General features: G+C 41.3%; 3 protein-coding genes across 3 annotated transcripts; 1 reads left to right on the top strand and 2 right to left on the bottom strand.

Moving 5' to 3' along the window:
- Positions 1–22,371: 22,371 nt before the first annotated feature.
- On the top strand, positions 22,372–44,954 carry PCYOX1 (prenylcysteine oxidase 1). Its single transcript, XM_059943049.1, has 6 exons — positions 22,372–22,550; positions 23,655–23,861; positions 24,890–25,064; positions 40,388–40,599; positions 40,955–41,107; positions 41,622–44,954. The coding sequence occupies exons 1-6, from the start codon at positions 22,379–22,381 to the stop codon at positions 42,278–42,280; spliced, it is 1,578 nt and encodes a 525-aa protein (XP_059799032.1). The 5' UTR covers positions 22,372–22,378; the 3' UTR covers positions 42,281–44,954.
- Positions 44,955–45,835: 881 nt separating this feature from the next.
- SNRPG (small nuclear ribonucleoprotein polypeptide G) lies at positions 45,836–55,328 on the bottom strand. Its single transcript, XM_059943050.1, has 4 exons — positions 55,213–55,328; positions 51,939–51,961; positions 50,908–51,032; positions 45,836–46,018 (listed from the first exon to the last, which is right to left on the bottom strand). Exons 1-4 carry the CDS (start codon positions 55,242–55,244, stop codon positions 45,968–45,970), a joined length of 231 nt encoding a protein of 76 aa, XP_059799033.1. The 5' UTR covers positions 55,245–55,328; the 3' UTR covers positions 45,836–45,967.
- Positions 55,329–56,832: 1,504 nt separating this feature from the next.
- FAM136A (family with sequence similarity 136 member A) lies at positions 56,833–61,382 on the bottom strand. Its single transcript, XM_059942444.1, has 3 exons — positions 61,220–61,382; positions 60,155–60,295; positions 56,833–58,335 (listed from the first exon to the last, which is right to left on the bottom strand). Exons 1-3 carry the CDS (start codon positions 61,304–61,306, stop codon positions 58,147–58,149), a joined length of 417 nt encoding a protein of 138 aa, XP_059798427.1. The 5' UTR covers positions 61,307–61,382; the 3' UTR covers positions 56,833–58,146.
- Positions 61,383–71,221: the final 9,839 nt, after the last annotated feature.

Genomic DNA, 71,221 nt, shown 5'->3' with positions numbered 1-71,221 from the left:
GCCAGTTTGGGAATGTCAAAAAGAGCTGCATCTTGGTCATTTTCAGGGCGTGACTTTCCACAGTTCCCAACTAAGTAAGCTCTTGCAGGTATCAGTTCCATAAGTGTGATACATAAGCCCAGCAGGGGTTCCCATAGGTACCTGTCTGTCAGGGAGCTGTTTGGCCTTTGAGGAACAATTTCCCATTATTAATTTGGTAGCCTAATTCAACACCTTTCTGAGAACAGTGTGGTGGATCGCATACGTGCTGCTTCTGAGTCTAGCTCCTCAGAGAGTTAACCTTGGATCGGTTTGACTCTTTTACATGTCTCTGTTTTTCCCTCTGATAGTCTAAAACTGCTTTGGGTGCTCAGAGCACTAGATGATCAGTCTTTACATCATGTGTCTCAGGAAGAGCAGAAATGACTTAATAGTTGTACTGGGATTCCCTGTGAGACTGCTCCACGTCACAAGGATTAATCCTCAGGCATTTCCACTAAGTTCTCAGTTGCCTGAGGACACCTTGTGGCCAGAAGGAGCAAATGTCCCTTTTCTTCGGAGTGGAATAATTCAGCTTCTCATTTCACTAGCCGTTTGTTCAGACCATATATCTACTTGTTTTTCAACTAAGCCAAATTTAACAAAAACCTGGCCACCTATCTGGGTTTCCCTGAGCCTCCCACCCAGATACCCCTAAGTCCCTGCCTAAGAAATGTACCAGTGCTCCTTAAGACTCCAAGTCTTAAGTAAAATCAGCTTGAATAAAATTTGTAGGACCATCACTTAAAACAATAAGATCTGGATATCAGGAGAGCTCACAGGAACACCTGCTAAGTACTGAGAAGCCAGTGGAACTCAAAGGACCTGAGCTGGTACTGAACAACAACCAGTTCAGGTAGTCTCCAGTTGTCCTCTGATGGGTATCTCTGATATCCTGCTGGCTATGCCATGCAAAATGTCTATGAAAAATTATTAGTAGTCAATCTAAGAAGGAAATAAAGAATTTTATTCGAGCCAATAGAAGACAGTCTTTCAGAAAGCTCTGAGGACTGTTTTGCCCCTTAGAAGTTAAAGCACAGTTATATACATTTTGGTGACAAAAGGTTATATATCAAATGATGTATTGACAGTCTATGTAGTTCAGATCTCCTTGTGTAAGGCAAGAAGTGGGTAATTGGTGACCCCTTACAAGATTAAAACATAAATGTTATATCCTAAGAAGTTACCTTGCTGGCACCAGGAAAAAATTGTTTTTATGGTTGAGCAGGCATTCCTACATCTGCTAAAGAGATCTGGTTAATGGATCATACAGATGTACAGTGCAAGAGGGGTAGTAGCCCAAACAGGCAGAGAGAGAATTTTATGTTTAAAAATTTTCTTGTCCTGGGCTTCCCTGGTGGCGCAGTGGTTGAGAGTCTGCCTGCCAATGCAGGGGACACGGGTTCGAGCCCTGGTCTGGGAGGATCCCATCATGCCGCGGAGCAACCGGGCCCGTGAGCCACAATTGCTGAGCCTGCGCGTCTGGAGCCTGTGCTCCGCAACGGGAGAGGCCGCGACGGTGAGAGGCCAGCGCACCGCGATGAAGAGTGGCCCCCGCTTGCCGCAACTGGAGAGAGCCCTCGCACCCAACACAGCCATAAATAAATAAATCAAAAAAAAAAAAAAAGTGTCTTCTCTTGGGGAGATCATTTGTATTTAAAAAAAAATTTTTTTTCTTGTCCTGCCTTAAAAATAATATTATTTCATCAGTATAAACAGAATAATAAAATATGCGGTCCTCTGTGACAGGCTTATTTCACTTAGCATTATGCTTTTATGGTTCATCTATGTTATAGCATGTTTCAATACTTCATTCCTGGGCTTCCCTGGTGGCGCAGTGGTTAAGAATCCGCCTGCCGGGCTTCCCTGGTGGCGCAGTGGTTGAGAATCTGCCTGCCAATGCAGGGGACACGGGTTCAAGCCCTGGTCTGGGAAGATCCCACATGCCGCGGAGCAGCTGGGCCCGTGAGCCACAATTACTGAGCCTGCGCGTCTGGAGCCTGTGCTCCGCAACGGGAGAGGCCGCGACAGTGAGAGGCCCGCACACCGCGATGAAGAGTGGCCCCCGCTCGCCACAACTAGAGAAAGCCCTCGCACAGAAACGAAGACCCAACACAGACATTAAAAAATAATAATAATAAATAAATTAATTATTTAAAAAGAAAAAAAAAAAAAAGAATCCGCCTGCCATGCCAATGCAGGGGCACGGATTCGAGCCGTGGTCCAGGAAGATCCCACATGCCGTGGAGCAACTAAGCCAGTGGGCCACAACTACTGAGCCCATGCACCACAACTACTGAGCCTGTGCTCTAGAACCCACGAGCCACAACTACTGAGCCCGTGTGCCAGAACTACTGAAGCCCGCAAGCCTAGAGCCCGTGCTCCGGAACAAGGGAAGCCACTGCAGTGAGAAGCCCGCGCACCCAACGAAGAGTAGCCTTCGCTCGATGCAACTAAGGAAAGCCCGCGTGCAGCAACGAAGACCCAACGCAACCAAAATTAAAAGAAAATACTTCATTCCTTTTTTTTTTTTTTCCAAATAAAATTCCTTCCTATGGACATAGCATAAGTATTTTTTTAAGCTTTGAAAAGTTTGTTAAAACTTTATTATTTTATTATATATTATATTTATTTTAAAAGCTTTATTAAAAACTTTAATAAAGTATTAAAGTTACAACTGTGTTGTCCTAAATTAGAAATAACATCCAGAAAAGAATCAGGGTTATCTTGAAGCAAAAAGACAGCTTTATTGTTCACAAGGTTTGCAAACTGGGGATACGCAGCCCTCAGCTGAAACTGAAATTGTGTTCCCAGTGGGGGAAAGGGGTGAGGGATTTTTAAAAGTGAAACCCTCAGAAGCCATAGCTGGGAGACTTGTAAGGGGATTGGATGGCCCTTGCAGACTGACTGCAAGTCCTCCCATCATGATCAATGATTGGCTGTCATTGGAGCTTCTTGATTGGGGCTTTTCTAAGTAGGACCCTTAGCAGAATAAAAGCCTTTAAAGTTTTTGTTCGTGGTTTTTCTACGAACACGGAGTATGTGACTGAACCCCAGGTCTGTCATGACTGCCTGCCCCATTTTATTTTTGGCCCCCGTTAGCCACACTGGTCCATTTTCTATGTTCTTCCTTGGGAGATTTCTCTTATTTTTTACTTTTTCTTAAAGGACCTTATTTTATTTTCAGAGAAGTAACACATGCTCACTGTCACAAGTGAAACAATGTAGATAAATAAGGAAATGATTAATAATCACCTTATCCTCCCCCCATTAGTTTGTAAGCTTCCACATCTTAACTTTGCGTGCATACAGATGCACATGTATATAAGTACTTTGGAGTTTTGTTATTTTAAAAAATGTGGTTACACCATGGATATTACTTGCAACTTCCTTTTCTCGCTTAAACTTGCATCATAGATATTCTCCAGTTCAACTAATATGTATCTAATTAATTGTTATTTTAAAAGCAGCAAAGAGTCCACAGAATATGCCACAATTTTTTCTGTGGCAAATTGAATAAGTGATAAATGGCATTCATTGACATACATTCAGGTTTCACCTGTTTTTTATTTGTTTGTTTTTGTACCTTTTAATCTCCCTCACCTATTTCACTCCTTCCCATGACCTCTCCTCTGACAATTACCTGTTCATTCTCTGTAACTATGATTGTGTTTCTGTTTTGTTATGTGTGTTCATTTGTTTGGTTTTTTAGATTCCACATATATGTGAAATAGTACAGTGTTTATCTTTCACTGTCTGATTTATTTCAGTTAGCATAATTCCCTCTGGGTCCATCCATGATGTCACAAATGTCATGATTACATTCTTTTTTCTGGCTCAGTAATATTCCTTTATATATATTATGTATAATATATTCCTTGCTACATAATATATAGGAAGGAATATCTAATATATACTTTTATATATATCTAATATATTTCTTTCTATATATATTTATTTTATATATTCATTATATATAGTAAATATATATATCTATATGTATGTATATTTATATACTTCTCTATCCATTCATCTATTGATGGGCACTTAAGATGCTTCCAAGCTAAACGTCCATCAACAGAGGAATGAATGAAGAAGATATGGTACATATATACAATGGAATATTACTCAGCCATAAAAAAGAATGGAATAATGCCATTTGCAGCAACATGGATGGACCTAGAGATTGTCATACTGAGTGAAGTAAGTCAGAGAAAGACAAATATCATATGATATCACTTATATGTGGAATCTAAGAGTACAAATGAACTTATCTATGAAACAGAAATAGAGTCACAGATGTAGAAAACAAACTTACAGTTACCAGTGGGTAAGGGTGGGGAGGGACAAATTGGAAGATTGGGATTGACATATACACACTACTATATGTAAAATAGATAACAAATAAGGACCTGCTCTATAGCACAGGGAACTCTATTCAATACTCTGTAATGGCCTATATGGGAAAAGAATAAAAAAAAGAGTGGATATATGTATATATATAACTGATTTACTTTGCTGTACACCTGAAACTAATACAGTGTAAATCAACTATACTCCAATAAAATTTTTTATAAAAAGATGCTTCCATATCTTGACTATTGTAAATAATGCTGCAATGAACATGAGGGTGCACATATCTTTTTGAATTAGTGTTTTGTTTTTTTCTGATAAATACTCAGAAGTGAAGCAGCTGGATTGTATAGTAGTTATATCGTAAATTTTTTTTGGGGGGGAGGCGTGCTGCCCACCTTGTGGGATTATTTCCCCTACCAGGGATCGAACCCAGGTCTTTGGCAGTGAAAGCACAGAGTCCTAACCACTGGGCAGCCAGGGAATTCTGTAAAACTTTTTTTGAATATTCAAACTGTTTACCATAGTGGCTGCCCAGGTCATATGCCCACCATCAGTGCACAGCAGTTTCCTTTTCTCTACATCCTCACCAACACTTGTTATTTGCTGTAATTTTTTTTGTTTGTTTTGGCGATACCGCTTGGCTTGTGGGTTCTTAGTTCCCCCACCAGGGATCGAACCCAGGACCTCGGCAGTGAGAGTTTGGAGTTCTAACCACTGAACCACTGGGGAATTTCCCATTGTTGTCATTTTGATGATACCCATTCTGACAGGTGTGAGGTGATATCTCATTGTGATTTTTATTTGCATTCCTGATGATTAGTGAAGCTGAGCATCTTTTCATGTGCCTATTGACAATCTATATGTCCTCTTTGGAAAAATGTCTTGTCAGGTCCTCTACCTATTTCTTAATGGGCTCGTTTGTTTTTTTGATTTTGAGTTATGTGAGTTCTTTGTATATTTTGGATATTAACTCCTTATTGTATATAACATTTGCAAATATGTTCTCCAGTTGAGTTGGTGACCTTTTCATTTTGTTGATAGTTTCTTTCTCTGTGGAAAAGTTCGTAGTTTGATGTAGTCCTATTTACTTATTTTTGCTTTTGTTTCCCTTGCCTGAGGAAACACATCCAAAAAATATTGCTATGACCAATGTCAAAGAGTTATATGTTTTCTTCAAGAATTTTATGATTTCAGGTTTTACATTTAGGTCTTTAATCCATTTTGAATTTATTTTTTTGCATGCTGTGACAAAGTACTCCAGTTTAATTATTTTGCATGTAGCTCTGTAAAAAAAGAGCTACATGCAAAATGATTTTTTTTTAAGTTTATTTATTTTTGGCTGTTTTGGGTCTTCGTTGCTGCACGTGGGCTTTCTCTAGTTGCGGCGAGCGGGGGCTACTCTGTGTTGCAGTGCGTGGGCTTCTCGTTGCGGTGGCTTCTCTTGTTGTGGAGCATGGGCTCTAGGCGTGCAGGCTTCAGTAGTTGTGGCTCACAGGCTCAGTAGTTGTGGCTCACAGGCTCTAGAGTGCAGGCTCAGTAGTTGTGGTGCATGGGCTTGGTTGCTCCACGGCATGTGAGATCCTCCTGGACCAGGGCTCGAACCTGTGTCCCCTGAATTGGCAGGGGGATTCTTAACCACTGCGTCACCAGGGAAGTTGCTTTTTTTTTTTATTTTATAAATTTATTTATTTATTGGCTGAGTTGAGTCTTTGTAGCTGTCCACATTTCCCATTGCCATTTACCGAAGACGTTCTTTCCCCATTGTATGTTCTTGCCTCCTTTGTCATAGATTGATTGCCCATAAAAGTATGGGTTCATTTCTGGGCTCTCCATTTTGTTCCATTGATCTATCTGTCATTTTTTGGTGCCATTATCATACTGTTTTCATTACTGTGGTTTTGTAGTATAGTCTGAAGTCAAGGAGTATGATATCTGAAGTTCTGTTCTTTCTCAAGATTGTTTTGTCTATTCAGGGTTTTTTGTGTCTCCATAAAAATTTAAAAATTATTTGTTCTAGTTCTGGGAAAAATGCCATTGGTATTTTTTTCTCAGACATTTTAATTTTTTTATTTTTATATTTTATTAGAGTTTAATTGCTTTACAATATTGTGTTAGTTTCTGCTGTAAAATGAAGTGAATCAGCTATATGTATACCTATATACCCTCCCTCTTGGACCTCCCTCCCACCCCCCCCCCATCCCACCAATTAGGTCATCACAGAACACTGAACTGAGCTTCCTGTGCTTTATAGCATGTTCCCACTAGCTATCTATTTTACGTGGTAGTGTATATATGTTAATCCTAATCTCCCAATTCGTCCCACCCTCCCCTTCCTGCCCCTGTGTCCACATGCCCGTTCTCTATGTCTACATCTCTATTCCTGCCCTGCAAATAGGTACATCTGTACCATTTTTCTAGATTCCACATATATGTGTTAATATATGATATTTGTTTTTCTCTTTCTGGCTTACTTCACTATGTATGACAGACTCTAGGTCCATCCACATCTCTACAAATGACCAAATTTTGTTCCTTTTTATGGCTGAGTAATATTCCACTGTATATATGTACTACATCTTCTTTATCCATTCATCTGTTGTTTGACATTTAGGTTGTTTCCATGTCCTGGCTACTGTAAATAGTGCTGCAATGAACATTGGGTACATGTGTCCTTTTGAATTATGGTTTTCTCAGGGTATATGCCCAATAGTGGGATTGCTGGCTCATATGGTAGTTCTAGTTTTAATTTTTTAAGGAACTTCCATACTGTTCTCCACAGTGGCTGTATCAATTTACATTCCCACCAACAGTGCAAGAGGGTTCCCTTTTCTCCACACCCTCTTCAGCATTTATTGTTTGTAGAATATTTGATGATGGTCATTCTGACTAGGGTGAAGATACCTGATTGCAGTTTTGTTTTGTTTTGTTTTTTACATCTTTATTGGAGTATAATTGCTTTACAGTGTTGTGTTAGTTTCTGCTGTACAACAAAGTGAACCAGCTATATGTATACATATATCACCATATCTCCTCCCTCTTGTGTCTCCCTCCCACCCTCCCTATCCCACCCCTCTAGGTGGTCACAAAGCACGGAGCTGATCTCCCTGTGCTATGCGGCTGCTTCCCACTAGCTATCTATTTTACATTTGGTAGTATATATAAGTCCATGCCACTCTCTCACTTCATCCCAGCTTACCCTTCCCCCTCCACATGTCCTCAAGTCCATTCTCTATGTCTGCATCTTTATTCCTGTCCTGACCCTAGGTTCTTCAGAACCTTTTTTTTTTTTTTAGATTACATATATATGTGTTAGCATACGGTATTTGTTTTTCTCTTTCTGATTTACTTCACTCTGTATGACAGACTCCAGGTCCATCCACCTCACTACAAATAACTCAATTTCGTTTCTTTTTATGGCTGAGTAATATTCCATTGTATATATGTGCCACATCTTCTTTATCCATTCTTCTGTCGATGGACACTTAAGTTGCTTCCATGTCCTGGCTATTGTAAAGAGAGCTGCAGTGAACATTGTGGTACATGACTCTTTTTGAATTATGGTTTTTTCAGGGTATATGCCCAGTAGTGGGATTGCTGGGTTGTATGGTAGTTCTATTTTTAGTTTTTAAAGGAACCTCCATACTGTTCTCCATTGTGGCTGTATCAATTCACATTCCCTCCAACAGTGCAAGAGGGTTCCCTTTTCTCCACACCCTCTCCAGCATTTATTGTTTGTAGATTTTTTGATGATGGCCATTCTGACTGGTGTGAGGTGATACCTCATTGAAGTTTTGATTTGCATTTCTCTAATAATTAGTGATGTTGAGCATCCTTTCATGTGTTTGTTGGCAATCTGTATATCTTCTTTGGAGAAATGTCTATTTAGGTCTTTTGCGCATTTTTGGATTGGGTTGTTTGTTTTTTTGATATTGAGCTGCATGAGCTGCTTGTAAATTTTGGAGATTAATCCTTTGTCAGTTGCTTCATTTGCAAATATTTTCTCCCATTCTGAGAGTTGTCTTTTCATCGTGTTTATGGTTTCCTTTGCTGTGCAAAAACTTTTAAGTTTCATTAGGTCCCATTTGTTTACTTTTGTTTTCATTTCCATTTCTCTAGTAGGTGGGTCAAAAAGGATCTTGCTGTGATTTATGTCACAGAGTGTTCTGCCTATGTTTTCCTCTAAGAGTTTTATAGTGTCTGGCCTTACATTTAGGTCTTTAACCCATTTTGAGTTTATTTTTGTGTATGGTGTTAGGGAGTGTTCTAATTTCATTCTTTTACAGGTAGCTGTCCGGTTTTCCCAGCACCACTTACTGAAGAGGCTGTCTTTTCTCCATTGTATATTCTTGCCTCCTTTGTCAAAAATAAGGTGACCTTATGTGCATGGGTTTATCTCTGGGCTTTCTATCCTGTTGCATTGATCTATATTTCTGTTTTTGTGCCAGTACCATACTGTCTGATTACTGAAGCTTTGTAGTATAGTCTGAAGTCCAGGAGCCTGATTCCTCCAGCTCCGTTTTTCTTTCTCAATATTGCTTTGGCTATTTGGAGTCTTTTATGTTTCCATACATATTGTGAAATTTTTTATTCTAGTTCTGTGAAAAATGCCAGTGGTAGTTTGATAGAGGTTGCATTGAATCTGTAGATTGCTTTGGGTAGTATAGTCATTTTCACAATGTTGATTCTTCCAATCCAAGAACATGGCATATCTCTCCATTTGTTTGTATCATCTTTAATTTCTTTATTCAGTGCCTTATAGTTTTCTGCATACAGGTCTTTTGTTTCCTTAGGTAGGTTTATTCCTAGGTATTTTATTCTTTTTGTTGCGATGGTAAATGGGAGTGTTTCCTTAATTTCTCTTTCAGATTTTTCATCATTAGTGTATAGGAATGCAAGAGATTTCTGTGCATTAATTTTGTATCTTGCTACTTTACCAAATTCATTGATTAGCTCTAGTAGTTTTCTGGTAGCATCTTTAGGATTCTCTATGTATAGTATCATGTCATCTGCAAACAGTGACAGCTTTACTTCTTCTTTTCTGATTTGGATTCCTTTTATTTCTTTCTCTTCTCTGATTGCTGTGGCTAAAACTTCCAAAACTATGTTGAATAACAGTGATGAGAGTGGACAACTTTGTCTTGTTCCTGATCTTAGAAGAAATGGTTTCAGTATTTCACCATTGAGAACAATGTTGGCTGTGGGTTTGTCATATATGGCCTTTATTATGTTGAGATAAGTTCCCTCTGTGCCTACTTTCTGGAGGGTTTTTATCATAAATGCGTGTTGAATTTTGTTGAAAGCTTTTTCTGCATCTATTGAGATGATCATATGGTTTTTCTCCTTCAATTTGTTAATATGGTGTATCACATTGATTGATTTGCATACATTGAAGAATCCTTGCATTCCTGGGATAAACCCCACTTGATCATGGTGTATGATCCTTTTAATGTGCTATTGGATTCTGTTTGCTAGTATTTTGTTGAGAATTTTTGCATCTATGTTCATCAGTGATATTGGTCTGTAGTTTTCTTTCTTTGTGACATCTTTGTCTGGTTTTGGTATCAGGGTGATGGTGGCCTTGTAGAATGAGTTTGGGAATGTTCCTCCCTCTGCTATATTTTGGAAGAGTTTGAGAAGGACAGGTGTTAGCTCTTCTCTAAATGTTTAATAGAATTCACCTGTGAAGCCATCTGGACCTGGGCTTTTGTTTGTTGGAAGGTTTTTAATCACAGTCTCAATTTCAGTGCTTGTGATTGGTCTGTTTATATTTTATATTTCTTCCTGGTTCAGTCTCAGAAGGTTGTGCTTTTCTAAGAATTTTTCCACCTCTTCCAGGTTGTCCATTTTATTGGCATATGGTTGCTTGTAGTAATCTCTCATGATCCTTTGTATTTCTGCAGGGTCAGTTGTTACTTCTCCTCTTTCATTTCGAATTCTGTTGATTTGAGCCTTCTCCCTTTATTTCTTGATGAGTCTGGCTAATGGTTTATCAATTTTGTTTATCTTCTCAAAGAACCAGCTTTTAGTTTTATTGATCTTTGCTACTGTTTCCTTCATTTCTTTTTCATTTATTTCTGATCTGATCTTTATAATTTCTTTCCTTGTGCTAACTTTGGGGTTTTTTGTTATTCTTTCTCTAATTGCTTTAGGTGTAAGGTTAGGTTGTTTATTTGAGATGTTTCTTGTTTGTTGAGGTAGGATTGTATTGCTATAAACTTCCCTCTTAGAACTGCTTTTGCTACATCCCATAGGTTTTGGGCCGTCGTGTTTCCATTGTCATTTGTTTCTAGGTATTTTTTGATTTCCTCTTTGATTTCTTCAGTGATCTCTTGGTTATTTAGTAGTGTATTGTTTACTCTCCATGTGTTTGTATTTTTTACAGACTTTTTCCTGTAATTGATATCTAGTCTCATAGCACTGTGGTTGGAAAAGATACTTGATACGGTTTCAATTTTCTTAAATTTACCAAGGCTTGATTTGTGACCCAAGATATGATCTATCCTGGAGAATGTTCCATGAGCACTTGAGAAGGCAGTGTATTCTGCTGTTTTTGAATGGAATGTCCTATAAATATCAGTTAAGTCCATCTTGTTTAATGTATCATTTAAAGCTTGTGTTTCCTTATTTATTTTCATTTTGGATGATCTGTCCATTGGTGAAAGTGGGGTGTTAAAGTCCCCGACTATGATTGTGTTACTGTCGATTTCCCCTTTTATGGCTGTTAACATTTGCCTTATGTACTGAGGTGCTCCTATGTTGGGTGCATAAATATTTATAATTGTTATATCTTCTTCTTGGATTGATCCCTTGATCATTATGTACTGTCCTTCTTTGTCTCCTGTAATAGTCTTTATTTTAAAGTCCATTTTGTCTGATATGAGAATTGCTACTCCAGCTTTCTTTTGATTTCCATTTGCATGGAATATCTTTTTCCATCCCCTCACTTTCAGTCTGTATGTGTCCCTAGGTCTGAAGTGGGTCTATTGTAGACAGCATATATACGGATCTTGTTTTTGTATCCATTCAGCCAGTCTAGGTCTTTTGGTGGGAGCATTTAATCCATTTACATTTAAGGTAGTTATTGATATGTATGTTCCTATTCCCATTTTCTTAATTGTTTTGGGTTTGTTATTGTAGGTCTTTTCCTTCTCTTGTGTTTCCTGCCTAGAGAAGTTCCTTTAGCATTTGTTGTAAAACTGGTTTGGTGGTGTTGAATTCTCTTAGCTTTTGCTTGTCTGTAAAGGTTTTAATTTCTCTGTCGAATCTGAATGAGATCCTTGCTGGGTAGAGTAATCTTGGTTGTAGGTTTTTCCCTTTCATCACTTTAAATATGTCCTGGCACTCCTTCTGGCTTGCAGAGTTTCTGCTGAAAGATCAGCTGTTAACGTTATGGGGATTCCCTTGTATGTTATTTGTTGTTTTTCCCTTGCTGCTTTTAATATTTTTTCTTTGTATTTAATTTTTGATAGTTTGATTAATAAGTGTCTTGGTGTGTTTCTCCTTGGATTTATACTGTATGGGACTCTCTGTGCTTCCTGCACTTGATTGACTATTTCCTTTCCCATATTAGGGAAATTTTCAACTATAATCTCTTCAAATGTTTTCTCAGTCCCTTTCTTTTTCTCTTCTTCTTCTGGGACCCCTATAATTCGAATGTTGGTGCCTTTAATGTTGTCCCAGAGGTCTCTGAGACTGTCCTCAATTCTTTTCATTCTTTTTTCTTTATTCTGCTCTGCGGTAGTTATTTCCACTATTTTATCTTCCAGGTCACTCATCTGTTCTTCTGCCTCAGTTATTCTGCTATTGATTCCTTCTAGAGAATTTTAAATTTCATTTATTGTGTTGTTCATCACTGTTTGTTTGCTCTTTATTTCTTCTAGGTCCTTGTTAAATGTTTCTTGTATTTTCTCCATTCTATTTCCAAGATTTTGGATCATCTTTACTCTCATTACTCTGAATTCTTTTTCGGGTAGACTGCCTATTTCCTCTTCATTTGTTTGGTCTGGTGGGTTTTTACCTTGCTCCTTCGTCTGCTGTGTGTTTCTCTGTCTTCTCATTTTGCTTAACTTACTGTGTTTGGGGTCTCCTTTTTGCAGGCCGCATGTTCGTAGTTCCTGTTGATTTTTGGTGTCTGCCCCCAGTAGCTAAGGTTGGTTCAATGGGTTGTGTAGGCTTCCTGGTGGAGGAGACTGGTGTCTGTGTTCTGGTGGATGATGCTGGATCTTGTCTTTCTGGTGGGCAGGACCACATCCAGTGGTGTGTTTTGGGGGTGTCTGTGACCTTATTATGATTTTAGGCGGCCTGTATGCTAATGGGTGGGGTGGTGTTCCTGTCTTGCAAGTTGTTTGGCATAGGGTGTCCAGCACTGTAGCTTGCTGGTTGTTGAGTGGAGCTGGGTCTTAGCGTTGAGATAGAGATCTCTGGGACAGCTTTCGCTGTTTGTTATTACGTGGAGCTGGGAGGTCTCTGGTGGACCAATATCCTGAACTTGGCTCTGTCACCTCAGATGCACAGGCCTGACACCTGGCCACAGCACCAAGACCCTGTCAGCTACATGGCTTTACCCTGTGCTCCATTTTCCAGCTCTGTTCATCCACTGCTCTGCTGGCCACAGGGGGAAGAAGGGGAAGGAATGATGGAGAGGCACAAGGGGGATTCACGTCTCATCTTAATCCCCTTCCTGTCAGCTCTGCCTTGATCTCCTGTTTTCTCCCTCTTTCTCATTTATCTGTGAACTCACTTCCATAATTTAAAGTAAAATACTTGTAGTTGAGGATTTTCACTCTTCATTTCTCCATTTTCCAAAAGGGGAGGATGATCTTACTTTGTATTCCTTCCTTATCTCTTCAAGTTAAAAATAGGAAACTTCTAGTGTTGGTGGGTCTCCTGAAGAGGCAGGGGGTGGCTGTGGCTCACTGTTGGGACAGGGACACTGGCAGCAGAAGTTCTGTGAAGTACTCCTTGGCGTGAGCCCTCCCAGAGTCTGCCATTAGCCCCACCAAAGAGTCGGCATACGGGTCTTATTTTTGTATCCATTCAGCTAGTCTGTGTCTTTTGGTTGGGGTATTTAATCCATTTACATTCAAGGTTATTATTGATATGTATGCTCCTATTACCATTTTCTTAATTATTCTAGGTTTTTTTTTGTGTGTCTTTTTCTTCTCTTGTGTTTCCCACCTAGAGAAGTTCCTTTAGCACTGTTGTAAACCTGGTTTGGTGGTGCTGAATTCTCTCAGCTTTTGCTTGTCTGTAAAGCTTTTGCTTTCTCCATTGAATCTGAATGAGATCTTTGCTGGGTAGAGTAATCTTGATTGTAGGTTTTTCTCTTTCATCACTTTAAGTATATCCTGCCACTCCCTTCTGGCCTGAAGAGTTTCTGCTGAAAAATCAGCTGATAAACTTATGGGGATTCCCTTGTACATTATTTTTTGCTTTTCCCTTGCTGCTTTTCATATTTTTTCTTTGAATTCAATTTTTGTTAGTTTGATTAATATGTATCTTGCTGTGTTTCTCCTAGGGTTTATCCTGTATGGGACTCTCTGTGCTTCCTGGACTTGGGTGGCTATTTCCTTTCCCATGTTAGGGAAGTTTTTGACTATAATCTCTTCAAATATTTTCTCAGACCCTTTCTTTTTCTCTTCTTCTTCTGGGCCACCTATAATTCAAATGTTGATGCAGTTAATGTTGTCTCAGAGGTCGCTGAGATTGTCTCCAATTCCTTTCATTTTTTTTCTTTATTCTTCTCCTCGGCAGTTATTTCCATCATTCTGTCTTCCAGCTCTCTTATTTGTTCTTCTACCTCAGTTTTTCTGTTATTGATTTCTTCTAGTATATTTGTCATTTCAGTTATTGTGTTGTTCATCTCTGTTTGTTTGTTCTTTACTTCTTCTAGGTCTCTGTTAAACCTTTCTTGTATTTTCTTGATCCATGCCTCCATTCTATTTCTGAGAATCTGTATCATCTTTACTATTATTACTCTAAATTATTTTTCAGGCAGGTTGCCTATTTCCTCTTCATTATTTGGTCTTGTAGGTTTTTACCTTGCTCCTTCATCTGTAACATATTTCTTTGTCATTTCATTTTGGTTTTTTTTGATGGGTGGGATTGTGTTCTTGTCTTCCTGCTTGTTTGGCCTGAGGCTTCCAGCACTGGAGTTTGCAGGCTGTTGGGTAGAGCTGGGTCTTAATGCCGAGATGAGGACCTCTGGGAGACCTCACTCTGATGAATATTCCCTGGGGTCTGAGGTTCTCTGTTAGTGCAGTGGTTCAGACTCAGGGCTCCCACCACAGGAGCTCAGGCCTGACCCCTGGCCCATGAACCAAGATCCTGCAAGCTGCACGGGGTGGAAAAAAAAAAAAAAAGGAGCAGAACAATAATAAAGAGTAAAAAAATAAAGTAAGATTAGAAACTAACAGATCTGTTAGGAAAAATAAAAATATAGATGGAACAACAACCAGAAGGTAAAACAAAACCACAAAAGCAAAAAAAGAGGGAAAAAAAAATTCCAGAAAAGGCCATGGCTCTGGGGGGAGGGGCTTAGGCAGAGGCAGGCTTTAGGAGGCATGGTCTAGGCTTAGGACCCATGTGTCCGGAAAAGGCCCTCAGGGAGTGGGGGTGGAGCTTAGGATCAGTGAGACAGGAGGAGCCCCAGAATGCCTCCTGCCTCGGAGGGTGGAGGACCAGGCCCGGGACCCCAGGAGGCTCCTTGGGCCCGAGTGGGTAGGGGAAAGTAGCCACATCTCCCCTGATCCTCTGATCCTGGAGGGTCCCTCCCCATCCCCCTCTCCTTTTCTTCTCCCCCCACCCTCCCTTCCATGCCCCTAGGACCCATGCAGCTGGAGGGGGTCCCAGAAGGCAGAGGACCCAACCCAGGGCACCAGCAGTCTTCCCTGGGCCCTACTGGGTAGGGAAAATGCTAGTCACATCCCCCCCAATCTTCTGAACCCCCAAGTGTCCCTCCAGGTGTGGGAGCCCCTCCCCTCCCCCAGCCACCCCTCAGGGGCGCCTGTCCTGTCCAGCCTCCACTTCTCCTCCCCCCCTCTCCCCCCCACATCCTACTTGGTCACTCGGGGGTTCCTCCTGTCCCTCGGTGTTGAGGTCCCTCACCAGCATCTGGTAGGTACCTAGTTGTGGGGAGATGTGCACTCCACGTCCTCCCATTCCACCATCTTGACTCTGCCCCTGCCATTGGTATTTTGATAGGGATTGCCTTGAATCTGTATATTGCCTTGGACAATCTATGTTTGTTTTAACAATATGAAATCTTCCAATCCATGAACATGGTATATCTTTCCATCTGTTTGTGGCATTTTCAATTTCTTTCATCAGCATTTTATAGGTAGGTTTATTCCTAGGTGGTTTATTCTTTTTTTTTCCTTTTTTCTTTTTTTGACACACCATGCAGCTTGCAGGATCTTAGTTCCCAGACCAGGGTTTCAACCTAGGGTCACGGCAGTGAAAGTGCCAAGTCCTAACCACTGGACCACCAGGGAACCCCCATTTTATTCTTTTTTATGTGACTGTAAATAAGGCCGTTTTCATAATTTCTTTTTCTGATAGTTCATTGTTAGTATATGGAAATGCAACTGATTTATGTATATTAATTTTGTATTCTGCAACTTGACAAAATTCCTTGATGAGCTCTAGATGGTGGCATCTTCAGGATTTTCTGTGTATGGTATCATGTCATCTGCAAACAGTGACAATGTTACTTCTTCCTTTCCAATTTGGATTCCTTTTATTTCTTATTCTTGTTTGATTGCTGTTGCTAGGACTTCCAATACTAGTTGAATAAAAGTGGCAAAAGTGAGCATTCTTGTCTTACTCCTGGTCTTAGAGGAAATGCTTTCAGCTTTTCATCATTGATTATGATGTTAGCTGTGGGTTTCTCATATATGGCCTTTATTATGTTGAGGTATGTAACGTCTATACCCACTTTGTTCAGAGTTTTAATCATAAATGTGTCTCAAATTATGTTGAAAGCATTTTTCTGCATCTATTGAGATGATCATATGGTTTTTATTTTTCAGTCAGTTACTGTGGTGTATCACATTTACTGATTATTGGATATTGAACTATCCTTGCATCCCTGGGATAAATCCCACTTGATCTTGTTGTATGATCCTTTTAAAGTATTGTTGGATTCAGTTTGCTCATATTTTGTTGAGGATTTTTGCATCTATGTTCATCAGTGACATTAGCCTGTAATTTTCTTTTTGTGTGTGATATCTTTGCCTGGTTTTAGTGTCAGGGTGATACTGGCCTCATAGAATGAATTTGGAGGTATTCCTTCCTCTGCAATTTTTAAGAATAGTTTGAGAATGATAGCTGTTAACTCTTCCCTAAACATTTGGTAGGATTCACCTGTGACATTATCTGATCCTGTACTTTTGTTTGTTGGGAGTGTTTTGATTACTGATTTAATTTCATTACTGGTAATTGGTTTGTTCATATTTTCTATTTCTTCCTGATTCGGCCTTGGGATATTGCACATTCCTAGGATTTTGTCCATTTCTTCTAGGTTGTCCATTTAATTGGCATATAATTGTTCATAGTACTCTCTTATGAGGCTTTGTATTTGTGTGGTATTGGTTGTATCCTCTCCTTTTTCATTTCTGAGTTTATTTATTTGGGCCCTCTCTCTTCTTTTTCTTGATGAGTCTGGCTCAAGGTTTATCAATTTTGTTTTATCTTTTCAACGAACCAGCTCTTAGTTTCACTAGTAGTTTCTATTGTTTTTTAGTTTCTATTTATTTAATTCTGCTCTGTTATTTATGATTCTTTCCTTCTAGTAACTTTGGATTTGTTTGTTCTTTTACTAGTTCCCTTAAGTGTAAGGTTAGGTTGTTTATTAGAGAATTTTCTTGTTTCCTGAGGTGGGCTTCTATTACTATAAACTTCCCTCTTACAACGGCTTTTGCTGGGTCCCATATCTTTTGGGTCATTGCGTTTTTGTTTTTTCATTTGTCTTCAGGTATTTCTTGATTTCCTCTTTGATTTCTTCAGTGACCCATTGGTTGTTCAGTAGCATGTTGTTTAGCCTCCACGTGTTTGTACTGTGTTTTTTGCACTTTTTTGTTTCTTGTAGTTGATTTCTAGTCTCATAGTGTTGCGGTTGGAAAAGATGTTTGACATGATTTCAATCTTTTAAACTTTACTGAGACTTATTTTGTGGACTATCATGTGATCTATCCTGGAGAATGTTCCAGGTATACTTGAAAAGAGTGTGTATTCTGCTGTTTTGAATGCAATTTTCTTTATATATCTATTAAGTCAAACTGGTTTACTGTGTTGTTTAAGAACAGTGTTTCTGGGCTTCCTTGGTGGCACAGTGGTTGAGAATCTGCCTGCCGATGCAGGGGACACAGGTTCGAGCCCTGGTCTGGGAAGATCCCACATGCCGCGGAGCAACTAGGCCCTTGAGCCACAGCTACTGAGCCTGCGTGTCTGGAGCCTGTGCTCCGCAACAAGAGAGGCCGCGACAGTGAGAGGCCCGTGCACCTCGATGAAGAGTGGCCCCCACTTGCCGCAACTGGAGAAAGCCCTCGCACAGAAATGAAGACCCAACACAGCCAAAAATAAATAAATAAAAATTAAAAAAAAAACCAAAACAACTCACATTATTTAAAAAAAAAAAAAAAAAGAACAGTGTTTCTATATTGATTTTCTGTCTGGAGATCTGTCCATTGATGTGATATTGGTGTTTAATTCCCCAATATTTTTGTGTTCCAGTGAATTTCTCCCTTATGTCTGCTAGTATTTTACACTTGTTCCCCCCCCGCCCCCCCCACTACAAACAGTGTTGCAGTAAGCATCCTGGTACATATACCCTTATGACTAATTATTTTATCTCTGTAGATTTCCAAACATGGGATTTATGAATTAAATATTGGGTTGGCCAAAAAATTCATTCGGTTTTTTCCATACCATCTTATGGAAAAACCCAAATGAACTTTTTGGCCAACCCAATATTATCTTTTTATGTATCTTATTAAATAATTGTTTTTAAAAGGTTTTAGTCATTCACACCCCCACTAACAAAGTCAGTACCTGAGCTCTATGTCTACTCCACCATTTTTTCTGCATTAAGATGTTATTATTCTTATTCTTAGTCAGCAGTTTCCCCCAATATGATTGATGAAAACTGGTATCTCCTTGTTTGCAGTTACATTCATCTAAACTACTACTGTAGTTGAGCATTTCTTCATCTTGTCTTTTTGACCAATGGCACTTGCTTTCTCTTTTGTGATTTACCTAATTATGTACTTAGTCTGTAATTATATTGAGTTGTTTCCCTCTTCTTATCCATTTGTAGAGTTCTTTGTATGTTTGTGATATAAACCATCATCTTGTCTGTCATTTTCGTGGCAAATATTCATTCTCATGCATTGTTTTTTTAACTTAAAAAAATTTTTTTTAAAAAATAATTTATTTATTTATTTATTTATTTTTGGCTGTGTTGGGTCTTCGTTTCTGTGCGAGGGATTTCTCCAGTTGCGGCAAGTGGGGGCCATTCTTCATCGCGGTGCGCGGGCCTGTCACTATCGCGGCCTCTCCTGCCGCGGAGCACAGGCTCCAGACGCGCAGGCTCAGCAGCTGTGGCTCACGGGCCTAGTTGCTCCGTGGCATGTGGGATCTTCCCAGACCAGGGCTCGAACCCGTGTCCCCTGCATTAGCAGGCAGACTCTCAACCACTGCGCCACCAGGGAAGCCCTTAACTTTTAAAATTTTATCTCTTGTCATCTGAAAATGTTTATGTTTTATGTAATCAAATATGTTTATCTTTTCTCATATTGCCTCTAAATTTCCTATCTTGCCTAGGACAGAATAAATATCATTTAGACTATTTAGAATAAGAAAGAAATGAGATGTTTGGAAGTAACAGCATATGCAAGTGAATTTCTTAAGGTAGTTCCAATGAAGAAAAATAACCTGGAGACGTGGCAGAATTATTGATTTCAGTGTTGTCATAGACAAAAAAAGCCATACACTTGTTAAATTTTAACTTTTATCAGTAATTTAGTATTTCACTGGGGAAAAGTCCAGTATGAATACAAAGCTGGACACCTGTCAACATTTAAATTTTAATCAATGATATACTGTTGCAATAGGGAAATGTTCAAATCAACTTCGATTTGTACATAGGTGATCTCACGTTTTAAAAGGAGAATGAGAGAATGGGGGTGGGGGGATGAGTAGGGGACCAGTAGAGTCAGGGAAATGAAAGATTACAAAAATTGAGAAGCAGCTGTTAGGCAAGTGAACTCCCTCTGCTTTCGTTAACTGCTACTTATCAAATTTAGTCTCCAGTCCTTCCACAAAGACTAGAAGATAGGGACTCTATCTTCATTTGTTAGCTGGAACTAACACTAAATTTTTTTGGCAGCCTTGAGTTTTTTCAGATAGGCACTTTAAGGGAAGTTGGGCTTATTCCAAGGATGCGGCTTTGAGCTGTTGTAAACTATGTTAGTCTTTATATGCTAAAGTTGAGGCCCTGTTGAGAAGAGGTCTCAGAAGAACCTGGCTAGGGTTTGGTCAAGGAGAGAATCTTAATGTTTAGGTTCTTAAGGAGACTGCTTTCTTGAACACTTCTTTGAATAAATATTTCTTATATTACTTTATTATTACACTTCATATACATGGTAACATTTTCCACCAATGACTTAAAAAAAATCTTTTTGAGTTTTAGTGACAGTATTCTTTTGAAAAGTTAAGAGTGCAGAATGAGAAAGCCTTCAATCCACCTCCACTTTGCAAGTCTTTTTTTACTGTTTCTTCATCAAGGGTCCTTTCAGCAAAATCTTTCCTAATGTTTCAGAAGCAGAAATGAAAGTTTCCACTTAGGACAGGTGTGTGAAGTCCACTGACATGGTAAATTCTAATCAACCAACATATATTTATTGAAGGGCTTTTAGGCTTAATGTACTTAGGTGTTGTGGGCATAATGTAGTTTGGAAAAAGAAAAGTAAAAAACACATAATTTAGCTCTTTCTTTGTAACTTGTAGAAAAAGGAGACAAACTTCATATTTTTATGTTCTTTCTTTTTTTTTAAAAAAGACTTTATTTCTTTTTTTCGTTGCAGTGCGCAGGCTTCTCATTGCGGTGGATTCTCTTATCGTGGAGCTTGGGCTCTAGGTACGTGGGCTTCAGTAGCTGTGGCACACAGGCTCAGTAGTTGTGGCTCGTGGGCTTAGCTGCTCTGTGGCATGTGGGATCTTCCTGGACAAGGGCTTGAATCTGTGTTCCCTGCATTGGCAGGCAGATTCTTAACCACTGCACCACCAGCAAAGTCCCTATTTTTATGTTCTTACATGAAAGTGTTTATTTCTTGTGTGACTTGCATCTTGTTCCATTAACACCCCCATTTCCCCCTTTCTTACCGTGCTCTACTGGCTGTTCCACAAACATGCCAGGCATTTTCCTTGCCTAGAAAGCTCTTTCCCTAGATATTCACCTGGCCCACTCTCTCACTTACTGCAAACTTTTGCTCAAATGCCATCCTGCTCAATGAGGCTTGATCTGACCATCCTATTTAAAATTGCAAGCCATTCCCCGTTCCTCTTTCCCCACCCTACATTACATCATTTACTTGTTTATTCTAATTGTCATCTGTCTCCCTCCACTAGAATGTCTGTGTCATTAGAATCAATATTTTAAAAAACCAATATTTTCCACTGGTTTTTCTCAAGTTCCTGGAACACTGCATGCCACTTGGAAGGAACTCAATAGATATTTGTCCAATAAATGAATCATTTTTGTAGTGGATTTTCTGCTTTCTTTCTCCAAGCTTATCCTTTTTTTAAACCATAATTTTATTTATTTATTTATTTGGTTTCTCCGGGGCTTAGTTGTGGCATGCATGTGGGATCTAGTTCCTTCACCAGGGATCGAACCCAGGACCTCTGCATTGGGAGCTCGGAGTCTTATCCACAGGGAAGTCCCTAACCTTTCTTTTTATCCAACTTGTTTTCCTTCCATCCATACTGTTCTTCATGTTCATGTACTAGTTTTTTCTTTTCCTTTTTTTTGACTGGGTGGGGGTATTTTAATTACAGAAATGGGATCATATAATACCCATCACTCAGTCAGCAGTTTTTCTCACCTAACAATACTAGGACAACAGATACTGATGCTACAAATCTTTTTAATGCTTGCATAATGTTCCAGCATATGAGGTGAGTACACTCCTTTTATTCATGTCTGTCACTATATATATATGTATATATTTTAAATTAATTAATTTATTTTTGGCTGTGTTGGGTCTTCGTTTCTGTGCGAGGGCTTTCTCTAGTTGTGGCAAGTGGGGGTCACTCTTCATCGCGGTGCGCGGGCCTCTCACTATCGCGGCCTCTCTTGTTGCGGAGCACAGGTTCCAGACGCGCAGGCTCAGTAGTTGTGGCTCACGGGCCTAGTTGCTCCGCGGCATGTGGGATCTTCCCAGACTAGGGCTCGAACCCGTGTCCCCTGCATTAGCAGGCAAACTCTCAACCACTGCGCCACCAGGGAAGCCCCTGTCACTATTTTTGCACTCCCTTCACTTTGGACCACCCCATCCCTGGTCTCCCCCATTTTTCCTTCTACCTAGTACCGTTTACCCATTCATCCCGTACCCAACAGTCCCGAACATAGTGATCACTCAGTAAAGTGTTTGTTGCACCCCCGGTCTGTCTCTGGCAGCGATTAGCTGTGTGCATTGTTTGAGCGAGAGCTACTGAAGGGACAGAAGGCACGACTGAAGAAATTAAAAGCTGGGGTGAGCCTCCTCTGGGGCCTTTGGTGTCTCCCTGAAGCAACGTGGGCTTCGGAGGGGCAGGGCGGGCTTGGGGGACCGAGAGGACCGGGTTGGCAGCTCTTGGAGGGAAGGGTGGCCCTGGGGTGTCAAGGGCGGCCGTGGGGTGTCAAGGGCCTGTGCAGCAGAGCGGGGTAGGTTGGGGGTGGACCTGGGCGGGGCTTGGAGGGGCGAGGCCAGCCAGGGGGCGGGGCGGGCAGAGAGCGCAGACTCAAATGCGGGCGGACAGCTGGGCTTTCCAGTTCGACCGCAGCGCTCCGAGAGCCGTGGAGCGCACCGCTGGACGGCTCGCCTGCTTGACCATGGGGCTGTGGCTGGGGTTGTTGCTGCTGTGCAGCTGGGGGTTCCCCGGGAGCGCCGAGCCACGGGCCCCGCCGGAGAATATCGGTAGGCGAGAAGGAGGCGGCGCGCGGCGGGGGCGGTGGGAGCGCGCCCCACGCCCGGCGGCCGCTGCCTGATGCGCCAGGCCGGGCACCCGCGACGCCCGCCGGGCCGCGCACAACGAGCTCCCTGCGCAAGTGGAGGTCTTCCCTGTTCGCGCCTCGGGACCGCTTTACGTGCCCCAGGGACCGCCCTTTCCCGGGCGTGGAGACTTGCCTACTTGAGCAATGGGCCGTGGAGGGGGGCGACCCGGGCTGGCGGGCGGGCGCCAGGCCTCCCTGCAGCTCCTGAGTCGGAGGCCTTGGGCTCCGGGGAGGCTGAGGCCCCTCCCGCGGCCTTCCCTTGCTGCACTTGTTGGGAGGTCGGTCTTCTGGCTGGTCCGGGAGCGACGGGCCAATTCCGCTCTGCAGATGAGAGGCGCACGCGGGTACAGCACACCAAGCAGCGCAGATAAGCTGACCGCGCTGACCACGCTGACCGCGTCTGCTTCCAGTGATGGGCTGGGGTGCCCTTCCCCCGTTCGCTTTGCTGAAGTCGGCCGGCTGGCACAGTCCCCTGGCTTGCACAAGTTCTCTGCCTAGGACGACTACACAGCCGAAACAGTCACTCTTTTAGTTTGAGTCGTTTTGGTGGTTTGCCCCCTGTTTATTTTGTTTTGCTTTGTTCTTTTATTCCCCTTTAAGCCGTGTTCTTTGGAATCATTAACCTGTTTACATTAACGAGACAACAAATCAAGGCAAAAATGGCGGCCACTTTATTTGAAATGCGTCCTGGAGAGGCCCCACCTCCTCTGTTCCTTTGCATTGGGCACAAAGAAGGGTGTGCGGCGGTCCGCTTGGTCCTTCCGCAACGAACTGTGAGAATCTTGGGCCATCTGGGAAAAAAAAAAAAAAAAAAGTGTAACTACCACTTTTGTCTGGGGGCAGTGTCCAGATTCATAGTTCTATCTTCACTGCAGCTGCCACTTGCCTCCCCCTCCCCAGCCTTCCCTAAATTGTTGATAACAGCCTTAAGCAACGTCTGTTGTTGATTTATGGCCTTTCAAAAACAAAGCAAACCTACAAAGCTGGTAAGAGGGAAAAAAACCTGTTCCTTTTTTTCCCCCCATAGCGATTATTGGAGCTGGCATTGGTGGCACTTCAGCAGCCTATTATCTGCGGCAGAAATTTGGGAACGATGTGAAGATTGACGTGTTTGAAAAAGGAGAGGTGGGGGGCCGTCTGGCCACCGTGACTATGCAGGGGCAAGAATATGAGTCAGGAGGTTCTGTCATCCATCCTTTAAATCTGCACATGAAGCGTTTTGTCAAGGACCTGGGTATGTAATTTGGCCTTAGAGCTAAGCAGACTTCAATATGCATGGATATTGTTATCAGATAGGGAACTGAAACTTTCCTGCCTTGTTAATCGTCTTTTACAGTGAAGCTGGTAAAACTGCTTTCCTCACTTTCCTGCTAGCAGTTGGTACTGCCTTAGGAGCTGCTCTGCTGTAATGGGACACTAGTTACCTGTATCTTCAGTTATCTGGAATTACAGCCATGGGGCTCAGGGTGGGGATGGCTGCTGCTGTGGGTTCTCAAACCTCTGGGTTCGTGTTAAAGAATCAAAGAATGGTTTGAGTTAGCAGAAACCCTAGCGTGCTCATTTTGCAGCTGGGGAAATGAGGCCCAGAGACTTGAGGTGTTGTCTGGCTTAAGGTCACTCACACAGCTGTAGGTGCAAACATGTGCCTAGAACTTGGGACATCGGACTGCTTGCCTACCAGCAGAGGCACTGGACAGGTGTGGGGGAAGCGTGGCCGGCCTCTGCAGGCTCCTTCCTCAGGGAATATTGTGTAATTTTGGCCTTCTTCCAGTTATCAGGAATATCCAGTTATGCAAAATAGGATTTGCACAGGGATGGGGCTGACTTCTTTTCCTTAGCTGCTTGCCACATCTCCGGTGGACGCCTCCTGGGCCTCTTTCCTCCATGAAGGCGAGTGTATGTCAGGAGCCATTTACGCTGCCAAGAGTCATGTCTGACATTTCTGTTTTTAAGTTGAATTCAGCTCATTCTCTGTTTTTTTCTTTTGACTTTTTAGTCTTTTTAGACTAACTATAGCCAGTCTCATTTTGATATATCTGCATGATCATCCAACCCATCTTTCAGGGAATCTGCTTTTGGAAAGTGTGGTGTCTAGTGTATCACCCACTGTTCTAAAGATAGAGCTCCTTTAACATGTCTCCTGAGAACTGGGGGAAGCCCGAATTCACTCACTTCAGAATGTCCCCGATAGCTTCAGATTACCTTCTCTCATTTGAGCAGTACAGAAACCACTGACTTAGCTACCTTTCTTTGTTTTTGCAGGTCTCTCTGCTGTTCAGAGCCCTAGTGGCCTAGTGGGGGTGTATAACGGAGAGACTCTGGTATATGAGGAGAACAGCTGGTTTATAATAAACATGATTAAACTAATTTGGCACTATGGATTTCAGTCCCTCCGAATGCACATGTGGGTAGAGGATATATTAGACAAGTTTATGAGGTAATTCTTTCTCTTCCATTTAACCTAAGACTTTTTATTAGATGATCTGTAGGAATTATAGTTTCTCGGAACAGTTCTCTACCTAACCGCAGCCTGTTTTTAAGATCGTTAGGCAAAATGTTTTGTATACAATACGCAGACCATTTATCCACTTCGAAGCTGAAAGGGTAGTTTATTTTTGCTTCTGAAAACATATTTTGCAAATGCTTATTTAATGTTACCAGGCACTTTAAAATGCTCTACAAATATTAACTCCTTGAAGTCTCATGACAGCTCTCTGAGGTAAGTACTGTTATTAGCTTCTTTTCACAGGTGTGGAAGGTGGAGGCTTAGAGAGGTTTCAAGTGTGCAAGTCCACCCGCCTAGTAACTGGTGGAGCTGGAGTTCTCGCCCAGGCAGTCTGGCTCCAGAGTCCTCCCTCTTAATCTTGGAACTGTTTTAGTGTTGTGTGTAGATGAATGAGCTGATGTGTACAAGAGCTTGTAGAAAGGATCAGAAAACTTAAATGAGCTTTATTTAACTGTGACATGATGTTTCAGTGAGCCAGCAGCCTGAAATATCAGTCCTGAGCCCCAAGAATTTAAATTAGGATATTAAATTCCCACACTGTCTTGTGTAGTGAGAATACAGGTGCCTCTTTTCCTTCTCTATGTTTTTCTGTATTTTCAAAAATTTCTTTGTGTATGAATATGCATTGCTTTGGTAAGTAGGAAAAATACCATAAGATAACCAGTCTACCTTTGAAAGATACAACCTATTTTTTTTTTAAGGTCATTGGCATGTGCTAATTTTTATGCTGGTTTACAGTTTTAGATCCTGGAGAAATTCAGCTTGTAAATGCTAATAGTGTTTCATTACTGTGACTGTGCCAACGTAATAAAATAATTGTTAAAAAGGTAAAATTAGGGACTTCCCCTGGTGGTGCAGTGGATGAGAATCCTCCTGCCAATGCAGGGGACACAGGATCGATCCCTGGTCGGGGAAGATCCCACATGCTGTGGAGCAACTAAGCCCGTGCGCCACAACTGCTGAGCCTGCGCTCTAGAGCCCGCGAGCCACAACTACTGAGCCCGTGTGCCCTAGAGCCTGCGCGCTACAACTATCAAAACCCACGTTCTCTAGGGCCTGCGTGCCACAACTACTGAGCCTGCGTGCTGCAACTGCTGAAGCCCATGTGCCTAGAGCCCATGCTCCGCAACAAGAGGAGCCATCACAAGGAGAAGCCTGCGCACCGCAAAGAAGATTAGCCCCCACTCTCCACAACTAGAGAGAGCCTGTGTGCAGCAACGAAGACCCAACGCAGCCAAAAAAAATAAATAAAATTAAGTCTGTTAAAAAAAAAAAAAGGTAAAATTACATGTCATATGACCAAGTATTGCCCAGCACAAATGTAAGAGGTGGATAGGATAAATGTACTCTAGTTTCTGTAACTTATAGTAGTTAAGGATTTCTTTCTTTCTAAACATCATTCTGAGGTCAATTTCTTAAACTCCTTTCCAGCGGGTACGTTAAGTTCAGCTATAGTGCAGGTTGTTTTAAAGTAGTCATTCATTCGTTTGTTCATTCACCAAATATTGAGTACTTATTATGTGCCAGGCAGTATTCTAGGTCCTAAAGATGTAGAACCCAGAACATGTCCCTGCCCTCAAAGAATACATATTCTAGTAGAGAGACAAGCAGTTTACTAGGAAAATATATAGAATTTGTGTAGAGACAGCCAGTCACTTTTTTTTTTTTAATTTTTAATTTTTTGGCTGCGTTGGGTCTTCGTTGCTGCGCGTGGGCTTTCTTTAGTTGCAGTGAGCGGGGGCTACTCTTCCTTGTGGTGCACGGGTTTCTCATTGCGGTGGCTTCTCATTGCGGAGCACAGGTTCTAGGCACGCGGGCTTCAGTAGTTGCAGCATGCAGGTTCAGTAGTTGCGGCACGCGGGCCCTAGAGTGCAGGCTCAGTAGTTGCGGTGCATGGGTTTAGTTGTTCCGCAGCATGTGGGATCTTCCCGGGCCAGGGATCGAACCCTTGTCCCCTGCATTACAGCCAGTCACTTTTTTTTTTTTTTTTTTCAGCCAGTCACTTTTTAAAGAAAGGTGGCATGTTGCTGCATCCTCAGCAGGAAAATCAAGTTCACATGGCCTCAGATACAGCCTTGCCTGTGTGTATCAGTTTTCTTGACATGTAGAGAATTGCCCTTTGAGAAATTAAGAAATCACTTTTGAAGTGAATTCAGGGTATTATAGAACTGTGAAAAAGACCCAGTGAGGGGATACATGGATTATACTGTTTTTAAAAAGTTTATTTTATTGAAGTGTAGTTGATTTACAATGTGTTAATTTCTGCTGTACAGCGAAGTGATTCAGTTATACATATATATATATACATTCTTTTTCATATTCTTTTCCGTTATGGTTTATCACAGGATATTGAATATAGTTCCCTGTAGATTATACTATTTTTGATTTTAGAAAACAATTCCCAAACTTTATGGAATTAACTGCCACCCTCCAGTGTATCTTTGATACTTGATTATAGAGCTCTGACCTTTATGTTGTTTAAAGGGCCATCCATCATACATTTCTGTTTCTTTCAATAAATCAAGAACATGCAGATCTTATTTTGATAATTTTGTCATACCCTATGAGATAGTTGGAGAAAGGGCAGGTATTGAGCCAGCATGTGCCGGTTGCTAAAGTAGTGAAATACTGCTGGACTTGTGAAATAGCTACTACCTGCATGTTTTCTCTTCTCTGGGAGTCTCTTCCACTGCCCCAGCAGGGAGTCTTGACTCAGTTCCAGTGCTGTAGTCAGTCTACTTTCTGTTTAATGTTGTACCAGTTATTTAATATTTGTAATATCACCCATGTCACAAAAACCAGGATTGGGAGCCACAGAGGTTGCCAAAGAGGAATCTGGAACAGTGAAATCCCCAACATTTCAGTAAAGTAGTAGTTATTAATCCTGGCTGTACATTATATTCACATGGGGATCTTTTTTTTTTTTTTTTGGCCATGTTGCGTGGCTTGCAGGATCTTAGTTCCCAACTAGGGATGCAACCTGGGACCCCGTCAGTGGAAGTGCGGAGTCCTAACCACTGGACCACCAGGGAATTCCCAACATGGAGATGTTTTAAAAATAAGAATGATGTGGGACTTCCCTGGTGGCACAGTGGTTAAGAATCTGCCTGCCAATGCAGGGGACACAGGTTCAGTCCCTGGTCCGGGAAGATTCCACATGCTGCGGAGCAACTAAGCCCCTGTGCCACGACTACTGAGCCTGTGCTCTAGAGCTTGCGAGCCACAACTACTGAGCCCGCGCGCCACAACTGCTGAAGCCCACACGCTCTAGGGCCCGTGTGCCACAACTACTGAGCCCGTGTGCTGCAACTACTGAAGCCTGTGCGCCTAGAGCCTGTGCTCCGCAACAAGAGAAGCCACCGCAATGAGAAGCCCGTGCACTGCCACAAAGAGTAGCACCCACTCGCCACAACTAGAGAAAGCCCTTGCATAGCAATGAAGACCCAACACAGCAAAAAATAAATTAAAAAAAAAAAAGAATGCTGTGCTCTACTCCTAGAGAATTTTTATTTCATTGGTTTGGAGTAGGCATCTGGGCATTGGTGTGTTCACCTCAAGTGAATCTTGCCTATAGTCAGGGTTGAGAACCACTAGGTTAAAATGTGTAATTGGAGAATATTCTTGAGTTTTTCTTTGAATGGTGTAAGAAACCTAAAGTCCTTGCTCAACATATTTTCTCCCTTTTTTGGATATATATGACAGATCCAGTTGGCTCCTTTTGAAAGTGGCTTGTGTGATCTTCTGTAGAAACTTTTGGGAGATTTGTTGACCAGCTTTGGGGAGGTACATTGTCATTTTTGTGCTTCTGTTTCAGAGTGTGCACGGTGTGAGCAAAGGCCCATGTGATAGTAGTAAACCATGATACTTGAAAGAGGGTTCAAGCTTGTGGTAGGCAACACCCCACACCCCTGGGAGTATGCATTTTTCTTTGCTGTTGAAGGTACTTGGGTGGAGATCCTGCTGCCCATGATATCCACACTTGCCAAGTCAGTTTCCAGTTCTGAGCATTTATTTATGCAGTTTTTCTGGTTGGATGCCATTTTTAATTCCCAAATTCATGTCTTATCTCACCCCTTTCCTAATACTCTAGTCACCATTCATCTCTCTTTTCAAACATTTCTTAAGTATTATATGGTGCACACCACACACACACTTGTGTTGTTCTGTAGTATGCATATTAGCCAGAATGTCATAGATATTCAGTCACATATTTGTTGAATTGAATCCTGTGGTCCACAAAATGGCTTCCTGTTGAGATATCTTGGCTTATAGGCTGGGTTCAAGCTCATTCTTGTCTCTAGCACTTAGTGCATTTCTGGGGACATGTTAGATCTTTAACACTTCTTGATCTGAGACTGATAGGACTCATAGTGAAAGGCTTTATAAACACCCTTTTTTTTTTTCCTAAAAGGAAAAAAGTTACTCCTAACAAGTCATTTTTTATTCTTTTTGTTTTCTCATTTCCCAAATCCAGTCTGTCTTGAATCCTGTCAGTCTTTAAAATATATTCAGAATTTCACCACTTCTCACCACCATCACTGCTACCACTTTGATCCAAACCACCATTATCTCTTGTCTGGCGGCATGTGGGATCTTAGTTCCCCAACCAGGGATCAAACCCGCATCCCCAGCATTGGAAGCACAGAGTGTTAATTGCTGGACCACCAGGGAGGTCCTGTCTGGATTATTGGAATAGCCTCCTGTGGTGGGCTGAATAATGCCTTCCTCCCTCTGCAAGATGTCTACATTCTAATCCCTGGAACCTGTGAATGTGTTATCTTACATGGTAAAAGGGACTTTGTAGATAAGATTAAGTTAAGGATCTTGAAAAGGGGAGATAATTCTTAATTATTTAGCTGGGCCCAATGTAATCACAAGAGTTTTTATAAGAGGGAGGCAGGAGAATCAGAACGAGTATTAGATGTGTTGATGGAAGAAAGAAGTTGGAGTGATGCTTGGAGGGGCCATGAGCCAAGGTGGCTTATAGAAACTGAAAAAGGCAAGAAAATGATTTCTTCCCTCAGAGCTTCTAGAAGGAACCAGCCTTGCTGACACCTTGACTTTAGCCCAGTGAGATTGACTTTGGATTTCTAACCTGCAGAACCATAAGATAATAAATTTGTATTGTTTTAAGCCACTGAGTTTGTGATAATTTGTTACTGCAGAAATAGGAAACTAATACACCTCCCAACTCATCTCCTAGCTTTTGCCTTTGTGTCATCACAATCCGTTTTCAGCATAGCAGCCAAAGTAGTTTTCTAAAAATCTAAGAGTCATCACATTACTCCTCTGCTGAGAAACTTTCAGTGGCTATTTCATGCAGAGTTATAGCCAAAATCTGTACCATGGCTTGGAAGACCTGATAGGATGTAGATAATCCCATTCATCATTTTTTAATTTCCTGTTTGTTATGGACAGAGTTGTGTGTCCTCCCCACCCCCAAACTTATATGGTAAAGCCTTAACCTCCTGTACTTCAGAATATGACTGTATTTGCAGATAGGGTTTTAATGAAGTAATTAAGTTAAAATGAAACCGTTAGGCTGGGCCCTATCCAATTTGACTGTTGTCCTTATAAGAAGAGTAGATTAGAACACACAGAAGAGGCACCAGGGATGTGCACAGACAGAGGAAAGACCATGTGAGGACACAGCAAGAAGGTGGCCATCTGCAAGCCAAGGAGACAGGCCTCAGAAGAAACCAAACCTGCCAACACCGTGATCTTGGACTTGTAGCCTCCAAATCTGTTGGAAATAAATTTCTGTTTAAGCCAGCCAGCCTGTGATACTTTGTAATGGCAGCCCTGGTGAACTAATCTACAGTTGATATTCTGCGTACTTGTTCACCCATTGTTGAAAGTGGGATATTGGAGTATCCGACTATTATTGTTGAATTGTCTGTCTCTCCGTTCAATTCTGTCAGTGTTGCTTCATGTATTTTGGAATTCTGTTGTTAGGTGCATATATGTTTATAATTGTTATGTCTTCCTGATGGAGTAACCCTTTTATCATTATAAAATGTCCTCCTTTGTCTCTAGTAACAATTTTTGTCTTAAGTCTATTTTCTCTGATATTAGTATAGCCACTCCTGCTCTCTTTTCATTACTGTTTGCATGGTATATCTTTCCCCATCTTTTTACTTTCAACCTATTTGTGTCTTTGAATCTAAAGTGTATTTCTTGTAGACTAGGTAAGTTGGATTATTATGATTATTTTTAAAATCCAGTCTGCCAATCTCTGTGTTGTGATTGGAGAGTATAGTCCATTTATGTTTAATTACTGTTGATATTAGCTTTTTATATGTCTTTTTTTTTTTGGCTGTACCACACGGCATGTGGGATCTTAGTTCCCCACCAGGGATTGAACCTGTGCCCCCTGCAATGGAAGGCAGAGTCTTAACCACTGGACTGCTGGGGAAGTCCCTCTATATGTCTTATATCATTTTTGTTCCTCTGTTTCCCCATTACTGCTGTCTCTTTTTTTTTAATCCATTTATCTTTTGATGGATATTTGGGTTGCTTCCACCCTTGGCTATTGTGAATAATGCTGCAGTAAACGTGGGTGTTCAATTATCTCTTTGATCCTGTTTTCACTTTTTTTGGATCTATACCTAGAAGTGAGATTGCTGTATCTTTTGGTAATTCTACTTTTAATTTTTTGAGGAAACACCGTACTGTTTTCCATAGCAGCTGCACCATTTCACGTTCCCACCAACAATGCACAAGGGTTCTAATTTCTCTACACCCTTGCCAGCACTTGTTATTTTCTATTTTTTAGATAGCGGCCATCCTAATGGGTGTGAGATGATAATCTCTTTGTGGTTTTGATTTGCATTTCTCTAATGATTAGTGATGTTGAGCATCTTTTTTTTTTTTTTAATTTATTTATTTATTTTTGGCTGTGTTGGGTCTTCATTGCTGCGTGCGGGCTTTTCTGTAGTTGCGGCGAGCGGGGGCTACTCTTTGTTGCAGTGTGCGGGCTTCTCATCACGGTGGCTTCTCTTGTTGCGGAGCATGGGCTCTAGGCACGTGGGCTTCAGTAGTTGTGGCAGTCAGGCTCGGTAGTTGTGGCTTGCAGGCTCTAGAGTACAGGCTCAGTAGTTGTGGTGCATGGGCTCAGTTGCTTCGCTGTATGTGGGATCCTCCCGGACCAGGGCTCAAACTCGTGTCCCCTGCATTGGCAGGCGGATTCCTAACCACTCTGCCACCAGGGGAGTCCCTCTTGAGCATCTTTTCCTATGCTTGTTGGCCATTTGTATGTCTTCTTTGGAGAAATATCTATTTAAATTGTTTGCCCATTTTTTAATTGGATTTTTGTTGTTGCTGAGTTGTAAGAGTTCTTTATATAGTCTAGATATTAAACCCTTATCAGATACATGGTTTGCAAATATTTTCTCCCATTTTGTAGGTTGCCTGTTCACTCTGTTGATTGTTTCTTTCACTGCACAGATGTTTTTAAGTTTGATGCAGTCCCATTTATCTCTTTTTGCTTTCGTTGCCATATCCAGGTGATCATTGCCAAATCCAATGTCATGAAGCTTTCTCCCTATGTTTTCTTCCAGGAGTTCTATAGTTTCAGGTCTTATGTTTTTGTCTTTAATCCATTTTGAATTAATTTTTGTATATCATCTAAGGTAAGGGTCCAGTTTCATTTTTTTGCATGTGGATATCCAGTTTCCCAGGCCCATTTGTTGAAGATACTATTCTTTACCCCATTGTGTAGCCTGGGCACCTTTGATGAACATTTGATGATATACATGAGAGTTTATTTCTGGATTCTCTGTTTTGTTCCACTGATCTGTATGTCTGTTTTTATGCTGGCACTAAACTGTTTTGATTACAGTAGATTTGTATTATGCTTTGAAATCAGGAAATGTGAGACCTCCAGCTTTGTTTTTCTTTCTCCATATTGTTTTGGCTATTTGGGATCTTTTGAAATTCCATGTGAATTTTAGGAATTTTTTCCAGTTCTGCAAAAAAAAAAAAAAAAAAATGTCACTGGGATTTTGATAGGGATTGCACTGAATGTGTAGATCACTTTAGGTAATATGGACATTTTAACAATTTCAGGTCTTCCAATCCAAGAACACAGGATGTCTTTAATGTCTTTCAGCAATGTTTTGTAGTTTTCAGTGTACAAGTCTTTTTGTCTCCTTGGTTAAGTTTACTCCTAAATATTTTATTCTTTTTGATGCTATTGTAATGGATTGTTTTCTTCATTTCCTTTACGTATTGTTCATTGTTAGCATATAGTGCCTTTAAAAAAAATTGAGATATAATTGACATATGACATTATGTAAGTTTAAGGTGTACAACGTGTTGATTTGATACATTTATAATATATATTACATTATGATTACCACCATAGCTAGTTAACACCTCTGTCATATCACATAATTATTATTTCTTTTATGTGGCAAGAACATTTAAGACCTAGTCTCTTAGAAACTTGGAAGTATATAAAATAGTATTGTTGGCTATCATCATTATGCTGTGCATTAGATCTCCAGAATTTATTCATCCTCTAGGTGCTGCCTTCTTTTGTTTTAGAGAGTGTACCATTTTAATTCTCTTGCTGTTTCTTTTAGTATACATATTTTTGTTATTGTGTTAGTAGTTTCCCTGGGGATTACAGTTACTATCTTAACTTAAAATAATGTTAATTGCTTAAAACAATGTTAATTGAATTAATACCAACTTAATTTCAATAGTACACAAAAACTTTACTCCAGTATAGCTTTGTTACCTCACCATACTTTGTGCTATTGTCATACAAATTATGTCTTTATGTTCTATAAGCTTATTAGTTTTATAATTATTGCTTTATGCAGTTTTTAAAAAGTCAGACAAGGGAAAAGAATTTCAAGCATATACAGTAGTCCCTTGGTATGCATAGGGGATTGGGTGCAGGACCACCCCACAGATACCAAAATCTGCAGATGCTCAGATTCTTACAGTTGGCCCTCTGTGTCTGTGAGTTCTGCATTTGTGGAAATGGAGCGCCAACTGTATATTTATTAGAAAAATTTGTGTATAAGTGGACCCATACAGTTCAAATCTGTGTTGTTTAAGGGTAAACTGTATATCTTTATACTGTCTTTTATATTTACCTATTTAATTACCTTTACCCATTCTTCATGCGGATTTGAGTTTCTGTCTGGTGCTATCTCAGCCTGAAGGGCAACTTTTAGTATTTCTTGTAGGGCAGGTTTGCTAGTGTTAAATTATCTGTTTTTGTTTACCTGGGATTATATTAATTTCTCTTTATTTTTGAAGGCTACTTTTGCTGGATATAGAACTCTTGGTTAATAGTCTTTTTTTCCCCCAGCATTTTCAATATGTCATCCCACTATCTTCTGGACATCATGGCTTCTGAAGAGAAGTCAGCTCCTAATCTTACCGAGGATCGTTTTTGCTGGATGAGTTGCTTTTCTCTTGCAGCTTTCAAGATTTTCTCTTTATTTATCCACAGTTTAACCGTTATGTGTTTAGGTGTAGATATTTTTGAGTTTATCCTTTTTGGATTTGTTGAGCTTCCTGGATGTATAGATTAATGTCTTCCGTCAAATTTGGGAAATTTTTGACCATTATTTCTTCATAAATTTTTTGTCCGTTTCTTTTTTCTCCTCTCCTTCTAGGATTCCCATTATGTGTATCTTGGTATGCTTTTTGTTGTCTCACAGGCTCCGAGGCTCTGATCATTTTCTTAACTCTTGATTCTTTCTGTTCCTGATTGTATAATCTCAACTGACCTTATCTTTAAATTCACTGCTTCTTCTGCTGTTTCAAATCTGCTGTTGAGCCCCTCTAGGGAATTTTAATTTCAGACTATACTTTTCAACTCCAGAATTTTTCATTTTTTTCTATAATTGCTTTCTCTTTATTAACAGTCTATTTGTTCTAATCAACATTGATTTCATACTTGCTCTAGTTCTTTAGATATGGATTCCTTTAGTTCTTTGAACATATTTATAATAGCTGATTTAAAGTCTTTGTCTATGGGACTTCCCTGGTGGTCCAGTGGTTAAGACTCTGTGCTTCCAATGCAGGGGTCGTGGGTTCGGTCCCTGGTTGGCGAGCTAAGATCCCATGTGCCGTGTAGTGAGGCCAAAATAAATAAATAAATAAATAAATAAATAAAGTCTTTGTCTAGTAGGTCCAATGTCTGGGTTTTCTCAGGGAAAGTTTCTGTTGACTCCTTCCCCCCCCGCCACCCCATGTATGGGCCATACTTTCATGTTTCTCTGAGTATCTCGTGATTTTTGTTGAAAACTGGACATTTAAAATAATATTAAATGGCAGCTCTGGAAATCAGAATTTCCCTTACCCCAGGTTTGTTGTTGTTTGTTTGTTTAGTGACTTTCTGGGACTGATTCTGTGAAGTCTATATTCTTTGCCATGTATGGCTATTCAAGTGTGTGTGTTGGGATATGTTTGCAATGCTCTGGAGGGTGGTTTACAACTCTACTTTAGCCTTTACTTCTGGCTTGCTGAAAGCCTCAAGGTCAGCCAGAGGTGACAGATTCGGGTCTTCTCAGGTCTTTCCTGGGCATGTGACAGCCTTGTACATGGGCATGAGCTTCTAGGTCCCCAGGAATGAACTGGGGTTTTTCATTCCCCAATATTTAAAAAAAATCTTTTGGTAAGCCTCTTATTAGCCCCAGTTGGTATCACAGCCTCAGGCAGCTGATGTTAAATTGCCACTGATGTTTTTGACAGATGCACTCAGGATGGGCTGTTCGTACAGAGCGAGCTCTGAATCAGGTCAAAAAAGACAAGCCCTAATCTAAAAAATACAACAAACTAGTGAAAATAACAAAAAGAAACAGACTCACAGATACAGAGAACAAACTAATGGTTACCAGTGGGGTGGGGGGGAATACAGGGGTGGGGGACTGGGAGGTACAAACTATTAGGTGTAAGATAGGCTACAGGATGTATTGTGCAACTTGGGGAATATAGCCAATATTTTGTAATAACTGTAAATGGAGTATATCCTTTAAAAATTGTATTTAGAAAAAGAAAAGGACAATCCCTGAGGATAGAGCTTTTGAGTGAGTTGCCAGATAGGGCAAAAGTGGCACTTCTCTGGGAATGGGAATTTTGGGATGCTCCAAGCCTGTTTTATCCCCTCCTGTGGCTGCCAGCTTGCTGGTTTCACAGGGATTGTAGTTGCAAGGCTGCTGATTTTGAAGGCTACCTTGTTGCTAGCAAGAGGGGAATGGGAATAGGAGAAGTTAAACTAGCACAAGGCTCATTTGTTCTTACAGACATTCAGCCATTTTTCTTGAATAAATTCTCCTGGGATTTTATTTCCAGAGTTCTGAGAAAGTTGATGTTGACAATATTTGTCAGTGTTCTCATTGCTTTTACGTAGGGGCAGATTTTCTAAGGTCCTTACTCAATTACTGTAGAAGTGCTTCATCCCACCTTCCCTACTTTTTTCTGTCTGTGCCTCTACCTGTTCTCCTGGATCTCTCTGCTTCAGCTGCAATACCAGGCATGCTGCTGTCATAAGGCCTTTGCACTGCTCTTACCTCTGTCTGAAATATTCCCCCCCACTCCCGTCCCTGCAAGGCTTGTATCCTCACCTCCTTTGGGTGTTTGCTGACGGATCACCTTCTCATTGAGGCTTTCCTTGACTACTTATTTTTTTGTATCATCTTATTTAGAGTTGCAACCCTGTCAGCTCCAAGCATTTCCAATCTTACTTTTTAAAAAAAAATTTTTATTTTTAATTTTGTTTATTTGTTTTTGGCTGCATCGGGTCTTCGTTGCTGCACGTGGGCTTTCTCTAGTTGAGGTGAGTGGGGGCTACTCTTCGTTGCAGTGTGTGGGCTTCTCATCGTGGTGGCTTCTCTTGTTGCGGAGCACGGGCTCTAGGCGTGCGGGCTTCAGTAGTTGTGGTGCACTGGCTTAGTTGCTCCGTGGCAGGTGGGATCTTCCCAGACCAGGGCTCGAACCTGTGTCCCATGCATTGGCAGGCGGATTCTTAACCACTGTGCCACCAGGGAAGCCCTCCAATCTTACTTTTGATTTACTTTTCTCCTTGATAATTATCATCCTCTAAACTGTCATATAATTTGCTTGCATTTCTTTATTTATTTTATTGCCGTTTCCCCATCTAGAACAAAAGCTCCATTAGAGAAGGGACTTTTTTCTGTGTTAGTACTGACTTCTGCATCCTTAGCACCTAGAACAGTGTCTGACTCAAAGTTGATGCTCCATAAATAAATATTTGTTGAATGATTAAATGAATGAATGAGTGAATAAATGGGTAGGGGTTATACAAATGTAGTTTAAAAAGAAAAGAAGTTTGTGTAAGCAATCTGATTAGCAGAAACTATTAGTTACGTCTCACTTTTTAGTAAATAGGCATTCTTTTTTTCTTAAATTTATTTATTTCATTTATTATTTATTTTTGGCCGTGTTGGGTCTTCGTTGCTATGCACGGGCTTTCTCTAGTTGCGGTGAGTGGGGGCTACTCTTCGTTGTGGTGCACAGGCTTCTCCTTGGCGGTGGCTTCTCTTGTTGCAGAGCACAGGCTCTAGGTGCGCGAGCTTCAGTAGTTGTGGCTCGCAGGCTCTAGAGCGCAGGCTCAGTAGTTGTGGCGCACGGGCTTAGTTGCTCCACGGCATGTGGGATCTTCCCGAACCAGGGCTGGAACCCGTGTCCCCTGCATTGGCAGACGGATTCTTAACTGCTGCACCACCAGGGAAGCCTGTAAATAGGCATTCTAATGCAGGGGTCTCCAACCCCTGGGCCCCGGACCTGTTAGGAAGCGGACCGCACAGCAGGAGGTGAGCGGGGACGGGGGTGTGGGTGGGGGTATGGGGGGAGCGGGCTGGGAAAGTGAGCGAAGCTTCATCTGCCACTCCCCATCACTCGCATTACCTCCTGAACCATACCCCCCGCCCCGTCCGTGGAAAAATTGTCTTCCATGGCACTGGTCCCTGGTGCCGAAAAGGTTGGGGACCGCTGTTATGCAACTAGTATTGTAAAGCAGTTATAGTGCTCAGTGTTTATATGGTATATATTGTCTCATGTCACCCTCTACGAGGCCTTTACTTAGGACGCTTGTTTGAGTGGGGTTGGGGCTCAGGTGGGAGGAGGCAGGGAATAATTTTTTTATAACATCATATTTAAGTTATTTAATTGGCTACTATTTTGTCATGCTGACCATTAGCAAAAGATTGCTCTTCATTTTATGAGGTATTCAGTGTGTTATTTTTCTGAAGAACTCAGTGTTTTCATCTTACTTTTTCCAACTTCCTAGGGACTACAAGCCAAACAGTATGGCTGGAAGGAATTATTTTAATTTCTCAGTTTTGGCACTGAGAATTTTCCCACAAAAATATATTCAGCATTTTGTATACTACACCATTAGACAGTAGGTAATGTTGAAATGGATATGACATTATCTCTGCTCTTTAAAAAAATTACAGATTATTTTGAGAGAAGAAATTTGATGTAAAAACTCTTCTATGATCACTGGTAGAGATCTTTCCTTGGCATTTATTTCTTCCTTTCCTTCATACACTTATCTGTGCATATGCCTGAGTACCTGCTCCTAACTGTAAGTTCCTTGAGAGAAAGAAACCATGTCTTCCTCATTTTTGTATCACTTGCAACCTGAAAAAATATGTATTGAATTATTGCATGAACTAATTTATGTGAACGTTTTTTCAAGTCTCTAAAGTGCAGAGAAATGTCAGGTGATATTTCCTAAAAATTAAATAATTTGAAGTAGTATCTAAGTGCTGAGCATGAGTGCTAAGTTTTTGGGACTTTCGGAGGTGATGACATCACTGTGGACTGGGAAGTTGGGTAAGACTTTGCTAAGGGGGTGGGATTCAGGCTCTGAAGGAAAGTGTAGCTAGTTGTTCTATGATTAGGGATGGGAAGTGTATTCCAGATGGAGGGAAGAGGTAGTGCAGTGTTTGGGAGCAATATCCAGAGCATGTTTAGAGAGCAGTGAATGAATGGGTCAGCTGTATTCAAGTGGAAGATTGTGTGTGTGTGTGTGTGTGTGTGTGTGTGTGTGTGTGTGTGGTTGAAGGCAGAGGGGGATAGTGGTTCTTGAGTCTTCTACTTGCCATGTGACTTTTAGACAAGTTCTTTAACTTCTACTTTGTTTCTTTATCTGCAGCTGAGCAAAGGAGTTAGTTAGACTTGATGAGTTTGGCTCTAAAAATCCAAGATTTTTTTTTTTAATGTCAGAACTTTAGTAAGTAACAGTAATACGCAAGATGTTTTTTTTTTTTTTTAATTTTTTATGTATTATTTATTTATTATTTTTATTTTTGGCTGTGTTGGGTCTTCGTTTCTGTGTGAGGGCTTTCTCCAGTTGCGGCGAGTGGGGGCCACTCTTCATCGCGGTGCGCGGGCCTCTCACTATCGCGGCCTCTCTTGTTGCGGAGCAGAGGCTCCAAACGCGCAGGCTCAGTAGTTGTGGCTCACGGGCCCAGTTGCTCCGCGGCATGTGGGATCTTCCCAGACCAGGGCTTGAACCCGTGTCCCCTGCATTGGCAGGCAGACTCTCAACCACTGCGCCACCAGGGAAGCCCTCAAGATGTTTTTTGAGTAAGTGGATGGATGACAAAATAAGGGTATTTTAGGACATCTGGGAGATTCATAAATGTTTCAAAGAAGAGAAACTAGAGGCAGGTAGATCAGTTATTCATTTTAGTAGTTTGAATATAAATCCTCATTTAAGATCAGGGAGATGAGAATGAAGTAACAGAAGAGATGTTAGAAAGATTGATAAGGTTGGTTTCCTTCTTAGGTGGGAGAAGCAGAGAGGAGAAGTGAAATGTTTAAATTTGAAACTAGATGAACTGAGGATGACATGTAGGATGTTGGGAGTAACTCGTTATTTTTGGTTGTGGGAGGAGAGAGGATCAAGTCTAGTGGAAAGGTAAAGTTAAACTTTAGACATGTCTAAGTGTGCTCAAGATAAGATGAATAAGACATACCTTCTTCTTGAAAGGTGCTCCCAGTGACCATATTAATGCAGAAGAGTGTATATAAAGGACAGTGGACTTGCCCCAGAGGAGGCGGAGGGAGAGGGAGGCCAAGAACCTCTGGGATACCTGGGGCAGATGGTGACTGAGGTGCATCTCACAGGATAGGTAGGAACTCATCAGAAGGACACATGAAAGTCACTTTGAGTCTTAGAATGCTATTTTCCTTCTTTATGTGTACCCTTCCCCCTGTCTTGTTTGGTGTTTAATGGCCATTTCCTTTCTGTTCAAAAGGATCTACCGCTACCAATCTCATGACTATGCCTTCAGTAGCGTAGAAAAGTTACTACATTCCCTAGGAGGGGACGACTACCTTGGATTATTTAACCGATCACTTCTTGAAACCTTGCAGAAAGCAGGCTTTTCTGAGAAGTTCCTTGATGAAATTATTACTCCAGTCATGAGGATCAATTATGGCCAAACCATGAACATCAATGGCTTTGTAGGTAAGTCAGGGCTTGGAATAGTTATGGACATTAGTTTACAGAGTGGTTTACCTGATGCTATGATGGCTCTTTACTTTAGGCCATGATTTGGAGAAGACTACCTTTCTTTGTGAAACCTCAGACACAATAAAAATGTTGGCAAAATTGTGTATTGTAAATGTGCATTTCTATGGGAACAGAGTCTTTAGCTTTTATTAGTTGAATGCTTCTCATCTGGGGGAGCTTTTGCTCCCAGGGCCATTTGGCAATGTCTAAAGACATTTGGAGCAGGGCTCAGCTAATTGGGAAGGGAGAGGGGGTAGAGGGCCTCTTACAGAGTCAGAATTAAAACACATTTTCTTCCTACTGCTGACAGGGGCAGTGTCAATGTCCTGTACTGATCCTGGCCTTTGGGCAGTAAAAGGTGGCAATAAACTTGTTTGCTCACGGCTCCTTCAGGCTTCCAAAAGCAATCTTATATCTGGCTCAGTAATGTCCATAGAGGAGAAAACAAGGACCAAGCAGACAGGTAAACTTGAACTTCTATTTTATTGTTCCCTAATTTTCCCTGCAGAAAATAATTGCTCAGGGAGAAAAACCTCTTTCTCCATCTCTCACTCAGTTCCAAATGATGGAATTTTAGTTTCCTGACCAGGGATCAAACCTGCGCCCCCTGCACTGGACGGCCAGGGAAGTCCCAAATGATGGAATTTTAAATTGGAGGTGTTGTATGTCATGTAGAAATATTCATAAATGTGCTCAAGTACAGCAGCATGACTCTTCGGATTTAAAAAACAATTTCATCCTCAAAAGTAACAATTTCATATTTTGTACTTATTGACAAGATTTTATTTCCATTCCAAGTAGAAAATTGGCCTCATTGTAATACAAATGCAAGGGATAATTATCTTAAGGGATAAAACTTGTTTAATTCCTTAGAATTATAGAGAAACTATTAAGAAGGTATAGACTTATTTTTAGAAGGTATAAAATATAGTATGTTAGAAACATTAAAAAAATGTATGCTTCCTTATTTCCTCTAGGAAATCCCACAAAGGTGTATGAAGCGGTCTACCAAACTGGATCTGAGACCCATTCAGATTTCTATGACATTGTCCTGGTGGCCACTCCATTGAATCGAAAAATGTCCAATATAACTTTTCTCAACTTTGATCCTCCAATTGAGGAATTCCATCAATACTACGAACCTTTAGTGACAACTTTAATTAAGGGGCAGTTGAATTCAACTGTCTTTACCTCTAGAGCCTTAGATGAGTTTGATCTTGGTACAATCTTAACCACTGATAATCCAGATTTGTTCATTAACAGCATTGGGTTTGTGTCTTCTGTAGAAGAAAATAATAATCCTCAACCAAAAGCGGATAGGGCACACGTTTGGAAGATCTTTTCCGCAGGACCTCTTACTAAAGAACAAATTTTAAAGCTCTTTGTGTCCTATGATTATGCTGTGAAGCGGTCATGGCTTGCATACCCTCATTATACGCCTCCAGAGAAATGCCCTTCCATCATACTCCACGATCGACTTTATTACCTCAACGGCATGGAGGTTGCAGCAAGTGCCATGGAAATGAGTGCTGTTGCAGGCTACAATGCTGCTCTCCTCGCCTATCACCGCTGGAACGGGCACACACACATGATTGACCAGGAGGAGTTATATGAGAAACTTAAAACTGAACTATGAAATACCACTATTTCTTTTTTTCCCCTCCTGGTTCCAAATGGAATTATCACTGGCAAAAAAGAACAGAGTCTGAGCAGAGATGATTTTGAATCAGATATTTTGCCGTTATCATTGTTTAACAAAAATAATCCCGGTGAATCATGAGAAATACAAGGTTCTAATTAAGCATGAAGGCATAACTATTGCATCTCCAAAATTTCTTTATTCTTTCTTTAATATCCATCAGCAATGTTTCCCAAACGTCTCTGATCATAAGAATCATCTGGAGTTTGTTAAACGTACGGATTCTCTAGCTCCTCTGGAGATTCTGATTTAATAGGTCTGGGGTGGGGCCCTGAACCAAACCTTAAAGGATTTTAAGCTGGGCACTTGAGGAAGACTTATCTTTTAGTTCAGGACTAGTTCATTTGTGCTTCGCAGCTGGATGTGATCTTCAGTCAGATACAACTACTATGGGAGCTGGTATCTTATGCCTGGCTTTAGTAATTTATATTTTTCAAAGTACATATGCCCATGCTTGAAGCCTTGACTTTCAGAATGTTCTTTTCATTGCTTCTGTTTTATTGGGGGTGAAATTCAGAAGTCTTAGTTTAGTATAAATTTAAGATGTCATACAAAAATCTTAAGTAAAATGAAAAGTACAGGCTATTGATTTAAGAAATTGGCCTTCTATTATCAAACCCTCACCTGAGGAGCTTTTAAAAATAGTGATAGAGCTCCACAGCAGAGATTCTGATTTAGTTGATGGAGGATAGGACCTCAGCTTTTTGTAGCTTTTGAAAGTTCCTAACTTGCATCCTGGGTTGAGATTCACTGATGGTGGCGGTTTATGATGTTTCCCAAGGGTTTTTAGTGCCTTAAAAGTCCCAAGAAACCCAATCCATTATCAAAGCGGGTCCGTGTTGCAAAGAATGATTTCTCTCAGTGAGAACTCTAGTAATCTTGATAGTAAGATGCGTTGACAGTCTCACAGCAGAGGCGACTTAGATTACTCCAGAGCAGTTGGCACTGGAGTAGGATATTCAGCAAGACACCTTCCTTGATCAGATCCAGTGTATGTTCAAACTGTTAAATGCTTCTAAAGGTACTGTAGCATTTTGGTTGAGAAATTGGTTGCTGAAATCTTTTGGGGCCCTGGTTCTGAGCCTCAGCTGTACATTGGAATCACCTGTAGGAGTGCTTCCTGAATGATTCTAGTATGTAGCCAAACTTGAGAACCAGTTCTCCATCTGTACAAAGATCATGAGTGACTGTCCTTTTAGTCACTGGAAGGACAGGACAAGTAAAAGCTTGTGAATTCTAAAAGTAACTGCAACCAAGTTAACATGTATTGTTTTAAAAAAAAAAAAGTCCTCCAGATTATAGCAAAAAAGAGAACATTGATTCTTAAAACAGTTTCTTCTCTATTACAATTGTGAACATTAATATGCCGATAAAACTGCCAAGATATATTTGATGTAGAGGCAGGAATTAAATTTATAGTTTGTCAAAGGGTCAGCTTTTTACTATTTTTATTCTTAAGTATGTTGAGACATTCATATTTTTTCCTTTTGTGGTTTAATGAAGACAGTTATGTAGAGAGTGTAATACTATTATGTATATGCTAAAAGTGGGTGAATACTAATGAGGTAATTTAATTTCTATCACTTATAGACTTGTTTTGCGATTGGATATATTTTTACTTAGAACACCAACTTAAAAGGTTGCTGTTATATCAAACCCAACTCTGTTTTCCAACAAGGCATCTGAAGTTGTTTCCTCAAAGAGCAAAACAGGTTATCCGTACGTCAAGCATATTAGTATTAATGCAATTACAGTATTAAAAAAACTTTTTTTTTTAATTGGAAGAAAAATCCTATCAGGGCCCATTATTCCAGGAGGCCGCTCAAATCATCTTTTTACAGAAGAGACTGGTAAAAATTATGCAGGGGCTGAATGAAGGCCAAGTTCTGCTCCAGTGGTTCTCCAACTTGAGTGTGCATCGGAATCAACTGGAAGCCTTGTTAAAACATTGCTGAGCCTCACCCCCAGAATTTGTTTCAGTAGGTCTGGAGTGGCATACGAAAGACTGCATTTCTGTTATGTTCCTAGGTGATGGTACTGGTCTAGGAACCACACTTAGAAAACCAGTTCAACAATTCAGCTCTACGTGGCTGCAAAAAACACAAGCTTGTCGACATTCGTCAAGAATTAAAAAGAGGAGAATGGAAAAATAAAAATGTATTGGCCTTCGTTAGTTTGATCCCTCTCGCTATTCTTTTGCTGTAAACATTTCCTATAAATAGGAAATACCACTTTACATACACATAAGCCACCCATTTTATCATACTTTACAAGTACCTCACATACTGTGTGTACACCCCACTCTCCAGTTTTAAAGCGATTCATGATTTGTAGGCTTTTTACCAGATTACAAAAAGAAGCTTAAGCATTTGCTTGATAGGTTTCTTAAAGTTAGGTTTATGATACAACCATCTGTAAAATCTCTCTCATTTGAGTTTGTGAACCATAAAATTTATGAACTAGGTGAATATATCACGGGCAGCGTTATCACTATCTTCTACTCCACAAAGAACCACAATGCACTGGAATGTTTTTCTCTGGAATTGTATTTCTACTCCTGTATTCAAAAAAATTTCCCACGTATGTTCAAAATAAAACCATGATATCATGACTTCCTGTGTTTTACTTCTGTTGTACTATACGGTTGACCCTTCAACAATGTGGTGGGTAGGGACGCTGACCCCCGAGCAGCCAAAAATCTGCGTGTAACTTACAGTCAGCCCTCTGCACATGTGGTTCCTCCATCCAGTTCAGAATCCGTGGATTCAAACCACCATGGATGGTGTAGCACTGTAGTATTAGTAAATTATTTACTAATAATCAAAATTATTTTGGAAAAAATCTGTATAGAAGTGGGCCTGCACAGTTCAAACCTGTGTTGTTTGAGCAAAACCGTACTTGGAATGTAAACGTATGTGAAAAAGTCAGAGTCCATCAAAGTTATGGCAAGAACTTTGAAAATTCCAGTTAATGTTTCAGAAGAAACCCACTCAGGCTTGCAGCTTCTTTATCTCTGTTCAGAGGTAAAAGATACAGAAAATGGGCATCCTTGCCAATGTTTCATATTTAGTTAAGATTCTTGTATTTTAATGCATTAAAAACCTCGGGGACTTCCAGTGGATGAGCATCCGCCTGCTAATGCAGGGGACATGGGTTCGATCCCTGGTCCGGGAAGATCTCACATGCTGTAGAGCTAAGCCAGTGCGCCACAACTACTGAAGCCCGAGCGTCTAGAGCCTGTGCTCTGCAACGAGAGAAGCCACCACAATGAGAAGCCCGTGCACCGCAACAAAGAGTAGCCCCCGCTCACTGCAACTAGAGAAAGCCTGCGCGCAACTACGAAGACCCAGCATGGCCAAAAAACCCACCCAAAAAACAGAAAAAACAAAAAACAACACCTGTGAACAAATCAGTCACAACTAGGAACAGGTCATGATAGAAAAAAATCAGAATAAGAGCAAATCTTCTATGTTCAGAACAGCTGAGAAAGCATTTTTGACTATTAGAGAAGTTTATTTAACAAAAAAGTTCAGTAAGAAAATGTACACGACCCAATTTTCATTGTAGTAAAATGTGGAGAGGGGACATGTGGAAGCAGTTGATTTCTCTGAAGACAGCCATTGTTCATACTCGTTCCAAAGCTTCTAACATGATGATACTATTTCCTCGTATTACCTAAGAAAGAGAAAATGAATTTGAAAAGAACACAATTCATTTAACAGACATATCAATGATGATTAAAATGACTTGATTTCATCAAATCATTAATGGTTTTTCAGTTATTAAATGTCAAGTTTGTGAGGCTTTTTTCCTGGTCACAGGAACGCAAAATAATTCCAGTCTTTTAATAATGACATGAAGCCACTAAGCCCTTCATAATGAGATGCACATCTAGACCGAAGGCTAACAAGTACCTTTTTGAGACCAGTCTCCAGTGACCCATTTCACTTAAGCTGCAGGACTCAAATAAAATGCCCATCCCTGCCCCTAAGGGATCCATAAGTTAGTGGGAAAAACAGGTACAGTAGAATACATCAGTCAGTTTAGGGGTATAAGATCACTGAGGGAACAAACCAGGATGGAAGTTGGAAAAAGTAGGATTTCTGAAGATGACATTTTAGCTGGGTCTTGAAAATTGGATACAATTTTGACAGGAAGATAGGAAATTCTAGACAGAACTGAGATGAAAAAGTATAAGGGGATAAGGAAAAATCTAATCTGAATAAAGTAAACGGTTATGAAAGGAAGTGGTAAACAAAGACAGTTTGCACCTAATCTTAGAAGGCCTCAAACACCAATCTTAAAAGTGTTTGGAAAGCATCATGAAACCAACAATGAACCAGTGACAGTTTCAGAGCTGGGGAATGACCACTGTTTTGGCAAAAGCATATATAAGAGAATGGGGGTGGGGGAGACTTAGAGGCAGGAAGAAAAGTTATAAAGAAAAGGCCCCAGGGGCACAGTGCCTGATATAGTAGCCATTCTATAAAAGATAAGCCAGGATACTCATGACAGCATAGATGAAATGGCTGGTAATGGCCGGTAAAGAGGGATAGAAAAATAAGTCAAACTGGAAGGGGACTATGAAAATAAGGAGCCCCTGGTGGACTGCAGGTAATGCAATCACAGATCAGTTCAAGTAGAGCTGGACAGGTGAAAAGGACAGGAGCGGGATGAGGGATGTGGAATGATTCATTAGAAATGGAGGCATTCTGAGTAAGATCAAAGTGGAGCTATGCTTGTAGGCAGGTGGTGTAAAAACAGCTGTAACTTGTTCTTTTCTCCTCTCATTCTACTTGCTTTATTTATTATATACACTATTATTTACTATCTTCCTCACTCCAGTGTCATTTCTATGAGGCAGGGACTTTGCTTGGTGCACCATCCCCAGTGCCTAAGCTGTGGCAGGCACACAAAAGGTTCAGCAAGTATTGTTAAGTAAACAAATGAACCTCCATGTGATTACCGCAGCTGACAGACTGGAAAGGAACGTGACAGGTGGGAAAGTGTCTTGGAGCCTGGCAGAGACAAACAGCAATGAGTATGGTGAGAAGGTGGCAAAGAATTAAAGAGCTGCATTAAAGAGAACAAGGCCCTGAAAATGACAATGGGGATTGAAGGAAACTACAGACTCTTACTCTTCTTACAAGTCAGGAAAAGAAGAAAGCTAAACAACATGATTACCTAGTTCTCAAGAGTTTTAAACTGCTGGCTTATTTGCAACAGATGATGAACATCACATCTCACTGATAAAAGCATGAAAAACAAGTAGGCTTCTTTCCTAGCTCCCTCCTAAATTTGTCCCTTTCTGACACTTTCCCTAGACGTGAAGGGTGGTGGAGAGAAGTTATTTCAGGTAACTTCATTCTCCAAATCAAACTGGAACCATCAGGTCCCGAATTCCATATTGCTCCTTCATTGGGCTTCAATACTAAGTTTTGGCAAAGTGTTGCTCAGGCTTTTTAAGTCTCTTGCAAGGGCACAACTGCCTAATAAAGAATACAAACATAATATGGAGCTACAGAAGCACAAAGCCTGATCACCTGAAATATGTAGCATCAAAAAAAGACACAATTTTTACTACATTCTTAGGGGAACCTTGGAGTGGAGCAGAATCTTTAGGGAATAAGACAGAGTTGAGGCTGCTGACTACTCTGGGGGTGTCTCAAAAGATAAGAGGCTAGTCGAGACATTGTTATGTAATTATCCACCTGACAGATCCCCAAAACAAATTACCCCCCCTTCAGAATACACACATTCTTAATACTATTCTTAATTTAATAATATTAAGTAATTTCAATGGCCTCAATGGGTCACTGATTGGACAAGGGAATAACGAAGCCAACATAGCTGTCTCCTTAGCCAAACAACTTGTGAAAAAACAAAACTGTAACTTGTTTCCCCTCTTTTCCTTAGAAAAGTCATCCTTCCATTTTCTTTACACTGTTTTTTAAATTAAAGACGATTGATATATTATCATTATTTCATTTTCAAAGTGAACTCAGCCACAAGAATTAGCACCTACTAACACAAGACTTTAATTTTTAGTCACACAACACCCATCAGAGGTGGAGTAGCAGACTGCCTAACACGGTAAGTAGGTGCTCATTATTTGAACGACTTGGGAGGACACTGCTTTTAACCAATTTCCGTGTAAAGAAAATTAAGCCCATCAAAATTTAGGGAGAAAATTATGAGAAAGACCCATGATCTAGGCTCAATTCCTTCTCTGATAAAAATTCCGAGAAGTGCCATACCTTCTCTAAAAAGTTATCTTCCCAAGTTAAGAACTTTAGATGTCAATTCCTTCTTGAATCCTTTTTTAGCAAATTTGTTGAGATATGAACCAAAATCCTAATCTACCCTCTATTAGAATGAAGATTTCCTAATCTGTAAAAGGAATTGCTAGGGGGAAATCTTGGGGTATTTTAAAACGATTTTTATAAGAAACTGCTGCTAATGATTTGCCCATACTTTTATTCATTTTTAACAGAAGCTCAAGGAGACTGTACCTGGAAAGAAGGCAGGCTTACATGAAACGTGTGGGGGTGGGCGGGGAGTCTCATAGCTAGAGATTCCAAGTTGTTTCTCTAATCCTGACTACTGATTTGCTTTTCAAAATGCAGTAATGGAAATACACTTGAAATAAGCAATAACACAAGCCTTGGAAAGGGTGATTAAAAAATTACACCCTTTTACTGCTCAAACTTTAAAAAGTGAGGCAAAATCAAGGTTAATGATTAGGAACTCTTACCACCTCTTAGAGGTCTACATGCTCAATGATTTGCTAAAGCTAAGTTTTCTGTTTTGATTCACCTTGCCCAAGTAACTCAGACTTAACACTTACTGGGTATATTGTCCTGTGTTGGGCAGAGTGGAATTCAAAGTCTGGGTCTTGTTGACAAACATCAAAAACTGTTCTTCAGTAGTCATACCACTATGGCCTACTGAATGCAGAAATGTTTGCTCCTATGATTAAGAAGTCAGCATCTGTTTTCCTCCTATTTTCTTCCATGTGAATGGCTGTCATTGTATCCCTTGCAACTTTTACCTTGACTACCTTTTGAGTGTGATAAACCAGAAAATCTAGGCTAATTATATATACAATTAAATCCCAAAAGTGTGATCTGTGACCTGGCAGATCTGCATCAAATGGGCACTTGTTAGAAATGCAAAATCTCAGGTTCCATCCCATACCTACCTTAGGATCTGCATTTTAACAAGATTTCCTGGGAATTCACGGCATGTTAAAGTTTGATAAGCAGTAATCCTCACTACACATTAAAATTACACAATATCTTTTAACAAAAAAAGAGAGCAGCACCCTTAGAGATACAGTTTCAATTGCTTTGAGGTGGACTCTAGGCATAATTTTTGTTTGCTTGCTTTTAAAAAAACTCCTCAGTGACTAATTGATTGTAAATGCTCTGAATCACTGGTTAATCTTTGCCTTACATTAGAATCACCTGGGGAACTTTAAAAAAAATTTTTTTTATTGGAGTATAGTTGGTTTACAGTGTTGTGTTAGTTTCTGCTGTACAGCAAAGTGAATCTGTTATACATATACATATATCCACTCTTTTTTAGATTCTTTTCCCATAGAGGCCATTACAGAGTATTGAGTTCCCTGTGCTATACAGTAGGTTCTCATTAGTTATCTATTTTACACACAGTGCTGTATATATGTTAATCCCAATCTCCCAAATCACCCCTGCCTGCCGGCCCCCATAACCATAAATTTGTTCTCTACATCTTTGTCTCTATTTCTGCTTTGCAAATAAGTTCATCTGTACCATTTCATCTGGGAACTTTAAAAAACTCTAGGCTGCATCCCAGACTAATCTGATTCTAAAATACAACTAAGATTGAAAACTACTGCTCTAATGAAGGAACAAGTATGGGTCTCTATTATAGAATAAAGCTCAAAAATGATTTCTTTTTTTTTTTTTTTTTTTTTTTTTTTTAAATTTTTTTTTTTTAACTTTTGGGTTTTATTTATTTATTTATTTATTTATTTATTTATTTATTTATTTATTTATGGCTGTGTTGGGTCTTCGTTTCTGTGCGAGGGCTTTCTCTAGTTGCGGCAAGCGGGGGCCACTCTTCATCGCGGTGCGCAGGCCTCTCACTATCGCGGCCTCTCTTGTTGCGGAGCACAGGCTCCAGACGCGCAGGCTCAGTAGCTGTGGCTCACGGGCCCAGTTGCTCCGCGGCATGTGGGATCTTCCCAGACCAGGGCTCGAACCCGTGTCCCCTGCATTGGCAGGCAGATTCCCAACCACTGCGCCACCAGGGAAGCCCTCAAAAATGATTTCTAACAGCCATTTCAAGTCTAAGGACCTCACTGGGTTCTGTGTAAGATTCAGATCTAACCTACAGGTAACTGGGATATTATCACAGTTGAATAACTGTCATTAAGTTAAACTAAAAGGGAGATGGAATGTCTAATCTTGCCTGAAATTTGCGTAACTTCAGTTTAACCTAAGAGTTTGATAGAAGGGACGTTAATGCTTATTCCAAAAGAAAAATGAAATCTCTAAGAGAAATCTTGTGTCTTTACTTACCACCATTCCAATATTGTTCTGTTGCCCACTAGTTGCCATCTCCACACATTCATCTATCACAAGATTCATAAAGGGATCAAATCCCCTCAATATTCCTTGGACATGCCTGCCACCATTTAATTTCACTGTGTAAAGGGAAAAAGACATTTTAATAAAACTGACCATTAATTATCAACTCAACTATTCATTAAAAATTAGGCGAGATAGGGATTTCCCTGGTGGCACAGTGGTTAAGACTCTGCACTCCCAATGTAGGGGGCCCAGGTTTGATCCCTGGTCAGGAAACCAGATCCCACGCGCATGCCATAACTAAGGAGCCCACCTGCCTCAACTAAGGAGCCTGCCTGCCGCAACTAAAGACCTAGAGCAACCAAATAAATACATTAAAAAAAAAAAATTAGGTGAGATAAAACCCAGGTATTTGAGATGTATAATCTACTATCTTTACTATGTGCCAAGCACTGGGCTAAACATTTTACATCTACTATCCACATTTAAACTTATAAGAATCCTATAAAGTAGAATTATCCTGACTTTTTATGAAGGAACTGAAGTATAGCATTTTTAAGTAACTGGTTCAAGATTATACAGTTACTGTGGGGTACAGCTGGAATTCAAACTGAAGGCTGCTTGCCCCCAAAGCCGTGGTCTTAACCCCTATATACTTTGAGTACTGTACAGGTTAGATTTTTAGTCCTTGTTTGTCCTTTGTTTAAAGGAAAAAAGTTAAGTTTTCAAATATAAAATAGAAAATACTGTTAAATTTATCAAAGTGAGAGAGGGCTTATATGAAATAATGAAAAGTCTGAAGTACTGTGAAACTTACTAAGTATCAGAAATTAAGTAAATAAAACTGTCTAGTTAGAATTTTGATAAACCTGCTTAATTAATGGATATGAATTAGAGGTTCTGTGTGCTTTGAATCTTTATAATGTTGCTCCTTCAAACATTATATACCGCCAAGGCACATGTAAAAAGGAATTTAATATTAAAAAAAAAAAACCCGATAATAAAAAACCAAAAAGACTTACATGATAACTTCTTGTCCATAAATCTGAAAAAGCAAAAGGGGTAAAGATTATGTAACTAATTAAAAAAATTTAAGCACAAGTAAGCACAAAAGTAGGTATAGTCAAGATAATCTGTTAAAATATACACAATAGGAATAATGAAATTTAAGAGTAAAAACTGTACTGTGGTAAAGGATGAGAGAGTGATGGGCTACCTCAGTTAGTACTTATACTAACCGAGCAATGTGATTTAAGGGGAAGATAATAAACAAAAATGGAATGGATTTATAATATATTAATGTACGTTAAATTGCATCTTTATACTGATGTGAATTACAAACCATTCTTGTTGTTCAATACTGACCTAACTTTCAATGACAGGATTTTACAACCATAACAGAAAAACAAAGATTTAGTTATATTTTTAGTTATTTCCAAAACCAAACAAAGTTGTGAAGAAACCAGAAGGTAATCAAACTATACCCAATCCAATAGGTATTTTATTTTATTTTATATTTGAGACAATACGTAGTGTTGTTTTATTTAATATTAAACATCAATCTTAAGTGTTCAGGATAGTCTTCAACACATAATTACGCTTTAGCAAAATAAATGCATATTTTGAAGTTTTAAATAATCTGAATTAAACAAGGAAATTCCATCTCAGCAGGGTAGTATGAGAATATGAAGACATGTAGTCAAACCAGTTTTTACCTCTTCCAGTTATAGGCTAAAAAATATGAAATTTCATTCAATTTTAATATAAATCATGGGAGAATTCAAAGATAAATAAGAGAAAGGGCCTGACAGAAGGTGCAAGAAGATAGGTTTTTACAAATAAAAAGACACAGTATGATATATAAAATAATCTATTTTAATAGGATATGTTATATAAAACAAATATAACACACATGAGCTTATTTAATCCTATGATGGCTTTTATAAATTACATACATACAAATTAATAATAAATATCAGCATTTAATAGATGGGGAACTGAGGCTCAGAAAGGTTAAGTAAAATTTCCAAAGTCACACAGCAGTGAAAAAGTTTGAGCAAAATCAAATGGTTCAGTTTGGCTGGAGAACACAGCACTCAAATGTTAGTGTCTGTAATATTTGGTGCCTCGATTTCTGATGGAGGAGCTTGAATGCTGGGTCAAGAAATCTGGACTTTGTTATGTATACAGCAATAAGTTATTGCAGCAGAACCAGCCAATGGCAAGACTACTGTGGCATGTGTAAGTCAAATCATTATGCTACACACCTTAAACTTACACAGTGCTGTATGTCAATTATTTCTCAAAAAAACTGGAAGAAAAAAAAAAAAAAAAAAGACTACTCTGGCATTGACTTTTAAGAGCAGGACGAAGAATTTGGTTAGGCCAGGGTATCTCAACCTCAGCATACTGAAATCTGGGGCCCGATAATTCTGTTCTTGCATGATATCCAGTGCACTGTAGAAAGTTTTCACAGCAACCCTGGCCTCTTCCTTCTAGATGCTGATAGAACCAGACTCCCATCCCCTCAGTTAAGAACCACTGAGTTAGGGGACTTCCCTAGTGGCACAGTGGTTAAGAGTCCGCCTGCCAATGCAGGAGACACGGGTTCGATCCCTGGTCCGGGAGGATCCCACATGCCGCGGAGCAACTAAGCCCGTGTGCCACAACTACTGAGCCTGCGCTCTAGAGCCCGTGAGCCACAACTACTGAAGCCCACACGCCTGGAGCCTGTGCTCCGCAACAGGAGAGGCCACCGTAAGAAGAACCCTGGGCACCACAATGAATAGTAGCCCCTGCTCGCCACAACTACAGAAAACCCACGTGCAGCAACGAAGACCCGATGCAACCAAAATAAATAAATAAAATAAATAAAATTGATTCTTTAAAAAAAAAAAGAACCACTGAGTTATGCTAAACCAGGAGGATGGTATAAAAGTGTAAAAGATGGTTATTTGTGAGAAAGTAAAGGAAGAAAAAAAATTAAGTCATTTTGGAGGCAGACCTGCCAGGATTTCACAATTCATGAAATCTAGAGATAAGAAGAGAAAGGTGTTAAAACTAGTTTCATCCTCTGAAATTCTCAAATAATGTCTTAAGAATCAAAAAGGAAACCTTACAAATAGAGAATGGTCCTTCTGTTAAAAAATAATTACCATTTCACCAGTTCCTGATGAAGCCAAAGGACACGTAAGATTTTACCAGCTCACCAATAAAAGGATAACTTGGGTAAGCATTTTCACGGCAATAATTTGTTTTTCTTAATGTTAGGCTTATGATTTAATAATTGTCTTAAATAACAGATCCAACTAAAATACACACGGAGTTTTTGCACAAAAGATGGCTTCAATACAAATGTGCCTTTAAGTGTAAAATCATTAAATATGAACTCTTCCTTAAGTCTGACTTCTTTATGGGGCTGATAATAAATGAACTGTACACACGGCAGACCAGATGGCTGGCTGCCTCACAAACTGATCCCTGGACCAATTTTCCATCCTTTGTGCTATCCAACTACTACACGCAGAATTCTGGCATTACATAGTATAAACAAGACAGAGAAGTTACTTAGGAAACATGGACCATGCTAAGTTCAGCCAAGAGTGTTTGAGGACGCTAAAACTTTAAACTGGGCATTATCTAAAGTAGGAATATCCTACTTTGAGTTGACTTTACTGGGTTCAAACCCCACCCCGGCCCCCCAAACAACCTAGCCTTCTCTAATTAGAAAAAATGAATATTTTCACACAGCTCTGTTAACAGAGCAAGGTATCACACGACACTCAAGTTTAACCTAAGAACAAGAAAACAAGAAAAAGGAATGTGATTTCTAAGTTAAAGCTCAAAGAAACAGCTACAAACACACTCTTAAGATTAAGGCGGCTTTTGATTCCTCAGATACTATCAAACACTTCCATTCCACCCATCTCCTCAGTTCCTTATAGAATTACTCTCCAGCCACCTTATCTAGAACATGATGCTAGTCAAGATGTTCAACAAAGGGTGGCATTCGAGATCTTCAAGTAACGAGCGAGAGCGTGCGGGAGACGGGGCCTGGAGCTCGGGCCTGGAATGCAACTCGGCGGACGGAGGCGCCTTGCTGCCTCTGGTAACCTTGCCCACCGCGCCGAAATGCTACGTCTGAGCGGGTCTTAGGCCCCGAAGCGCGGGACACTGGCCCGGATCTACGGACCAGAAGACGCACGCCAGGCGCACTCTCGGGAATGGTGGAGGATCTAAGGAACCCGAGGCACACAAATAAGCTGCCATTTGGGCGCAGCCCTCACTCATACTTACTTCTTCAACTCGGGAGGGTGAGCTTTGCTCATGATGTCTACTCGAGGAGCTCAAAGATGCCTCCGAACGGAATTCGAGTCGTTCCCTCACGCTCCGGCAGTAGGCCCGGCGCTTTGCGTCTGACGTCACTGATCCCATTAGCCAATTGCTGGTCGGCCGCTTTCCCGTTTCACCTCGCGATACTTAGGGAAGGCCTGAGCGTGTCGATCAGTCCCAAGCTTCCGGTTGCGTCACCAGCGATTGGCCAGGACGGAGGGAAAGGGCCCTCAGGAGCCCGTTCTTTCCCTTCTGTAAAATCGGGATGCGCCTCTAGCTTCGGAAGGACACTGGTTAATCCCGTCTTTGTGGGTTGCAACATTTATCTTATTCATATGTACCAAATGAAAATAAGCTCTAGAGGAGTGGGCCCCTAATATTTCTTTGCATGTGTGGGGATATGTCCATTTATTGCGCTGCCCTTTGTTGTGCTTTGCAGATGCTGCGTTTTTGTTTTTGTTTTTGTTTTAAACAGAAGGAAGGTTTGTGGCAACCCTGAGTCTAACAAATCTCTTAGTGCCATTTTTTCTTTTTCCAACAGCATTTGTTCACTTGGTGTCTCTGTGTCATTTTGGTAATTCTTACAGTATTTCAAACTTTTTCATCACATTTGTTATGGTGATCTGTGATCATACCAAATAATTCATGTGACTTGCTTTATTGAGACATTTGCTTCACTGTGGTGGTCTCCAACAGAACCTGCAGTATCTCGGAGGTTTGCCTATACTCCCATAGGAGAATGTCATGCTAAGTCTAGGGTTCTGGTAACAGCTCAGTGAGTGACCTCTGCACCATGAGGGTGATTTGGCCTCAATTTCCAAGACTTTGAATCTAGAGCCCAGAAGTGTATTCCCCATGGTCGGTCCTGCAATGCTTGTTAACAATGCCTCCAAAACCCCACTTAACATACATTGTCCCTCTGTATAAAACGTGAAGTGCAGCACACAAATGATCTCTAATATGAACACAAACGATCTCTAATACGAGGTATTGATTTTCAAGTCAAGAGTGCAGGTGTAAAAAGTGGTCTCTGACTTGTTCCTAGTTATCCAAAATAGGTGGATCCACATTTATGAATCAGATACAATTGGGATTATAGGAGACTTAGGCCAAAATAGAAAAGCATTAGTGATTTTAAGTAGGGGATGGTTCTACAAGATTCAGTTCATTCCTAATGTTCAGGAATGACTCTATTTAAATACCAGTGATAGTAAAGACTTAAACTCATCATCTATTTCGTACCCTCTTGGTACTCAAAATCCCAGACATTGCATTTTCTCTAGAGGGGTCATAACTGTCTGTCTTTTCCATTTTTTGTTGTTAGTGTTTAGTTGAAGCTAGAGACCTGATGTGGATATTGAATTTCTTTTTCAGCCTTATAGTTTCTTTTTACATTAACGGACTTCAATTTGTAGTGTCCTAGCATGCCCTCAAAGTTCTTCCCATTTACAAGCATCCGAACCATAACATATAACTAATTTTCACTCCCCTGGACCTCTTAAATTTATTTCACACATTACAAAGAGAAGCATCCTGACAAAGTTATATATTCACTGCCCAGATATAAGGAAAGAAACACAATAGTGGAAGAAAAATTAAGTCTTATGTATTTTTAAAACCAAACCACTAGGAAAATATATCACAGTCTTGAAACAGCAAACAGACAGGCTACATTATCATTTCAAGTAATAAGTTGGTAAAAACACAACAAGGTCCTTAATAAAACGATAAGGTGCCAGAACTGGGGCAAGAACAACGCATGTCGCAAAATTAGCATTTGGTAACGGAGGGCTGTCCCGTTTTTTGCTCTAAAGGAGTCACAGCTTGCCCCTGAGTTGCTTACTTTTTCTCCTTTGACCTTCGTGTTGCCAAGGGATTGTTTCAACAGAGCTCTGTTATTACAGGGGGCAAAGTAAGCAATACTGGGTTTTGGCTTTCATTCTATTTTGTTTTATGCAAATCAGATTTTTCCAAAGCCAGTACTTCATAACTCTCTTAACAATTCCTCTTTCACTGTTCATTCTTGAATACTAGCATATAGCACAATCAAAATCCCCTCTCCCTTCAAGGGTGAGTGTCACTGCAAGATTGTCTTGTCACTCGGCTGACTCTGCTGCTGACAGCCTCAGGGCTCATCATGGCTGCCAGTCAGAGGGAAGGTTTGCTTCCCCTACCAGTGTGATAGCGCTTCTTATATTTTTGCAGGGTCTCCAGGCTGAAAAATGTCATGTGTGAGAATTTTAAGAAGTGCGCATCCACATCCTGATGGCCAGAAATGAATATCCACAAGGACCCTTTCAAAGTTTTTATCGAAACTACCTCTCCCAACTCTATATCTTAAAGTAGCTTCATGCCCTTGCATATAAAACAAAACCACGCAAAACAAATCCCCAGAAGCCCCCTTTCCCCTTCTAAATTAGTGACCTCATGGATTTTGTTTTATTTCCAGTTTGTGGAAAATGTTGTAGTGATCCCTCTGGTAAACAGGAGGTTGGCAACAAATAGAAACATCTCTCCTCACACTCCACCAGATCATAAGCAGGTCAGATGAACCTGCCAGCCTGTTGGTATCTGTGTACTAAGAGAATCTGGTACCTTGGAGGGCTCTGGTTTGGTACAAGGGAGACTCCCTGTTGCCAGGATAAGCACTTGCCACGTGAAATTCAGGCTCACAAAAACTCTCCTGTGCTATCTCTGACCCCAACTTTAGCACCAGGTTTTTTCACTTTCTAGGTTTCAAACACAAAGGAACCAGTGTCCAGAGGCAAGTGATATAGGCCTTAAACTTGCTGCCGTCCTTAATTTCCTCATTCATAAACTTTCTTTAGAAAACCCAAATCCCCATTTCTCTTTTTAAATAGATTCCTGCCTTCAGCCCCGATGGCCAATAGCAGACATCTATTTCCCAATGGATGAGAGAGACTCCTTCATCTTCTTGGTCATGGTTGGGATGAGGTTCATGTGGTCATCCACACACGTGGTCACGCAACTCTCCAGCTGCCGCTTCACCTGAAGCTCTTTACTCCCCGCATCGATTGAATCTTTGGCTTTGTCGTTGCAATGCATAGTGCACCGGGCCAGGCGGTCCTGCGGCAAGAGGGAAAAGGGTAGAGGAACTGAAAGGCTGACCTTTATTTACCAAATGCTTATCACGTGCCAGGCTCTGTGCTACGTATTTTTCTACGTATTACGTGGATTATCTTGATCAATTAAAGTGACACTATCATGCAATTAACCAAGATTGTCCTGATTGAAACAGAGGGTGGCACCATGAGGGCCCAGGGAAAGCATCACTAGAAAGCAGGTGAATAATAGAATAAATTGTACAGAAGCCCCTTCCAGGAGGTGAGAAGGAACTAGAGGCTACTGTTACTCAAGTACAGACTTTCAAACACCTTGATTTTATAAGGTCTGTCCTTGCTACAGAAAAATACTCAATTCAACGAATATTTATTGAGCATCTACTATGTGCTAGGGACTCTTCTAATGTTGGGGAATACAGCAATGAGTAAAACAGATAAAGTCCTTGCCTTCATTGAACTGATATTCCAGTGAGGGAAGAGAGACAAACAAAATAAATAAGTGGAGATGTTGGGGGAAACAGTTGGATATATGAATCTGGAGATCAGGAGTGAAGCTGGTCTAAAGATATGAATGTAGGAGTTGTCAGCATATAGATGATATTTGCTATGAGTAGAGAACTAGATGGAAAAGAAAAAAGATCCAAGGACAGCCCTGGGCACTCCAGTGTTCTTCAGAGGTTGGAGAGGGAAAAAACAGTAAATGAGAACAAGAAAGGAGAGAGGGAGAGAGGTGGAAAACCAGGAGAGTAAGCCATCCTATCCTGGTGGCCAACTGAGTACAGATTTTTAAGGAGGGGGAGAGTAACCCACTGTGTCAATGATGCAGGTAGGTTGAGTAAGATGAAGAATGAGAACTGACCACTCCCATGGAGGGGAGTGGCAAGAGTGGTCTGGCACAGAGGAAAAGTAAGTCTGGTTGGAGGAGTGAAAAGTGAATGGAAGAAGAAAGTTGTACAGTAATTCAAGAATCAAATTTTGAAAGACCCTATCTGTAAAATAAGGTGTCAAACACAAAGAAACCCCCTGAAGTTCCATGATCTTGGAGAAGTTATTCTTCTATAGCGTCAGTAATTTTGAAGAATTTTATATAGAATGTAAAAATGTATCACATTAGACATACAATTTTTCCAGTTGAACAGAATCCCAGGCTGTGAAAACTGGTTCAGAGGTGGGCCCTGCTTCCCCAAGTTCCAGGAAAGTATATCCAGAGGAAGGGAGTGAAAGGAAGTTGTGGATACCCTTTGGTCCAGAGAGGGATACTGTAGGGGGGCTCTTAGTGACCTCAAAGAGGCTTGTAAGTCAGGCATCAGTGAGTCAACAATAATAATGCTTCATATAAATGGCCACTCTTTAGTGACACAGGAGCTGCCCCCTGGGTGTAGCAAGTAGGAGCATCCTGGGTGGGTATATCCACAAAATGATGGCAGGACCTTGTTCTAATCTGTACACTTTAAAGACTGGCCCATTCCACTTTCCTGGGGATTCTGCTGTTGTAAGAATGAATTAATATGTTTTAGAAAGCTTTATACTGTACAGTATACATATATATTTGATATCTATGGGGGAAAAAAACATAAGGCTCTTGGTCATGAACTCCCTTGGTTAACTCCCTTTTACACTGTTTCTATGGGAAATTTTTACAGCACTCAATCTCCAGGACTTTTTCCAAAATTTGAAACTGCGTAAAGAGTAGTTGGCCATAGGACTGTCACAAATGTTAACACAGAACCAAGACACTAAAGCTAAGAGTTTTGAACAAATGCTTGTCATCTGCAAAAGAGCAACATCAAGGGCTAGAGTCATCTGTTTGGGATATTCCTCACCTGGAACTTCTCCAACTCGCTGGTCACCAGGGCCTGGGCTTGAGCCAGAGGTGCATGGCAGCGCTCAATGCACTGGTGCACTTGCTGCATGGACGCCTGGCTGTCCTCACAACAGCCGGCGCTGCACCGGAACATGAGGCCCTGTGCGGGGAGGGCAGAGGGAGGTTAGGTAGGAAAGCCTCCAGGACAGAGATGACCACAGAGTGCAACAGAGGCTAGGAGAAGCATCATACCCGCACCTCTCCTTAGAATAGACATCAGGACCTTAAAACCACGAACGGGAACATTATCCTCGGTGCCTAGCGTAGTGTTTCACAGCCTCCTTGCCGCTAGCTCATTGGCACTTGTTGAATCGAAGGTTGGGTGGACAGGGAAGGTGGTGGAGGGTCAGATGAAGCCAAGTTCTGAAAACCTGGTGCCTAAACCACAGGGTTCAGAGGTCAGCAATCTAGTAACCTACATTCCAACAGGGGGCAACTGGTCCACTGACTCCAGGGGCACCTTTAGAAGGGAAACCCACAATCCAGTTAGGGAAGCAGGACCAGCAACCACAAAACATTTAGGAGATCAAAACGGAACAGCATATAGGCCAGCGCTGCGTGGAGCCAGGTTCGGTGCAACAGAACCGGGCATGACCTGGCCATGGAGGAGGCCGAGCGCAGTCCCCTTTCCGGTCTTTCACGCTGGCCGTGCTCTTTCCGAGCCTCTGGCTGCTCACCTGCAGAAGGGGCCGCGCAAGTGGGGAAGGTCGGGGAGGCCGAACATCTTACACCAGGGTCTTCTTAACCCTGGCCCGGGGACACCCCCTCCCCCGGCCTGGCCTGGGGGCCAAACGGCCTTGCGCATGGCGAGGGAGCACAGATTTCATCCGCTCAGCCGAAGCTCCAGAAGTTCTCTCTGAGGGTGAGCCGAGCTTCCGAGGACGCCGCGACGACCCCAGGGACACCCCGACCCGGGTCTGCGGGGAGGGAGGCAGTGGCGCTGGGGATCGTGCGGCGGCTGCGGGAAGGGGCCAGGAATCCCGGACCGCCTTGGCTCCCCCCGGGTCGGCCCCCGGCCCGCTACCTGCATCTTCCGGATGTTCTCTCTCTCCAGACTCTTCACCATAGAGTCCACCGCCTCCTGCACCCGGAGCTGCTGCAGCTCCGCCATGGCGACCCCGCGCTGCTCAGTGCCGCGCCGGCGCCCACATGGACTCCGGGCACGAGCCCGCCCCTTCGCCGCCGCTTCCCGGGTCACCGCGGCGCGCCCTTTCCGGGCCCACGCCGCCGCCTAGCGTCCGAGAGGAGCAAGTGCATGCCCGGCGGCTAGCTTCTGCCCGCGCTCCCTGGCCCCCCAACCGGAGTCCCCGCCCACCTCTCGGCCTTCTTCACCTGGTTCGCCCACCTCCGCCGGCGGTGCAAGCGCCGAGACTGCATTTTCCCCTCTACCTCCCTCCGTCCCTCTTCCCCTCTCTTCCTTAAAGTTCTTTAAATTTATGTATTTATTTTTAAAAATTGAAGTATTTACAATGTTGTGCCAATCTCTGATGAAAAAAAGTGAAAAAATATTTAATATAATTAACATAACAGATAAGTGCGCAGATCTTAGATGTATACACCTTGATGTGTTTTAACAAACCTTGCCCTTTCCCAGTCAATCCCCGCCCATTCTCTCCCTATCTCCCCACTCCAGACCCCAGGCAACCACTGATCCGTTTTGTATCACGACAGATTACACTTTCCCTTTCTAGAATTTATAAATCATTCCTATGTACTTTTTAGGGGGGGGGGTTGGCTTCTTCACCTAACATAACGCTTTTGAGATTGAGCCTTATCTTCAGTTCCTTTTTACTGCCGAATAGTATTCCATTGAATGGACATACAACAATTTGTTTTTCCATTCCTCTGTTGATGGACATTTGGGTCTTTCCCAGTTATTAGCTATTCTGAATAAAGTGGTGACTATGAACATCCTTGAGCAAGTCTTTTGTAGACATAGATGTCCATTTCTCTTGGGTAAATATCTAGAAGTGGAACTGTTGGATTGTCGGTAGATGTATGTTTATGCATTTATTTCTAATAAGAAATTATTAACCTCAAAGGAGCAACGCAGGGGCTACAGATATTCAATCGACAATGAAGCATTTATAAGCCAGTAACAGTGGGCTGTTTCTGAGCTCCTGGAGCAGTTCTATCAGGAATGCCCCACCCCACCTCCAACTTTACTGTCCTATGTATTCATTGATTAAGCACATGCAGTCGTCCCTCGGTATCCGTGGGTTCCGCATCCGCAGATATGGAGGGCCGACTATGATACTTGAGTGTCGGCGTCAGGACTTGGTGTGCGCAGTGGGTCCTGTAACCAACCCCCCCGCGGATACCAAGGGACAACTGTAGCTGGTGCGTGCTAGGCATGAGGCACTGCGGTAGGGGCGAGGGTCCACAGGGGAGCCTTGGTGAGGGTGAAGGGGGCAGACAGGTAGTGTTGGAAGAGATGTGCTAATACGGGGTGACCGCGGCTGGCAAGAAGGAAGTGAGCAGTCCAAGTGTCTCAGGAAAGCTTCCTTAGAGGATATGACAAGTGGGTGTTTTTGCCTGGCACACGAGACAGTGAAGAGAATGCCATGCCCGGCACGGGGAGCTGCCTGAACAAAACAGTGTGAAACAGCGTGAAGCTTTGGGGTAGCCAAGTGGTTTTGCTGACTTGGAACCTGGAGTAGAAAAGGAGAATAATGAGTGAGGGACACAAGGAAAGGGGCCTTGACTTTGGAATTTAGGCATTTGCTGCCATCGGACACTAGATGGCAGGAGAACTCTGGTTTGAGAGCAGTGGGCTGCTTGACTCAGCCCAAAGACTTCAAGCATCAGGCCCTTCTCTAGCCCACGTGCTGGTAACTTCCAGGAAACCACTGTTCAGCAACTGAAACATCCTTTACACTTCAAGCCAGTCTAGAGGCGGCTACCAGCAGCCTCTGGAATTAGAATGACCCCGGCTATTACTGAATGTGCCAGGCTTTGTTTTAAGTTCTTTATATGGGTTATCTCATTTAATACCCACAACAATCCTATGAGGTGAGAACTTTATTATCCACTTTTCTCCTGCTCAGGGCAGAAAACTGAGGTCTAGGGAGGTGAAGCCATTTGCCAAAGGTTGCATATTTAGAAGCTAGAATCGGTGGAGCTAGACTTCCAACCTGCATAAGCTAACTCCAAACTGCGAAGTAGGAAATCTCTGTTATGACTGACAATGTTTATACTTATGTTTCCATATTCCATGGAGAGTTCTTACTTTCTTCATTATAGAACAATCTGAAATGTCTCACCTTTCCCCCTTATTTCTAAAATGTCAGATTGAATCTCTCCAACAAGTCCTACTTTTAGGAGCCCATTTAATCACACTAAAATGAATTTAAAAGTCCTTGAGTAAATGCAGCCTTACTAGTTCGTGTATATGAAATGAATTGTTCTTTAGTATATTTATGCAAAATGATTCCTGACTTCATTTAGCTTTGGAAACCTTCATGGTGGAAGCAGTTTAATCTCATTTTAGGAAGCTCAGATACCTTGTTTGTGTTATTTTCCTGGTGCTTTGGGAGTAGGAAATGAGGTTTCAGGATTCGAGATCTTGTCTGGCCCAGCCTTGGCTGACTCACTGGAAACAAGTCTGAGCCCTTTCAGGGTCCTGGATGGTCAGTTGTATAATCTTGATTCCCTTTCTACCTCCCCTGCATGTGACGCTCTGCCCTCAGACCCTGGTTGTGGCCCAACAGCATCCGAAATACTCCCAGCCACTCTGCCAGAGAAAAACAATGGCAATAGATAGACAAAGACTCTTTCTTATATTCAGATATGGGAGGGATAAAGGGGGCCCTGGGACCTTGGGATGATAGGAGGAAGTGAAATTTGCTCATTGCTGTCACCTTGACTGAACTTCACATTAGCAATGGGTGACAGCCAGAAACCCCTTTGGCCAACCTGGGTTAAATAGCTCCACATGAACCTCTATGCATCAAACTGATAATTCAAAAAACAATTCTTATGTTATCACTTTCTAGTCATGATATTCTATTCCTTGGTAGGTTAGGAAGTCTGCTGAGGAAAAGAAAACTCTCACACAAAGAATACCACCTTCTGTAGAATGAGGAATTTAACTTTTGGGAAGTCACAGAAATTTTTATTAAAATACATTTGAAGCTTTGACTGAACAGTTATATATATATATATATAATTAAACATAAAATAAAGCAAATGTTTTATGATTATAAATATTCTACCATGTAAATATCTCTTGAATCTATTCACATCTCTCTAGCTTACTGTTATCACCCTAGATAAAGCCACCATCATTATTAATATTATTATTATTTGCCTGGCTACTACAATTGACCCTGTTTAAATCTTTTGCACATCTTCCGATTGAGTGGTCTTTTACTTCTTGGTTTGTAGAATATATTTATATATTTTTGTAATGGGCTCTTTGTCAGTTATAGGTGTTATAAATATTTTCTCGTATTTGGTGACTTGCCTTTTTGTTTTAAAATTGGAAGAAGTCCTTAACTTGAATTTAGTCTTATTTATAGTTTTTGCCTTTATAGTTAATTTCTTTTGTGTCATGTTTAAAAATTTTTTCTCAACTCCAAGGTCATGAAGGTATTCACTTTTTTTAAAAAAAACTTCCCTCTTTTTTTAAAAAATAAATTTACTTGTTTATTTATTTATTTATGGCTATGTTGGGTCTTCGTTGCTGCGGGTTTTCTCTCATTGCAGTGAGTGGGGGCTACTCTTCGTTGCGGTGCAAGGGCTTCTCACTGCGGTGGCTCCTCTTGTTGCAGAGCATGGGCTCTAGGCGCGAGGGCTTCAGTAGTTGTGGCACGTGGGCTCAGTAGTTGTGGCTCGCGGGCTCTAGAGCGCAGGCTCAGTAGTTGTGGCACAGGGGCTTAGTTGCTCCGCGGCATGTGGGATCTTCAGGGACCAGGGCTTGAAACCGTGTTCCCTGCGTTGGCAGGCAGATTATTAACCACTGCGCCACCAGGGAAGTCCCCATGAAAGTATTCTTGAGGTGTTTAAAAATTATATTTACTTATTTTTATTTAACATTTCTTCTTTCAAATATATGCATTTTAAGGCTATAAATGTCTCTCTTCTACTGCTTTAGCTTTTGCTAAAATATTTTATAATTTCCATTATGAATTCTTCTTTGATCCACAGGTTATTTAGAAATATATCTCTTAATTTCCTAACATATGGGTATTTTTTAAGGTAACTTTTTGTTAGCAATTGCAGATGTGACTGCATTATGGTCAGCAAACATTCTCTGTTGAAATTTGTTGGAATTTGCTTTATGGCCTCAAAATAGACTTTTCTGACTGTCTCCCGCTCTCATATGCTCCCCTATCATGTATTCTCTTAGCATCTTGCACTTGTCTGTGACAGTACTCATCACTACTGCTCATTACTTGTCTTATGCTTATTTTCTTTGCTAGATTAACACCTCTACAAGGTCAGGGACCATGTGTGTCTTTTTCATTCCTCTTCCTCAATTTTTTGCTCAGTGTCTGGCACATACTAACCCCTCAGTAAAAATTTGTCTAATTAACAAATACATTTATTTATTTCAAAATAAATATAATTAACCATAAATATTTGTAAACCAGGGAAAAAACAATGATAAATAGATAAATAAAAAATTAAAAATCCATAATACTACACTACTATTTTAAATACCACTGTCGGCATTTTTATTTTTGGTTTAAACATGATAAATGTTTATTTCTCATATATCATCTGAAGATAAGCAATCTAGGGCTCATAGCGCAGCTCCACGGCTCTAGTCTTGTTCTAGTTGCTCTGCTGTTCCCAGGGGCCACACCTTCAACCACATGGTCTTTTTTTTTTTTTAAATTAATTTATTTGTTTATTTATTTGTTTGGCTGCATTGGGTTTTCGTTGCTGCGCACGGGCTTTCTCTAGTTGCGGTGAGCGGGGGCTACTCTTTGTTGCGGTGCACGGGCTTCTCACTGCGGTGGCTTCTCTTGTTGCGGAGCATGGGCTCTAGGTGCGCGGGCTTCAGTAGTTGTGGCTGGCGGGCTTAGTTGCTCCGCAGCGTGTGGGATCTTCCTGGACCAGGGCTCGAACCTGTGTCCCCTGCTTTGCAGATGGTTGAGCAATCCAAGAGCAAAGGGGCCACGTCTAAGTTCACAGAGCCCCAGGGAGGTGACCAGACTGCAAAGAGGTGATGGCTGCTTGTTTGGTGTAGGCAGAGGGGGCCTTAGGCAGGTCACACGTTCTGCAAGGCTCAGTGTGAGTGGGAGTTGCCCCAGATTGTCACGGAGCCAGACAGGGCCTCAGAGAGTCTGAGACTATCTCTTTCGCATGGGCCACCCAGGATGGGAGCTGCCTAATGATCTCCGAGGAGTGGGGAGTAGCACAGAGCCCAGAAGTGGAGGAGAGACAGAGCTGGACCCGGACAGATCTTGTGTTGTGAAGAAGGATGACTCGGCAGCACCTTGGTTCACTCCGGGTTCACTTGCAGATGCCCGTGTGGACCGATGCTACAGCTCCCCCTCCCCACAGACATCTTGTTAGATGCAGCTCTGGGATGTGTCCCCACATTGATCAAGATTGCATCTCTGATGTGTATAAAATTGATGCCTAATAAGAACCTGCAGTATAAAAAAACAAACAAACAAAACAACTAATACTAAACTTTCATTGGGTTATTTGTATGGAAATATGTTAATATAAATGTTTCAGACATTACATGAAATCTCTAAAAATCTTATATTTGTATTTGTATGGAAATATGTATGGAAATATGTTAATATAAATGTTTCAGACATTATATGAAATTTCTAAAAATCTAAAAAAAAAAAAAAAAAAAAGATTGCATCTCCGCCACCCAGATGAAAGGAGCTCACACTAGAAATTCTTTAGTCTTAGAAAAATAAAGTTGCATTTCTTGTACATCTGAGTTTGTAGATTGAGACCTGTACCTGCTTTGTGTGTGTTCCTTAGATGAAGAATCCATTAAATAACAACCACCACCTCACTGTGTGGGACCCCACAGTGACTATGAAACTGTGAGTTCTGGTTCTCTGTTGCTGTGCACCAGTGCCAGCCGTGTGGCCTGAGTGACATTAGCCACTGTCTTGGTTCAGCATCCCTCATCCTTCCACGACTATTGTAATAATAGTCCTTTATCCAGCCCTTACTGTTACAGGCTGCCCTCCAAACTTTAGTGAGCTTTCTACATTATCAATCTGGAATTATTTCTAGTTCTCCTTTATCCAATGTTTGCTCGAAGTCCCCTGCTAGTCTACAGAGGAAAGTTCTAATGTCTTAGAGATGGCCCGTCAGGATCTGCCTGGAACCTATCTTTTCAACCCCATCTCTCTACTCATTACCATATGGCAGCTGTGCCCAACCACTGACAGTCTCCCAAATATGTCATCATCCCTTTCCAGGTCTCTGGGCCACTGCACGTGCTGTGCCCTCGGTCTGGGGGCCCTTCCCCACCTCTCTTCTTCAGCTTGCTGAAGACTTGGCCCAGATGCTACACAATTGGTGTCTTCTCCTGCATGCTCCTGTAGTGCTTTTTGTTTTCTGCCATTTTTCCATCACAATGTCTTTTTTATCCCACTAGAAAGCAGGGGTCTCAAACTCACCTGTGTTTTGGGTCCTGGAGGCGGTACCAGTGAGTGAAGCTGGTCTGGGGTAAGCACTTATGTGTGCAGAGGGATGGGAACTATGGCAGACTGACGAACAACATTTTCAATTTTTTCCCTCAAACACCATGGCCCAGACAACACATGGTAAACCTGGTTCTTGAGACTCCTCAGTGAAATAATTAAATTAATTAATGGCCTTTTTGTCATCACTCGCTAGATAGCGAGCCTTTTGAGAATGCCGTATTGTTCTTTGCATCTTCCTTAGCACTATTTACAGTACAAGGCACACACATAATCAGGGAACGTTTGCTGAAGAAATTAATGAGTGGGAAGGCGATAGCTTACATTTCTGTAAATTTTCTCCCTTTTCAAGCTTACCTTGTGGGTAGTGTGACCTCTGGCCCTCTCTGTGTACTTGCGAGGGCTCCAGGTACCTCGGTGAGGGGATTTTGGAAAAGATGGAGCAAAACCAAGCCCCTTGTGTAGAAATAACTTTAACTAGAATCCTAGAGGGAGACAGTCACTGGTGAGGGATGGGAGAAATCTGGTTGGGGTCTGGCTAGAAGTTGTTCCCAATCCTGCCGACACCCCAGTTAGATGCCTCTGCCTTCCTGTCTCTGGGCCTCAGCTTTCTAATCTGATAAAAAGAAAAGGAAAAAAAAAGAAAAAAAAGAAAAAAAAGGAGGCAAATCTATATTCATTGGCTGGTTTCAGGAAAATAAGTGGAACAGAGAACTTTTAGGTTCTCAGAGGAAAATCTCTTTTTAGTACAACATATTATTATTGTGAATCAAATCATTGAAGATATGAACTTGCTGGTCCCTGGAGAGAACAACAAGGTGAGATGTGGGACGTTTTATAATGCATTTATGACAGGACACTGGAGACTTAGGGAGTTTTCACCTAAAGCAGCTCCTTTTCTCACGCTCACCTGCCAGCAACCATGGTAGGTCAGAGGGCACACCTTCCTTGGAGACATTTGGAGCTCAGTTCCAGGGAGATAATGCAGATTGGCAAGCACGTGGCTTTGGAAACATCCCCTCTTATATATTTTCTCTGTTATACAATGCACCTATGAGTGCTGAGGTCAATAGGAAGTCAGCATAATGGTTAAGAACTTGGCAGGTCTGGATTTGAGTCCTACATTGCCCCTTAGCAGTGATGTCACCTTAGACAACTTATTTAATACTGTCTATCTGTAAAGTTAGGTAATTAAAGTGCTTACCTCACCACGTGGTTGTCCTGTGACTTTTGCCCTTGGATGATGGCTGAGTCCACTCAAGCCAGGCAGACCAAGTCTAGTCCTTTCTTCATGTGATAACAGACTTTTTGATATTTAAAGAGCAAGGTATCCCAGGAGGAGTCTCTTCTCCAGGTGAAATATCATCTTGAGATAGGCTGGGACCTGGGACCCTCTACCAGAGTGCTTGCACCTGGACAAACGTCTCCTCGAGCCAAAGGATACAAAGTAACTGTAAGTGACTGAAAATAAATGTACGCATGTGCAGTTGGGGCAATTATGAACAATAGGAAACAAAAAGGCCACAAACCAACTGCCATTTCTGAGGTGCCCAGAGCAAAAGCAGGGTACCCAGTATGATCCCTGCACTTGGCAAAACAGAGGGGGTGGGCAGACCACCTAAGCTATGCCTCCTGCCCAACCCATGGATTCCCCCCTCTCCGCCATTGTTAACCCATTTAAGGACCCAAGCAGCTCCCCTTGGGGACCTGTTTCTTATCTTCTCTTCCTCATGCTACAGCAGAAGGCCCAATAAAGTCTTGCCTGAAATTCTCTTATCAATTTCTATTGATTAAAGAGTCCTAGGGCTTGGATCGGTAACAATCTGTGTCTTTCGTTAAGAATCATAGAATTTAAAAGGCTCCTAGAGACCTGTTTGCTTTTGTGAAATTTTTAGAAGAATCATTTGTTTGTTTTCAAACGTAACGACTGGGGAAAACTCCAATATAAAGAACACATGAAGATGTTATTTTAACAGTCTAAATTAACTTTCCAAGTTGAAATTTCAAAGATTAAAAAAAAAAATTTTTGGCTGCATTGGGTCTTCATTGCTGCGCATGGGCTTTCTCTAGTTGCGGCGAGTGGGGGCTACTCTTCATTGTGGTGTGCAGGCTTTTCACTGCGGTGGCTTCTCTTGTTGAGGAGCACGGGCTCTAGGCGCGCGGGCTTCAGTAGTTGTGGCACGTGGGCTCAGCAGCTGTGGCTCGCGGGCTCTAGAGCACAGACTCAGTAGTTGTGGCTCACGGGCTTAGTTGCTCTGTGGCATGTGGGATCTTCCTGGACCAGGGATCGAACCCATGTCCCCTGCATTAGCAGGCGGATTCTTAACCACTGCGCCACCAGGGAAGTCCCTCAAAGATTTGTTTATTGTAAATAGGCTATCTAGATAACCACTGGCCACGTGTGGTTATTCGAATTTAAATTAAAATAAATAAAAAAAATTCAGCTCCTTGGTCACATTAGCCACAGTTCAAGTGTTCACTAGGCAAATGTGACTACAGTATATAGACATAGAACGTTTCTATTATCGCAGAAAGTTCTATTGGACAGCACAGCTTTAGAACAATGAGGTTGTTTTGCTCAGGGTTATGAATGATATTCCAGCCTTATAGCAGTCTCAGCATCCAGTGTACATTTTGGTTTTGCTTTACTTGCACAGAATCAAGGCAACTTTGATTTTACTAGATGAGTAGTTACACACGGTGGTCCTTTCCAACAGCTCTTTTTTCAAACTCAGGATGGTCCTCCATTAAGGGGAGGTGTCAGGAAAAGCTTTAACTTGAGCCTGTACTAAAGCTAGTTAACCTGGTGGCACAAGATAATGCCCTTGTGATGTCTTGTGGGTTAAAATAGGACATAGAATATACTTGAGCAGGTGTTTTTTTGAAGAATAGCTGAGAAAGTATTTAAACACCTTTTAAAAGTTAGAATTCTCAGGCAACATGTGAAACACCAGGGCCTCTCTGTGGAGCCCTAGGGTGCTGTGGGGTACAGTTTGAAAACTCTTGATCCAAGCCAAAGTTCTCATGAAAGTGGGTCCTCAAAAGACAAAAGGGTTTCACATGGTCACACAGTAGGTGACTGTCAGAAAAGAGTAGAAATAGATTTTTCTGACTCAGTCCAGTGTTTTCCATACACTTTTGAAATGACAGGGTCCAAACATGGCTTCCCCCATTGTCTGGGCCATGCTCTCCTGAGCCTTAGTGGTGGGAAGGGTGGGCTCTGGAGCTGGACCCAAGCTGGGAGCTGAGTGGGGCCTCATCTTTCTCATTTGGGATGTTATCTTCAGTAATAATAATAGCAGCTTCCATTTATTGAGCACGTACTGCGTGCCAGACATACTGTTATCCTCATTCAACAAAGGAGTGTCAAATAAAAAACAAATCCAGACTTAGTAAGG

Source organism: Balaenoptera ricei, chromosome 13, assembly GCF_028023285.1.
Source record: "Balaenoptera ricei isolate mBalRic1 chromosome 13, mBalRic1.hap2, whole genome shotgun sequence".
Classification (NCBI taxonomy): Eukaryota; Metazoa; Chordata; class Mammalia; order Artiodactyla; family Balaenopteridae; genus Balaenoptera; species Balaenoptera ricei.
The sequence above is the reverse complement of the archived record's forward strand: the minus strand, read 5'-3'. Positions and strand labels throughout refer to the sequence as shown.

Bases quoted from the DNA above. Each gene is read 5' to 3' on its own strand.
- FAM136A (XM_059942444.1), bottom strand. From the start codon at position 61,306: ATGGCGGAGCTGCAGCAGCTCCGGGTGCAGGAGGCGGTGGACTCTATG. The intron at 60,296-61,219 runs GTAGCGGGCCGG...CTCCCCGCACAG, and splicing joins AGAACATCCGGAAGATGCAG to GGCCTCATGTTCCGGTGCAG. The intron at 58,336-60,154 runs GTGAGGAATATC...CTCTTGCCGCAG, and splicing joins GCGAGTTGGAGAAGTTCCAG to GACCGCCTGGCCCGGTGCAC.
- SNRPG (XM_059943050.1), bottom strand. From the start codon at position 55,244: ATGAGCAAAGCTCACCCTCCCGAGTTGAAGAA. The intron at 51,962-55,212 runs GTAAGTATGAGT...TTGCTTTTTCAG, and splicing joins CACCCTCCCGAGTTGAAGAA to ATTTATGGACAAGAAGTTAT. The intron at 46,019-50,907 runs GTAAGTAAAGAC...TCTCTTTCTTAG, and splicing joins AGAACAATATTGGAATGGTG to GTAATACGAGGAAATAGTAT.
- PCYOX1 (XM_059943049.1), top strand. From the start codon at position 22,379: ATGCGGGCGGACAGCTGGGCTTTCCAGTTCGACCGCAGCGCTCCGAGA. The intron at 22,551-23,654 runs GTAGGCGAGAAG...TTCCCCCCATAG, and splicing joins GGCCCCGCCGGAGAATATCG to CGATTATTGGAGCTGGCATT. The intron at 41,108-41,621 runs GTAAACTTGAAC...TATTTCCTCTAG, and splicing joins AACAAGGACCAAGCAGACAG to GAAATCCCACAAAGGTGTAT.